Here is a 71,540-nt window from a genome sequence, read left to right as displayed (position 1 = left end):
TCATTCCATTTTTTGTGAAAAATTTGATTAATAGCGACTTCAAATTTCATAATACGATTTCCTTTAAAAGTGACGAATATCTTTCTCATCTCTAGATCGCCATCAAGTTACACCGTTCCGGATAAGAATGTTGCGACAATTTGACTACTCTACTAAAGACATTTTTTGTAGGTCAAGCCTTATATTAATTTTTTTTTTCATTGATCTTTTTTTCCTTAAATATATATCTTGTATGTTAATTTGTATTTATATTATTTGTACATAAATTGTTCCATTATTTTTCATCACATGTACTCACAAGCTCTAAATCCGAGCTCAATACCCATAAGTTAGATAAAAGAATAAGCTAAGTAATGTTGTTTTGTGAAACCTTCGGTACTTTTATAAGCACATAAAAATTTCTGTCTCGAATTTATCATCTTTTTCATGCATGAATAAAATTTTTACTATTAGCCAATGTATTGGTGTTTGAAAAATTCAAAGATCTGATAAAGAGTCTAAAGCCATCACGTTCACATTATATGTACAATCTTAGAACCTTTTTTTAAGAATCAAATCTTTACATTTCACTAAATGATTTTTGTTATTATTTTCTTTAATGCTAATTTTGTTTTCCCATATGTTGCATATACATTATCCAATTTTGCAAGGATATCATCAAATAAATAAATTAACTAAAAAAATAGTGATAATTAACTTTATGATACTATTTAATTAGGAGTTATTTGTAATATGTCTTAGAATATTATTAGTTTATTTAAGTAAGTGTCAAAAATTTAAATTTTACTTTGTATATATAATAATTTATTGACAATGACAAATTTTTAAATGGAGTTCAAATTCACAACAGATTAATTCTTGATTTATTGTGTTAGAATATACTGTGAAAAAAAAAACTAAAATAAAATATCTATACATAAATTTTACTTTATATAATTTTGTCCCTATTGTTAATTTTTTAGGGTCTCCCTAGTTGTCGCCTGATGAAAATGTGAATTTGAGTCAAATGATTTAATAGTGCTTAAACAAATATGGTCTCAAATGAGAAGGCAAGAAGACTTTATTGAAAAATTTGAAGATATTTCTTATCTGCTTTTCATTTCTATTGATACTCAATTATTAAGGGTTATGCTCCAATTTTAGGACTCCTAATACTAGTGCTTCATATTCAATCAGTTCAATTTGATGCCAATCGAAAAATACTCCAAGTTGTGCCTAAAGATAAAATTTATTATTATTGTTCTTTGATGCGTGAGCATTTTGTCTATCTTTTTCTAGTGAATTTGTATCTAAATTGTTGAATTTAATTAAGAATTAATTATATTTTAGCCATTATGGATGCTATTTTGAATTTTGTACAATACTGTTTATTTTAGATAGCATTTGGCGGAATTTGATGGAGTTTCTGCAGAAAAAGAGAAGAAGCCAAGGAGATGACCAGCGAATACCGACGCGGACGCATGGCTCACGCGACCGCGCGGAATGGAGGAAATCGCAATGACGCGATCGCGTGCCTGACGCGATCGCGTGGACTGGAATCTGCACAAATGACACGAACGCGTGGACGACGCGGACGCGTCACATGCACCACGTGCAGAAAATGTAGAAAAACGCTGGGGGCGATTTCTGGGCTGTTTTAACTCAATTTTCAGCCCAGAAAACACAGATTAGAAGCTGCAGAATGGGCAGAACAAGTGGTCCTCATCCATCAACTGAAGATCTGTTAATTAATTCAAATTTAAATTCAAATCTTAAATTAGGAAAAGATATTATCTTAAGTTTAATTTTAAATATTAGATTTTAAATTTATTAGGATTAGTTATAAAAAGGGATCTGATGCCATCAGATTGGAGGACGGTACATTTGGACCTGAATCCTTATTTTCTCTTTTCCATGAGTAACTAAACCTCCACTGTTAAGGTTAGGAGCTCTGTCTATTTCTATGGATTAATTTTATTGCTTTTACTATTTTAATTTATGTATGGATTTATAATTTAAGAATTGTTTTCGCTCTTTATTTTATGAATTTGGGTGGAACGGAAGTATGACCCTCTTTTTATTTGAGTTCTTGTAAAACTTGGAAAAGCTCTTTATCTGAACAACAGCTTGAAAACTATTTCTCCTAAATTTTAATTATCTGAATTTAATAGGATACGTGACATATAATCTTTTTACCTCTTGGATAATTAGAGATTTTGTGGCATATAAACTAGAAATTGATTATCACCCTCTAATTGAAATTAATTGACCAAGGAATTGGTAGTTAATGAATTTTAGAGGAGACTAGGAAGGTCTAAGGAATTAGGGTCTAGTCACATACAATTTGCCATAAATTAAATCCTGCATAATTAAATTAGTTAGTAAGAAAAGTTAATTCGGAAAAATAAATAACTCTGAAACCTTAACTATCTTTTCTATATATTATTCCCATCTTAATTACTTGCCTTTCTTCAATATTTTTGATATTGTTTAATGTCTTTTATATTGCATCTCAACACTATTTTCTGTCTGTCTAACTAATCCTATCAAACGCTATTGTTGCTTAATCCATCAATCCTCGTGGGATCGACCCTTACTCACGTAAGGTATTACTTGGTATGACCCGGTGCACTTGCCGGTTAATAAGTGTGGTTATAAAAATACCACACCAAATTTTTGGTGCCGTTGCCGGGGATTGATTGTGATTGACAACTACTCCTTGTTTGATTGCTTAGATTAGATAATTGTTTTTCTAATTAAGTTTATTAATTTTTATTTCTCATTTTTTTTCTTTATTTTTTTTCTTTATTTTTTTTCTTGCTTTTCGTTTCCCTTCCCAGTCCCCGTGCTTTCTTTTTTTTGTTTTACTTCGTTTTACTTTTAAAATTTTTTTTCTTTCCAAATTTTCGTCCGTTTCGTATTTGCCTTTATTTTTTTATTTTATTTCTTTTCAATTAATTCTGATTTTTTTTAAAAAATTTTATTTTATTTTTGTCTTTAATTTCAAAAAAACAAAAAAAATTATTTTAGTATTAATATTTTTCTTTAATTCCTGAAATTAAATTTGGTGTTACCCAGTTAATTTTATTTTAATTTTTCTGTTTATTTTTCTTTTTAAATTTTTGAATTTTTTTATTTATCTATTTAATATTTTTATTTTATTATTTTACACAGGTTACCTCACAGGGACTTCTCTGCACTCTGACGTAGAGAGTCCCATTTTTTCTTGTTTTCTGCTTGTGTATGCGCAGGAATAGAGACAAAGAACATCTCTTAGACTTTGATCCTGAACCTGAAAGAACTTTCAGGCGGCGTTTACAACAAGCAAGACTTTGCAAGACTGCAGAATCCACTATGGCAAATAATAACGCTAACGCCAACGTGGTAAATCCTAATGGGGATGATCAACAGAGGAGAGTGCTTGGCTCTTATTCTGCCCCTACTGCGGATCTTTATGGAAAAAGTATTGTGGTGCCTCCTATAACTGCAAACAACTTTGAGTTGAAGCCACAATTGGTCACCTTGATGCAGCAAAACTGCTAGTATCATGGACTTCCTCATGAAGATCCAAATCAGTTCATATCTGATTTTCTGCAGATATGTGATACTGTGAAGACAAATGGAGTGAACCCAGAGGTGTACAAACTCATACTTTTTCCATTTGCTCTGAGGGATAAAGCAAAGCTATGGCTAGATTCCCAACCAAAGGAGAGTCTGAATACGTGGAAAAAGGTTGTCACGGAATTTCTCACTAAATTTTTCCCACCAAGGAAGCTGACTAAGCTTAGGTTGGAGGTTCAGACTTTCAAGCAAAAGGAGGGTGAAACTCTTTATGAAGCTTGGGAGAGATACAAGCTACTGACTAGGCAATGCCCTCCTGACATGTTCTCCAAGTGGACCCAACTGGATATCTTTTATGAAGGCTTAGGAGAGATGTCAAAGATGAGCTTAGATACCTCTGCAGGCGGTTCATTGCACAAGAAGAAGACACCAGAGGAGACTATTGAGCTGATTGAATTGGTTGCAAGCAACCAATATTTATACTCATCTAACAGGAATCCTGTGAACTCTGAGACCGCTCAGAAGAGAGGCGTGTTGGAAGTAGAAGCTGTTAATGCTCTTCTTGCTCAGAACAAGCTTATGTCTCAGCAGATAAATCTACTTACTCAACATATGGGTGGCATGCAAGTCTCAGCTATCAACACTCAAAATCCACCCCAAGAGACCTCCTATGACATGACAGGTAACTTTATGCAAAATGATAATTATGATTATGCTCAACCCTCTTCTGAACAGGTGAATTACATGGGGAGTGGTCCCAGAAATCCCAACAATGATCCATATTCTAAGACATACAATCAGGGATGGAGGAATCACCCAAATTTTGGGTGGAGAGATCAACCTCAGAGATCTCAGAACTTCAATAATAGTTCTCAGGGTGGTTTTCAACAGAACAACCATAATAACCGCCAATTTCAGTCTCGGCAACAACAACCACCTCAGCAGGCAAATTCTAAATCCCAAGAAGATCCTAAATGGGAGATGATGATGAGTTTCATACAAGAAACCAGAGCCTCCATTAGAAACTTGGAGGTGCAAATGGGTCAAATGAGCAAGCAATTACCTGAAAGGTCTTCAAATACATTCCCTGGTGATACAGTAGTGAACCCAAGAGAAGATTGCAAGGCCATTCAATTGAGAAGTGGTAAGGTAGCTAGTTCTGAGACTAAGGTCAATGAAGATCTAGTTGAAAAGGAAGCTCTAGAGGAGAAGAAAGAAGAAGTAGAGCACGCCCCTCCTAAGCGTGCAGACAACCCGTTTCCTGACTCTCTTGACACTTATCCCACCTTACCAAAGGCCCCTGAATACAAGCCAAAAATGCCATATCCTCAGAGGCTTCAGAAGGCGTCCAAAGGAAAGCAATTCTCTAAATTTTTAGATGTCTTCAAGAAGCTGCAAATCAACATCCCTTTTGCAGAGGCTCTGGAGCAAATGCCTCTCTATGCTAAATTTATGAAAGAGTTGTTGACACACAAGAGGAATTGGAAGGAGCAAGAAACCGTGGTGTTAACCAAGGAATGCAGTGCTATTATTCAACACACCCTTCCTGAGAAGATGCCAGACCCAGGGAGCTTTGTCATTCCTTGCACCATTGGAGAAGTCGGCATTCAGAGAGCTTTATGTGATCTTGGAGCTAGCATCAACCTCATGCCACTTTCAGTGATGAAAAAGCTTCAAATTGAGGAGGTAAAACCTACTCGTATTTCTCTTCAACTTGCTGACCGTTCTATTAAATTACCTGTAGGTGTGGTTGAAGATTTACTTGTTAAAGTAGGACCATTTATTTTTCCTATTGATTTTGTTATATTAGACATGGAAGAGGAGGTAAAACCCTCTATTATACTTGGTAGACCCTTTTTAGCTACAGGTAGAGCTCTGATTGATGTACAAAAGGGTGAATTAACCCTGAGGGTCAATGAAGAACAGGTGGTCCTAAATGTTTTTGAAGCTCTCAAGCACCCTAATGATTCTGAGGGGTGTATGAAAATAGATGTTATTGAACCACTTGTTCAAGAAGTACTGGAAGCTGAAGTACTTGATGATGTTCTGGATCCTATTTCTGAGTGTGAATTAGTTGAAGTTGATGATTCACCACCCCAAAAGGAGCTGATGAACACGCCTATAAGGGAGAAGGAAGCCCCCAAGCCTGAGCTAAAACCCTTACCCCCTTCTCTGAAATATGTGTTTTTGGGTGAAAATGATTCATATCCAGTAATTATTAGCTCTTCCCTGAAGCCTGAAGAGGAAGAGGCGCTTATTTCAGTGCTCAGAAGCCATAAAACAGCTCTTGGGTAGACCATTAGTGACTTAAAGGGGATTAGTCCAACCAGGTGTATGCACAAGATCCTTCTTGAAGATGATGCTAAACCAGTTGTGCAACCACAAAGGAGACTCAATCCAACTATGAAAGAGGTGGTCCAAAAAGAGGTAATGAAATTATGGGAAGCAGGTATTATTTACCCTATTTCTGACAGTCCTTGGGTAAGTCCTGTGCAGGTAGTTCCCAAGAAAGGAGGGATGACGGTGATCAAGAATGAAAAGAATGAGCTTATTCCTACAAGAACAATCACAGGATGGAGAATGTGCATAGATTACAGGAGGCTCAACACTGCTACAAGGAAGGATCATTTCCCCCTCCCTTTCATTGATCAGATGCTTGAGAGGTTAGCTGGTCATGCTTTTTATTGTTTTCTAAATGGATATTCTGGATATAATCAAATTGTAGTGGACCCTCAAGATTAAGAAAAGACAGCATTCACATGCCCCTTTGGAGTATTTGCCTACAGGAGAATGCCATTTGGACTTTGCAATGCTCCAGCAACTTTTCAGAGGTGTATGCTTTCAATTTTTTCTGATATGGTTGAAAAGTTTATTGAAATATTTATGGATGACTTTTCTGTTTTTGGTAATTCTTTTGAATCATGCCTTAAACATTTATCTCTTGTCTTGAAACGGTGTCAAGAATCAAACCTTGTTTTAAATTGGGAAAAATGCCATTTTATGGTTACAGAAGGCATTGTTCTTGGACACCGGATTTCAAGTAAGGGAATTGAGGTTGACAGAGCAAAGGTGGAGGTAATTGAAAAATTACCACCACCAACTAATGTTAAGGCAATTAGGAGTTTCTTGGGTCATGCAGGATTTTATAGAAGATTTATAAAGGATTTTTCTAAAATTGCTAAACCATTGAGCAACCTGTTAGTTGTTGATGTACCTTTTGTCTTTGATTCTGATTGTCTGCATGCTTTTGAAACTCTAAAAGCAAACCTTACTTCTGCTCCCATTATAGCTCCCCCTGATTGGGATTTACCATTTGAATTAATGTGTGATGCTAGTGATTTTGCTATAGGAGCCGTTTTAGGATAGAGGCATGGTAAGCTTGTACATGTCATTTATTATGCCAGTCGTGTGTTAAATGATGCTCAAAAGAATTATACAACTACAGAAAAGGAATTATTAGCTGTTGTGTATGCTGTTGATAAGTTTAGGTCCTATTTACTTGGTTCTAAGGTTATTGTTTATGCTGACCATGCTGCTTTGAAGTATCTTCTAACCAAACAGGATTCTAAACCAAGATTAATCAGATGGGTGTTGCTCCTTCAGGAGTTTGATATTGAGATGAAAGACAGGAAAGTGTCAGAAAATCAAGTAGCTGACCATCTCTCCAGAATTGAGCCTGAAGCAGGAGTACAACCACCCACAACTGTGACTGAAACGTTTCTAGATGAGCAATTGTTCCTCATTCAGCAGGCACCATGGTTTGCAGACATTGCAAATTATAAAGCCATGAATTTTATCCCAAGGGAGTACAGTAGGCAACAAGTGAAGAAGCTATTGATTGATGCAAAGTACTACATTTGGGAAGAACCATACCTTTTTAAAAGGTGCTCAGATGGAATTATCCGGAGGTGTATCCCAGATGAAGAAAAACAGCAGATTCTCTGGCACTGTCATGGCTTTGAGTATGGAGGCCACTTTGGTGGTGAGAGGACAGCTACAAAAGTCCTTCAGAGCGGGTTCTACTGGCCGACTCTCTTCAGGGACTCAAGAGCTTTCGTAAAGCACTGTGGCAGATGTGAAAAAGCTGCAAATCTCCCTGCTAACCATGAAATGCCACAGCAGGGACTTCTTGAGGTTGAGTTGTTTGATGTGTAGGGTATTGATTTCATGGGACCTTTCCCACCCTCACATTCAAACAACTATATCCTAGTGGCAGTCGACTATGTGTCCAAATGGGTGGAAGCTGTGGCTTTGCCCACCAATGATGCCAAGGTGGTAATGAGCTTTCTTCAGAGGTATATCTTTAGCCGGTTTGGTGTCCCAAGGACACTCATTAGTGATGGAGGAAGTCACTTCTGTAACAGACAGTTGGACTCTCTTCTGCATAGATATGGAGTCTGTCATAAGGTGGCAACCCCCTATCACCCTCAGACAAGTGGACAGGTTGAAGTTTCCAACAGGGAGCTTAAGAGGATTCTGGAGAAGACCGTCAGTGTTTCAAGAAAGGACTGGTCTAGGAAGCTTGATGATGCTCTTTGGGCATACCGGACAGCATACAAGACTCCAATTGGCATGTCCCCATATCAGTTAGTCTATGGCAAAGCCTGTCACTTGCCAGTGGAGCTGGAGCACAAGGCTTATTGGGCAATCAGGTACCTGAATCTTGATTCAGAAGATGCAGGAATTAAGCGGATGCTTCAGTTGAATGAGCTTGATGAATTCAGATATTCAGCCTATGAGAATGCCAAGCTCTATAAGAAGAGAACCAAGCTACTGCATGATAAGAAGATTGCCATCAGAGTCTTTGAGCCAGGACAAAGAGTGCTTCTATATAATTCAAGGCTCAAATTCTTTCCCGGGAAGCTGAAATCCCGGTGGTCAGGACCGTTTGTGGTTACCAGAGCCTCGCCATATGGTCATGTGGAAATACAGGAAGAAAATTCTGACAGAAAATTTACAGTGAATGGCCAGAGGTTGAAGCACTATCTTGGAGGCGAGATTGACCGCCAGAGGTCCACTCATCTGCTGAACTAGCAGAACTGACCGTCAAGCTAGTGACGTTAAAGAAGCGCTTGTCAGGAGGCAACCCGATAATTTCGTATCCTTCGCCATTTTTCGTAGTAGTTTTTCTTAGTTATTTTGTTTTTATCGAGTTCTTACTAATTCTCTGATCATGCAGCTATGTTCTTCCAAGAACCGACCAGCTCAAGCTAAAAAAAAAATGCTACGCGACGCGACCGCATCAGCGACGCGTCCGCGTCGCAAGGAGAGAAGAGACAAATAAAAACGAACAGAGAGTCACGCTGGAGCGTGGCTGGAGGCGTGCCAATGGCACAATTCATCCCACGCGACCGCATCACCGACGCGTCCGCGTCATATAGGCGTAATGGCCTCCCACGCGACCGCGTGACCCACGCGGCCGCGTGCCCTGATTTTCGACGTAAAACGGGTGCACAGCTGAAAGTTGTGCTAGAGTGGTGCTGGACTGGCGCTGGACGCGCAATTCCCTTCACGCGACCGCATGCCCCACGCGCCCGCTTCGTACCCCATTAACTGCCCACTCGCGTGATCGCATGCCCCATGCGATCGCGTCACCCCAATTTTGGTAATTATATCAATTTGAACAGAGAGTTGTGCTGGCGCGAGGCTGCACTCGCGCTAGAAGCACAAACTGGGTCATGCGACCACGTGACCGACGCGATCGCGTCAATCCGTATAAGAGCAATGCGCGTGACCACGTGCCCCACGCGGCCGCGTCGCTTGCGCCGCCCAGTTTTCTTTCTCTCTCTCTCCCAATCCTACTTCTCTCTTATTCTCTTATCCTTTTATTTTTTCTTTCATTTTAATATTTGTCTTTTCTAATTTCAGTTCCTCTTTGCTTGAGGACAAGCAAACTATTAAGTTTGGTGTTGACACTGCGCTTACAGGTTTTCTAGTACAAAAGGGAGGCAAATCATCTTCGCGAAGGAGCACAAGCTGAAGAATAAAGCGACCGCTAGGATAATTAAGGTGGTTGAGTTCCTTTCATTTTTTATTCCTCCCCTCTTTTTCTATGTTATGTTCCGGTTTCCTGTTATTTTGCTTTGTTTGTTGCATGATCCTTTATTAGTTAGAATCCTAGGACTAGTTTAGTTTTTCTATTGCTTTAATTCTGAAAAGATGTCTCATGTATTACTCACTGAGCTTAAATTAAAAAAAAAATAAAAATAAAAATATAAGAGTGATATATTGCATGAGAAAGTGGGTCTATATTGAATAATAGTCTTATTTACTTAAATGTGGTGGTATTTTCTATGATTCTGAATGCATGACATGAACAGTGCATATTTTTTGATAGTGAAGCTTATGAATGTTAAAATTGTTGGCTCTTGAAAGAATGATGAAAAAGAGAAATGTTATTGATAATCTGAAAATCATAAAATTGACTCTTGAAGCAAGAAAAAAGCAGTGAAAAACACAAAGGCTTGCGAAAAAAAAAATATAATTAAAAAAAAAAGAGCAAGCAGAAAAAGCTAATAACCCTTCAAACTAAAAGGCAAAGGGTAAAAAGGATCCAAGGCTTTGAGCATTAATGGATAGGAGGGCCCAAAGGAATAAAATCATGGCCTAAGCGGCTAAATCAAGTTGTCCCTAACCATGTGTTTGTGGCGTGAAGGTGTCAAGTGAAAAGCTTGAGACTGAGCGGTTAAAGTCGTGGTCCAAAGCAAAAAGAGTGTGCTTAAGAACTCTGGGCACCTCTAACTGGGGACTCTAGCAATGCTGAGTCACAATCTGAAAAGGTTCACCCAGTTAAGTGTCTGTGGCATTTATGTATCCGGTGGTAATACTGGAAAACAAAATGCTTAGGGTCACAGCCAAGACTCATAAAGTAGCTGTGTTCAAGAATCAACATACTGAACTAGGAAAATCAATAACACTATCTGAATTCTGAGTTCCTATGGATGCCAATCATCCTAAACTTCAAAGGATAAAGTGAGATGCCAAAACTATTCAGGATTGCAGTTGTAAACCCCACTATAAGAAGAGACATGAGCTTAATCGAACTCTCATCCTCATGAAAATTCACATCCTAAGCTTATATTAGTTTTGGTTGCTTGAGGACAAGCAACAGTTTAAGTTTGGTGTTGTGATGCGTGAGCATCTTGTCTATCTTTTCCTAGTGAATTTGCATCTAAATTATTGAATTTAATTAAGAATTAATTATATTTTAGCCACTATGGATGCTATTTTGAGTTTTGTACAATACTGTTTATTTTAGGTAGCATTTGGCGGAATTTGATGGAGTTTCTGCAGAGAAAGAGAAGAAGCCAATGAGATGACCAGCGAATACCGACGCGGACGCATGGCTCACGCGACCGCGCGGAATGGAGGAAATCGCAATGACGCGATCGCGTGCCTGACGCGATCGCGTGGACTGGAATCTGCACAAATGACGCGAACGCGTGGACGACGCGGACGCGTCACATTCGCCACGTGCAGAAAATACAGAAAAATATTGGGGGCAATTTCTGGGCTATTTTAACTCAATTTTCAGCCTAGAAAACACAGATTAGAAGCTGCAGAATGGACAGAACAAGTGGTCCCCACCCATCAACTGAAGATCTGTTAATTAATTCAAATTTAAATTCAAATCTTAAATTAGGAAAAGATATTATCTTAAGTTTAATTTTAAATATTAGATTTTAAATTTATTAGGATTAGTTATAAAAAGGGATTTGATGCCATCAGATTGGAGGACGGTACATTTGGACCTGAATCCTTATTTTCTCTTTTCCATGAGCAACTAAACCTCCACTGTTAAAGTTAGGAGCTCTGTCTATTTCTATGGATTAATTTTATTGCTTTTACTATTTTAATTTATGTATGGATTTATAATTTAAGAATTGTTTTTGCTCTTTATTTTATGAATTTGGGTGGAACGGAAGTATGACCCTCTTTTTATTTGAGTTCTTGTAAAACTTGGAAAAGCTCTTTACCTGAACAACAGCTTGAAAACTATTTCTCCTAAATTTTAATTATCTGAATTTAATAGGATACGTGACATATAATCCTTTTACCTCTTGGATAATTAGAGTTTTTGTGGCATATAAACTAGAAATTGATTATCACCCTCTAATTGGAATTAATTGACCAAGGAATTGGCAGTTAATGAATTTTAGAGGAGACTAGGAAGGTCTAAGGAATTAGGGTCTAGTCACATACAGTTTGCCATAAATTAAATCCTGCATAATTAAATTAGTTAGTAAGAAAAGTTAATTCGAAAAAATAGATAACTCTGAAACCTTAACTATCTTCTCCATATATTATTCCCATCTTAATTACTTGCCTTTCTTCAATATTTTTGATATTGTTTAATGTCTTTTATATTGCATCTCAACACTATTTTCTATCTGTCTAACTAATCCTATCAAACGCTATTGTTGTTTAATCCATCAATTCTCGTGGGATCGACCCTTACTCACGTAAGGTATTACTTGGTATGACCCGGTGCACTTTCCGGTTAGTAAGTGTGGTTATAAAAATACCGCACCATTCTTGCCTAACTACTCCGAGGTATAGCTCGTCCACTGATAAAGGTCAGTAGACTTCTTGACTGGATCAAGATATACGTTGGCAATGGATGAGCAGCGAGGGTGGGTACCTGTAAAGGCACTCCGACGCTCAAGTTAGTGTAAAGTGGATAATAGATCTTATCTTAGAAAGAGTGACATACCTTATGTAGCTTTCTCGTCTGCTTTATATTTTAGCGGAAAAGGTCGGCCGTTTTTCTTAGGCTGTAACGCCCAGGAAGAGGATTAATTGTATGTCCGACGTTACTGATCTGAGGTTGTTTATGGCTAGTATGAAATCTTCGGTTATGATTGGGATTTAGGCGTTACCGAGCTATAACTTGTAACCGATGTTTACTGGTCATATCACAGCCCCCAAGCTTGACCTGACTTTTAAAGAGATAGGTTGAGCTTTATAATAGGCGAGTTATAGCTCGGTACACTATGCTTCCAGGTCAGCATATCTCTTTTAAAGTTACTCATAGGTAACTGAAAAGACTTGGGACTGTAATTACTTTTCCAGTCTCGAGACTTGTAAAACTTTAATTATTCTTTTCTCTAGACAGGTGCGAGTTCCAAGACTTAATTGTAACCGTCGAAAGTGAGCTTCATTTAATGGTATTGATTTTGCATCATAGATTGAAAGAGTTAAGTAAGTGAACGGTTTAGCATTTTGCTTCCTGTAATAAACTGGAGTGGCTATCCAGAAGCTTTTAAACACTATGAGCACCAGAGGTTAGTAACATTCTCCCTATTCTATTTTATTTTCACTTCCATTTTTCTGAGTTTATAAAAAACAATGAGCGAGAAGAAAGTAAAATCGTTGCCCAAGTTTGAAGACGATGAGTCGTACGACTGGGTTGATGATAATGTCAAAATAAGGGCTTCTCTATTTGCTGATAAGGATAGTGTTAATGAAGTTAACGTAGCTAGGATAGTGAAACCTGGTTTTCGCTTGGAATTACTGCCATGCAATCGCTCTGATCGTGTTTTTTCATAGGAAAAAGGACTTCGAAAGCTTTTTTATGAATAGTTGTGTGCTAGAAGAATTACGATTTCGACTCCCGTTTACTCAATTTGAATGTGACATTCTGAAACAAATGAACTGTGCTCCATCACAGGTTCATCCTAACGGCTGGGCATTTATAAAGTGTTTCCAGGTTTTGAAGCAATTCTTGGAAATTGAACCAGAGCTGGAGCTGTTCTTTTCATTATTCCAAGCCAAAGGGGTGTGGAAGGGATTATGGGTCAACTTAAACAGCACACCTGGTTTTTCTGTTTTTAAATTATATAAATCATCCTTCAAGGATTTCAAGGAAATGTTCTTGAAGGTGAAGTCAGTGGACGAGGATTTTCCGTTTTACCTAGATGAACATCTTGGGGAAAAATTCCCCTTGTACTGGTGTTGTCAACCACAACATATACTAGGTCCTGAACTGATAACTAATTGAAACGAGTGTATAATATCTTTTTTGATTGAAATGGTAGATAAGGGAGGTTTGATGTCTGTGTCCGATTTACTTCCTTGGGAAGATAATAAGTCGTCTGTGATGGATTATTTTGGTGAGGGCATCAGGATATATGTGTACATTTTGTTTTGAGTTGTCTTAGATTGAATAACTGCTTTTCTGATATTGTTATGTTTTTGTGTGACAGTTGGAAAATTTCCTGGAGTGTCGGCTTCTACTCTTAGGGCGCAGTTTAAATCTAAGAATTTTGAAGGTTCATCTTCGAATGCTGAAAAGATGGATATTGGAGGTGAAGTTGACCAGCCCCCACCCAAGAAGAAAGGGATTGTTTTTAAGAAAAGAAAGACGGAGATGATTGTTACTGCCGGAGAACAGGGCAAAGACGGAGTGATTCATCTTGAAGACTTATCCAGCTTTAGTGCAAAACAGGATAAGCTTCACGTTTTTGACAATGATGGAGACGGATCATCTGTTTGGGATCGGGGGTTTCCTTTCAACATCGTTGCAGACGAGGTTGTTCAAAGTTTTTCAGACATAGCTCGGGTGGAAGAAGCTGGGGATGTGGGAGTTGATCAGTTTCTTCAGGTCAGTTTGTGTTAATTACTTGTCCTATGTAAATATATGTATTATAGATGTTTATAAAGTTAAATCTCTAATTTCAGGTGTTGGGATTTCGTTTGGCCTGTATTGGCCAAAGTCAAGAGAAAAAACACAAGAAAGTTGTTATTGAAACTGAACAGGGTGCTGTTTTGAAAGAGCAACTGACTTCGAAGGAACTTGTCCTAACTGAATTAAAGAAAAATTTTTCTGATTTGGAAAAGGAGCTAAAAGTTGAGAAAGAAAGTCGTGAAAAGGTTGCCGAGCTGTTAAAAAAGAAAGAAACTGACCTTGAAAACATAAACAAACAAGTTATCGAGCTAACCGTACAAATGAAGGAATTTGAAACGAGTAAAGAGGGTGATATTCTTGATGCCTTTGCTGAAGGCTTTGAACGAGCTGTGACCCAGGCGAAGTTTCTTGTGCCTGATGGGGACTTTTTCTCAATGGACCCGAGTAAGGTGGTTCGAGATGGACAGCTTGTAGATGATAAAGAAGTGATCGAAGAAGGGGGTGATAATTTAGTTAACTAGTTGCTTTGAGCTTTTGAATATGTAATTCTTGTTTGTGTTTGCTTTTAGTTTGGGAACCATGACCCATGACTGTGTTATTTTGTTTAATGAATTTGTGTAATTAGGTTTTGGTTTATCCTAATTACTTTGTTTGATACCCGTGAAAGGGATTTGTCAACTGTGTTTTGAGCATTGCTTTGCATATTATCTGTCGTTCTGTTAAGAGGGGTAATTTGTAATGTGATAACAAATTTTCTGTTGATATTGATTGGCAAATTAAGATTAAGTTTAGTTAAGAAGAACATGCTAAAGAATGTTGTAAATTTAGGTAAGATTTATTCAAAGTAGTACCTTAACAATTTAATCCAGGTAGGCTAGCCTCGTTAAAACCTCCTTGAGCAAAACCCTTTTGGGAAAAATCTCAAGTGAGGAAAAAGAGTACTAGCATTCTGCCTTGTCTTAACTGTAATATTGCTTTAAAGAATTAACATTCAATGTACTTGGGATTCTAGTACCATCCAAGTGCTCTAGTCTGTAAGCTCCTCTTTCGAGGACTTCGGACACGCGGTAAGGGCCATCCCAGATTGCTACAAGCTTTCCGTGGGACGATGGTCGGCAAGCTTCTTCAGTTTTTCTCAACACCAAATATACAATGTTGAAGGATCTTGGTTGGACCCGTTTAGCATATCGTCGGCCAAGCTGCTGTTGTAAAGCTCGGTGGCGAATGGCCGCTGTATTCCTAACTTCTTCTATTAAATCAAGTTCTGCTCGGCGAGCTTGATCATGATGCTCTGCTTGCGCTCGCAAAGATTGTTGTGAAATTTCCAAGGGAATCATTTCCTCGGACCCATATACCAAGCGGAATGGGGTTTCTTTGGTGGATGTGTGTATTGTAGTATTGTATGACCACAATACCTCTGGAACCAACTCAGCCCAGAGTCCTTTGGCATCGTCAAGCTTTTTTCTCAAAGCGTGCAGGAGGATCTTATTAGCAGCTTCGGCTAAGCCATTAGATTGTGGGTGTTCCACAGATGAGAAGTGCTGGTTTATCTTTAGGTTCTGCAAAAAATCTTTGAAATTATGGTCGGTAAACTGCCGACCATTGTCAGTGACAATATGGCGAGGAATACCAAATCGACATATGAGCATACAAAGGATATCATTTGGGAGGATGTGATTCTTGCTAAGGGTTGTGCTTCAATCCACTTGCTGAAATAGTCGATAGCAACTACCAAATATTTCACCTGTCTAGGTGCAGTGGGAAATGGGCCGAGGATATCGATCCCCCACTGGTTGAATGGCCAACTTATCACTGACTGGTGAAGATGTTCGGCTGGTATGTTGATGATCGGGGCATGCTTTTGACATTGGTCGCAAGTTCTGACCTTCTTTCTGCTGTCTTCCCACAACGTCGGCCAGTAAAAACCAGCGCGAAGTATTTTCTGTGCTAGGCTTCTTGCTCTGGAGTGTATCCCACAAATTCCTTCATGAGCTTCGGCTAATACAAGATCGGCTTCAGGCCTGTCCAAACATTTTAAAAGTGGTCGGGAGTATCCTCGCCTATATAGAACATTATTCATTAGTGTGAAGAAAGAGGCCTGTCGTCGGAATCTTTTCTTATCTGAGATCCCTTCTGGGACAGAGCCGTCTTGTAGGTACTGTCTATAAGGTAGCTGCCAACTTTCTTCATTTAAAGTGCTTAAAATGTTAATGTTATGAATGCTCGTCTTATCTAAAGTCGATTGTAGTAGTGTTGCTGTGTGTGCTTGTGTAGTGGCTAATTTTGATAGAATGTCAGCCCTGTTATTTTGGTCTCTGGGGATGTGGCAAATTTCTATTTTTGAAAAAATGCTTATCAACTGTTGAACAATGTCTAAATATTTTATCAAAACTTGGTCTTTAGTCTGAAAAGACTGATTTACTTGTTGAACTACTAACAAGGAATCACAATAGACCTTTAAGCTGGTAATGTGTAAATCAATGGCTAACCTGAGCCCGGCGACGAGGGCTTCGTATTCAGCCTGGTTGTTACTGGCCTTAAAAGAGAACCGCAGAGAATGCTCAAGGATTATACCCTTCGGACTTTCTAATAATATCCCTGCCCCTGATCCCTGGGGGTTCGAAGCTCCATCCACAAATAAGGTCCAGTACAAGTTTTCTTCTTCCAGACATGTTTGGGTAAGCTCAGCAACAAAATCGGCCAAGTACTGGGATTTGACGGATCCCCTCGGTTGGTATTGAATATCAAATTCTGAAAGCTCAATGGCCCATTTGATAAGTCTGCCTGCTAATTTGGGTTTGGAGAGGATCTTCCGAAGAGGTTGTTCGGTCCTGACAATGATTGTATGTCCTTGGAAGTATGGTCGGAGTCTTCTCGACGAGAAGACCAAGGCCAGTGCAAGTTTTTCCAACCTCGGGTAGCGAAGCTCGGCGCCTTGTAGTGACTTGCTAACAAAATAGACCGGCTGTTGACCTTTGTCAGTTTCTGTTACAAGGACAAAACTAATTGCCATATTAGTAATAGACAAGTATATATATAATGGCTCATTGACTTTTGGCTTTTGGCTTTTGTAAAACAGGTGGTTTTGAAAGGAATTGTTTTAAATTTAGAAATGCAGCTTCACAGCTTTCAGTTCATTCAAAATGTTTTGTATTCTTTTTTAAACATTGGAAAAAACTAAAAGACTTTAGTGCTAAACAGGGTAAAAATCTTGATAAAGCCGTGAGCCGCCCTGTTAGCCGTTGAACCTCCTTTAGTGTTTTTTGGCTTTTCATATCAAGTATTGCCTGACATTTTTCGGGATTTTCCTCAATTCCTCGGCTGGTGAGGATGAATCCGAGGAATTTTCCTCCGCGGACACCGAAAGCGCACTTTTCAGGATTTAATCTCATGTTATATCTTCGGATCTATCCAAAAATCTCGGCTAGGTCGCGGATATGAGAGCTGCCAACCATGATTTTGGCGACCATGTCGTCAACATAAACTTCGATATTCCGACCTATTTGGTTCTCGAAGACCTTATTCATTAGTCTTTGGTACGTTGCTCCTGCATTCTTTAAACCAAAAGGCATAACATTATAGCAGTAATTACCATACTCAGTTATGAAGGCGATTTTCTCTTGATCCGGTGGATGCATGAGAATCTGGTTATAACCAGAGTACGCGTCCATGAAACTCAAGGAACCATAACCACAAGAGTTATCAACTAAAGTGTCAATGCAAGGTAAAGGATAAGCATCTTTAGGACATGCCTTATTTAAGTCAGTAAAATCGACGCACATGCGCCACTTACCGTTACTCTTTTTTACCATAACAACATTGGCGAGCCATGTTGTGAACCTAATTTCTCGGATGAAATTAGCCGTAATGAGCTTTTTAACCTCCGCCAGGGATGCAAGGCGTTTCTCTGCGCCGAGATTTCTCCTCTTTTGTGAGATTGGCCGAGCTTCTGAATTAATTGCCAACTTGTGCATAATAACAGATGGATCTATTCCGGGCATATCGGCAGGGGTCCAAGCAAATAAGTCGGCGTTCTCACGCAAAAATCTTACAAGTGAGTCTCTCTCATCCGTAGTGATCGATGTTCCCACAAAGGTGAATTTCATGGGATCCTCGGTTAGGGGGACCTTTGTTAATTCCTCATTTGGGATAGGCTGATCTTCAAAGTCGGCTCTTGGATCTAGCTCGACCAATCTCGGCTGGTCGGATTGTATGGAGTTGACCTGCGTCATGTTGCTCTTTTTGATGGGCTTCAAGCTTGTGTTATAACATTGCCGAGCTTCATGGAGGTCGTCGTGGATGGTTGTCACTAAATTGTCCTGCACAGGGAACTTAACACAAAGGTGAACCGTAGACACGATTGCTGCAAATCTAATTAAAAATGGTCTACCTAATATAAGATTATAAGGGCTAAAGCAGTCAACAACAAGATATTGAATGTCTTGTGTCTTAAAATAATAGTTGCTCACCGAGTGTAGTTTGTAACCACACGGAACCCAAAACAGGGACTCGCTCCCCTGAAAATCTGACCAAGTCTCCATGGTATGGTTGCAAAATGTTGCTACTTAGCTTCATTTTTTCAAACTTGGTGAAAAATAACACATCTGCACTGCTTCCGGGATCGAGAAGTACTTTGCGGACTATTAAGTCCCCCAACTGAACAGAAATTACCACTGGGTCGTCATAATTAGCATCGGTATGATTAAAGTCAGTTGAACGGAAAGTCATCTCTGGGAAGTCTTGAATCGGCTGAGGAATTTAAGGGGCATCTATGACTGCCAACATGGCCCTGTAAGTTCTTTTTCGGGCCGAGCTTGTATGTCTGCCTCCAGCATATCCTCCTGAAATACAATTGATAATTCCTCTGGGTGGGGCTGGTGCTTTATCTTTTTCCTTTGATGAGGGGCTTGCTGCAGAGGGGTCGGAAGCCGAGGTTACTTTCTTCTGCATGTGTTCTGCAATAAACTTGTCAAGGTGGCCTTGTCTTGCGAGGCGTTCGAGGAGATCTTTAGCGATCACGCATTCATCGGTTGTGTGCCCGTATTTCTGATGAAAAGTGCAATATTTGGATTTATCGACACTTTTGGATTCCGGGTAAGTGCCTGCTTTACGAGGAGGCTTGATTAGTTTGGAGTTGAGTATCTCTTTGATAATGTCATCCCTCTTTGCGTTGAACTGGGTATATGACTCATAACGGGGAACGGGCTTAAAGGCTTTCTTACTATCCCGGGGTTTATCATCATCCTTGGTGGTAGCTGATTTTTCTGATTTTCGGGCTTGCCGAAGTTCTTCAATGTCTATCTGTCCCTTGGCTTTCTCGCGAAATTCTGCCAAGGTTTTCGGTTTAGTCACAGCAATTGTCTCTTGGAATTTGCCCGGACAAGGCCGCTTTTAATGGCATGGAGATGGACTTCAGGATGAAGATCCGGGATTCTCATGGCGACCTTTGTAAAACAGGTAATATAATCCTTCAGGCTTTCTTGTGGACCTTGTTTGATGGTCGTCAGGTAGTAAGAATCATGCAGGTATATTGCTGATGCTGCAAAGTGATCTTCAAACTGTTTGTCCAATTCCTAGAAACGCGATATTGAATCTGCAGGCAAAGAGCAAAATCAGTCAAGTGCAGGACCATCTAAAAAGAATGGAAAACAGCGGCATAAAATAGGGTCGGATGTACCGTTAACGATCATAATAGATTGGAATTTTTTAATATGCTGCTTCGGGTCTCCTAACCCATCATATGTGGTTAAAGTCGTTGGCAGGGTGAACTGTCTGGGGAGTTGAAAATCCATTATGTCGGCCGTAAATGGGCCGGCGGAATTGTCGCGCTCCTCTTCCTCAGCATCTGGTTGGGCTTCTTCAGTTCGATGGGCCTCTTCATCCTCCTGCTGAGGTGTTTCGGAAACATGAGTCGGCATTGATTGACGCTCATGATTTTCCTCTCGGTTTGATGATCATTATTGTGCTCTAGCCGAGCGTTAACTAGTTGCGTGATTTGATCCTGCATTCTTTGATTTTCCTCCGCCATTCATTGATTTGCTTGTTGAAGCTCGGTCACCATCCGTAGGAGCTCGGATGAGGTGGGGGGAGGAACATCAGCCATGAGTGTATTTTAAGGGTGTTTTGGGACCTTTTGCGAATGATATTTCAAGCTTGTTCGGCCCCACGGTGGGCGCCAAATGTTTTTGCCTGACTACTCCGAGGTATAGCTCGTCCACTGATAAAGGTCGGTAGACTTCTCGACTGGATCAAGATATACGTCGGCAATGGATGAGCAGCGAGGGTGGGTACCTGCAAAGGCACTCCGACGCTCAAGTTAGTGTAAAGTGGATAATAGATCTTATCTTAGAAAGAGTGACGTACCTTCTGTAGTTTTCTCGTCTGCTTTATATTTTAGCGGAAAAGGCCGGCTGTTTTCCTTAGGCTATAACGCCCATGAAGAGGATTAATTGTATGTATGACGTTATTGATTTGAGGTTGTTTATGACTATTATGAAATCGTCGGTTATGATTGGGGTTTAGGCGTTTCTGAGCTATAACTTGTAACCGATGTTTACTGGTCATATCAATTATGATTAGAAAAAGACACCTAAGCAAATTTTATCACTACGTATGGAGATTCATGCCAAAAAGTTTTAAAGTCATATGAGGATAGATGGACAAAATTTAGATGCAAAGTTTTATTTTCTAGTATATAAAAACCATAGTGATGATGACAAAAGATTGACAATATACGCATTATAACACCTCCTTCTTTGCAAAATTTACTCTAAAAAATTCTGTGATAAGAACTTGCAAATTCTGAGAAATACTCCTTATCATAAACACTCCAAGGCAGACATAGATAAATAGATAACGTAAAAATAGAAAAGTAGGTAGAGGGTATAGTAAAGAGCTTGTAAAAACTCGTTTTTCGACGCTATAATTCTCCGAAATTCTGTAAAAAAAAAACTCGGTCTAGAACCTCAATTCGTCGCAACATAACACACACGTGTATATATATGTAAGTTGGATATATATGATTGGAACCAAAAGGTTACACGACGATATTTTTTACCGCATCAGTAATTTTTATCTGTTTTAAATTCCGACAGCAAGAACTGGTGGTTAAACTTTAATCATGGTTAGTTAATATCTCTCTTCAGAGTAATCTCCAGTATAAGTTTAACCACTTTTATTGATTAATTACCACATAATTAATTCATCAAGTGATGAATTAATTAAAGAAAAATATAGATACATTATCAAATAATTAACATATGATCACACTTTTTAATCATTTTTTTACCGAATTGCCCTTACCCTAAATCAACCAGGATTAAACTTTAAACCACTCTCTCATTGTAACCGTAATCATGGTTACACCTCTTAGATAGTGATTAGTAATGTTACTCACATTAAATGCAAAGTCTAGGTATTAATCACTCATGAAACCAAACCAACGTAGCAATGCTTACTTCCTTCATCTAATCATTGCATCTTTTATTCATTGCCAACCTTCAATGCAAGATGCTAAGTCTTGGTGAAGAGAACCAAGCCATACACTCTCTCCCCTCAAAGAACCGAAGCCTCTCTCTCCTAAAGTTAACCGAGATTTCCATTCAGCACCGAGCCAACATCTTTGACCTTGGTTAAATTTGGATGAGGTAGCAATTGACAATTAATGTGTTATTACATGTTACTTCATAAAGAGTAACAAGTGTTTCTCCACTTATTTAATGCATGCACTGAACAATCTCCTCCCTTCTAATCTCCATCTCTTCTCCATGCTATAATAAAACTTGCTTAGTTGCTAAACAAAAGAAATAAGTGGAAGGCAAGATAGAGAGTGAACACCGAGAGAGTGAGAAAGAAAGAGGGAGGAAGAGAGCTACCCGAAGAAAAAGAAATTACTTTCATCCACTCACCTTGAAGACATCAACTTCCTTAGGAGATTGAGAAGCTCGATCCCCTTTCAACACCATCTTTTCCTTGCTGCCAAAGATCAATTCATAGGTGAGGAACTTCAATTCTTCTTTTCTTCACCAACTCGGCTGCTAAACCTTCTTGTGTGACTCACTCCATTTTCTTTTTTCTAGTTTATGCAACTCTTCATACTCTCTTCAAGCTCATTCTTTCAACCGAACACTCAAGCTCAAGCGGATGAGCTTCTCATCTTCTTCCATTTGTGATCATAAATTTGGGCACTATGGCCTTGATGATAGAAAATTGATTTAAAGAGAGCTAGGAGAAGTTTCAAAGAGAAGTGACACCACTAAGGTAAGAGTTAGAAGTAGTAGAAGTTTCATGATTTGTGCGTTAAATGATGAACAAATTGATGGTGTTTCGTCCTGGCACTGGGGTAGCCGAGCTTAGCGACTCCGAGCAAACAGTCGTCAGAGAGGAAGAGTTATGCGTCGGCCTGGATCGAACACCGCGGCGGGAATACCTGCAAAAGATACTCCGACGCTCAAGTTAGTGATAATCTCGAGTGAGAGTAATTAAGTAAATATGAAGACTGAGAATGGAACCTGAGACTTAGCCGAGGATATTAGCTCGGTTTTATAGGAGTTATTTTTACCCGTTAGTGGATAAGTCCTAGTTTGTAGGTTAATTGGTTATGATATTCTGTTTTGGTGATTAAGTTTGTTGAGCACGTTTCCTATTTCTTCGAATGGGTGAGGCCAAGTTTATCTGTTCACGTGCCGAGGTTTTTGGGCGGCCGAGGATAAGGGTGACGTATCATAGGCCCCAAGCTTGCCTTAGTTTGGACAGGACTAAGGTGAGCTTTCGGACCAGGAATACCGCAATACTCGGCCGCTGTGTTGTTGTCGTATATGCCCCTTACAGCCCCCAAGCTCGGCTTGGTTCTGCCCCGAATGCAAAACGTTTTCTGTAGTGGTGGCTTCGTTCTGCGCGCCTTCATGATATGATTGATGTGAAACTTTCCCGCTTTTCTAGGCACCCTTGTCCGTTGGATTTAGTAGTTGGTTTTAATGCTTCCTCTTTTTTGTCAATCTGAAGTAAATGCAGAGAGTTGGTAACCGTTTATTTTATAGAAGTAATGTTTTATTCACACTTCTTTTTTCTTTTCAACTGCTGAGTTTTGGGATAAAGGTTATTTTCTCTCCCTGTCTGGAAAATGAGTAAGCAAGGTCAGTTGTGATTTTCTCTCTGTTTCTTCTTTGTTTTCTTGTATTTTGTTTTTCTTGTCCTTGATAGAGAACTGCAATGTGGAGGACCCTTATAACTGGGTTGATGTTAGGGTAAGGGAACGCATGTCTCAGTTTGATGATGAGGAGTCGGTGAGGTTGCTGGGGTCAGATATTTGGGTCAAGAATGGTAGCAATGTTAGGATTGAGTTGTTGCCTTGTGGGAGGGATGATCGGGTCTGTGACCGATTAGATGATTGGTCTTTTTTCTATATGTATAGCTGTTTGTTCACTGAACTTGGTGTGAGACTTCCTTTTACCAATTTCGAGTGTGGGGTTTTGTATTGGTTGAACTGTGCCCCTACTCAACTTCACCCTAATTCCTGGGGCTTTGTCTGGGCATTCGAAATATTGATGGAGCTGCTAGACCGTTCGCCATCTCTTAGGTTGTTTTTTTCTTTATTCCAGGCAAAAGGGGTAAATAGAGGCTTGTGGGTAAACCTTAGTAGTTACCCCCGTTGGGCTATATTTGGTCTGTATAAGTCATCATTTAAGGACTTCAAATCCATGTTTGTGAAGGTTAGGAGTATACCCGAGGATTTTTCCTTTTATTTGAATGAACATTTAGTGGAAAGGTTTCCCTTGTTTTGGTGTGCCGAGCCGTTTCAAGTGCTGGATGTAGATGATAGGCTCGTTGATGATGATATTATAATGGATTTTTTGTTTAAGTCTTTGGGTCCGAAAGGTTTGTTGTCGGTTGCTGAAATATTGAAATGGGATACCGATAGACAGGCTGTATATGATCACATAGGTAAATTGATTTACTATGTTTGTTTCCTTTTATGCATTGATATGTTGATTCTGATTTGGTTGATTGTAATTTTCAGCCGAGAAGGCTCCTGCGATCACTACTTTCGACCTGAAATCTTTTTTCAATCAACATAAGAAAGGTGAGAAAGAGGTGTCTTCGAATGTTGGGAAAGGTCCTGCTGCCTTGGTTCAGTATGGTCCTGGGCAGAAGCATAAGAGGAAGAGAGGGCAAGTTCAGGGCAGCCTTGACGAGGTCTTAGAGGGCAAAGGAGAGTCGTCCATGATACTGCAGATGGTTGAGTCTGCATATGAATCACAAAAGAGGCTCCATGGGTATGATCAGAATATGCACGCTAGATCTCTGTGGACGAAGTTGTATCCGTTTGGCACCATGGATGATGAGCTTTGCTGTTTCCCGGATGACATGAAAATGATTGACGAAGTCGGCTGAGCTGGTGTTAGCCGATTTCTTCAGGTATAGGTTTTGTTGTGGTGTTTGTGAAAATTTTATGTCATCTATTTACTTGTTTTCTTTTTCGTAGGTGATTGGTGCTCGGATCGTTGCCATTGGTCGGGAGCAGAAGCTTGCCTTGGATCGGGAGGAGAATGAGGCTTCTCGTGTAGAGGAGTTGTCTGGGATCATCCAGGAGAAAGACCAAAAAATTGTTGAGCTCTCTGCTTCAATGGAGAAGAAAGAGTTGGAATTGGCTGGTGAGAGGGAACTGCAGAAGGCTTCGTCTGCGAAGTTGAAGGTTATGTGGTTCGAGAATGATCTGCTCTCTGCTCGGATTAAAGAATTGGAAAGCGGGATTTATGAAGCTTTTGCTCAAGGTTTTGAGCGTGCTGTCTCCCAGGTCAAGGTGCTGTACCTGGAAGCTGATCCTTCAAAACTTGATGTTATGAAGGTGGTCGTGAATGGTGAGCTTGTGGACGACGAGGCTGTTGCTGGGAATGAGAGCGAGGATTCCAGCATGGGTGATAAGGCGGATTAGGACTTGTTAGCTTACTCCTTTTTATTTTGTATGCTTCGTATATGGTTCATTGGGGTTTTTAGACTTGTAACTGTTTTGGCCTTGTTGAACAATTCCGAGTATTATTCTCGGTAGGGATCTTTTGGTTTCCGAGTATATAGCTCGGTTTGATGGTGACTGTTTAGTTTTTTATGAAATATGATATTTTGGCGAAGTTACGATAATAGTGATATGTTGTGTTTGCAATATTGATTACGTGTATGTGTTGAAGATGGCTGTCTGTTGCCATTTCTTATCTGATCAAACTGTCAGTAGGGAGAGCGGTAGCTCTGATATAGGAGATATGATTGAGTGGGCCCTTAGGGTTTGCTTGGATAACTTGATTTTGTTTTATTTGTTTGTATTTCTCCGAGTAATATGCTCGGCATGCCCATGTTGATTTCCGAGTATGAAGCTCGGATTTGCTTTGAATGTTTATCGATTGGAATATATGGTAACTGTCAGGATAAAAAATGTTTTGATTTGTAAGGTACATTGGTGTGATGATTTTTGGCGTCCGACCTTGTTAAAATCCTTCTCCGAGTAAAACCCATGTGTTTTTTGGGAAAAAACCTTCGGAGGGAAAAAAGAGTACCATCATTCGTGTATTTACAGCATATGTTATGATTGGTATTCCCTTAGTGAGGAGACATTCCATGTTCCTGGGAGTTGATCTCCTTTAAGGGTTTCTAGCTTGTAAGCCCCCTTTCCAAGGTTTTGGAGAACTCGGAAAGGTCCCTCCCAATTTGCTGCCAACTTGCCATGAGCTAGAGGTTTCCGCGCTTCTTTTATTCGTCTGAGTACGAGGTCTCCTTCATTGAAGGATCTACGAATTACTCTTTTGTTGTGTCTTCGTTCTATGTACTATTTTCTGGCTCGCTGCTTTATGGCTGAGATGTCTCTTTCTTCTTCGATAAGATCGAGCTCGGCTGTTCGAGCTTGGAAGATATTCGATCGATTATAAAGCTCGGTCCTTAGTGTTGGGACACTGACCTCTACTGGGATCAATGCCTCAGCACTATATACTAGTTTGAAAGGAGTTTTTCCTGTAGCAGATTGGATGCTAGTATTATAGCTCCATAGGATTTCTGGAATGAGGTCGGCCCATTCCCCTTTAGCTTCGCCGAGCTTTTTCTTTAAGCCCTGCAAGATAATTCTTTTAGCTGATTCAACTTGCCCATTAGTTTGTGAGTGCTCGACTGAGCTGAAATGATGTTTAATGTTAAAATTTCTTAAAAAGGCAGCAAGCTTTTGGTCGGTAAATTGTCTCCTGTTATCCGAGATTATCTCTCTTGGGATACCGTATCTACATATAATGTTTTTCCATAAGAAAGATCGCACTTTCTCTGCCGTTATATGTGCTAGTGGTTGTGCTTTTATCCACTTAGAGAAATAGTCTATTGATATTAAAAGGAACTTTACCTGGCCTGGTGCTTTCGGAAAGGGTCCGAGGATATCCAATCCCCACCTATCGAAAGGCCAGCTTACCTCTATAGTGTGGAGCTCTTCGGCCGGGGTCTCTGAAAGGGTGGCATGCTTTTTACAATTATCGCATGCTTTGACTTTAGAGATGCAGTCCTTTTTTATCGTCGGCCAATAGTATCCTGTTCGCAATATCTTTGCAGCCAATGCTCGGCCGCCGATGTGGTTTCCACACACTCCTTCGTGTGTTTCAGCCATGACATCCTCGGCCTCCTCCCTGCTGATGTATTTGAGGAGTGGTTGGGAGTATCCTCGTCTGTACAGAGTGTTTCCGAGTATTGTATAAAAACTTGCTCTTCTTCGGAAGAGCGGCCAGTTCGGTTCATCATCTGGTATTGCACCTGTGGTGATGTAATTGAGAAAAGGTGTTCTCCAGTCTGGTACCTGCATGATGCTTAAGATTGTGTCCTGCTCAAAACTCGGTTTGTCGAGTGTTAGCTGTGACAGGGCCGGTGTGTTCTCCGTCTGCCTTGTTGTGGCTAACTTGGATAACACATCGACTCTAGTATTTTGTTCTCGGTTTACATGAATAATATCAAATTTATTGAACTTTGAAATGAGATCCCTTGTTATGAGCCAATATTTCTCTAACAAAGGATCTTTTACCTGGTATTCACCCTTGATTTGATGTACTACAAGTGATGAGTCGCAGTAGACTGTTATCTGAGGTATCCTAAGTTGTAGGGCGAGTTTTAGTCCTGCTAGCAGAGCTTCAAATTCCGCTTGGTTGTTGCTTGCATTGAAGCGGAATTGGAGTGATTGCTTGGCTATCACTTTCTCTCCTTCTTTTAGCAGTACCCCAGCTCCGCTTCCTTCTTTGTTTGATGCTCCGTCTACATGTATGCTCCAACTGGCTACTGTGTGTTGGGTCTCATTAGTCATCTCCGACACGAAGTCAGCGAGTATTTGTGACTTCAGAGCTTTTCTCGACTCGTACTGAATGTCGAACTTGGATAGTTCGATTGACCACTTTATTAGACGTCCGGCGAGCTCGGGTCTGGTTAATATTTGCCTTAGTGGTTGGTCTGTTCGTACTATGATTGTGTGGCTTTAAAAGTAATATCGCAGCCTTCTTGCAGTGGTGACTACCATCAGCACTAGCTGTTCTATCTTTGGATACCTTGTTTCTGTTGGTTGTAATACCTTGCTAATGAAATATACTGGGTTTTTCTATTTTCCTGTTTCCATTACTAGAACCGAGCTTATGGCATGGTTAGATACTGATAAATACAAGTACAACGGTTTACCTGGCTCTGGTCTCTGGAGTATTGGAGGTGACGTTAAGAGCTGTTTGAGTTCCATAAAGGAATTTTCACATTCGTCTGTCCATGTGAATTTCTTGCCTTTAGAGAACGTCTGGAAGAAATGATAAGATCGGTTTGCCACTGCCGGTAGGAAACGTGATAGGGTGGCTATTCTGCCTGCCAATTGTTGGACTTCTTTTACTGTTTTTGGGCTTGTCATGGTCAGCACTGCACTGCATTTTTCTAGGTTGGCTTCTATACCTCTTGAGGTTAGCATGAAGCCAAGGAATTTCCCTCCTTGGACTCCAAAAGCACATTTGTCTGGGTTAAGCTTCATGTTATATGTTCGGAGTTGGTTGAAGACCTCTATCAAGTCGTCACAGTGTGACCCTTGCGCATGCATTTTTGCCACCATATCATCTACATAGACTTCCACGTTCCTTCCTATCTGTTGTTGGAATACTTTGTCCATTAATCTTTGGTATGTCGCACCTGCATTCTTTAAGCCAAAAGGCATTACCTTGTAACAAAAATTGACATGTTCTGTTATGAAAGCTGTTTTGCTTTGGTCTTCTGGGTGCATCAAAATCTGGTTATAACCAGAGTATGCATCCATAAAACTCAAGGCTTTGAAACCAGAAGCGTTATCAACTAACTTATCAATGCAAGGTAATGGATATGCATCTTTAGGGTAAGCTTTGTTTAGATTTGTAAAATCGACGCACATGCGCCATTTACCTTAACTTTTCCTTACCATTACCATGTTTGATAGCCATGTGGTGAAGCAGATTTCTCTTATGAAACCTGCGTTGAGGAGCTTCTTGGTCTCTTCAAGTGCTGCTTGTTTTTTCTCTTCTCTGAGGTTTCTCTTCTTTTGTGCCACTGGTCGGACTGTTTTGTCAATTGCTAATTTGTGGCAGATGACTTCCGGGCTTATTCCTGGCATGTCATCTGGTGTCCATGCTAATTTGTGTGCAAGTCTTGCTCGTTCATTCTCTTCTAGTGCTTCTCCGATGTGTGTGTATTGCTTTTCATTTGCTGTTAGTGTTAATTTGTGAAGGTTGTCCATTGGCCGAGGCCTTTCACCGAGGTCTTCTCTCGGGTCGAGATCGGCTAACATTGTGGCGTCAGTCGAGCTATGTATGGATTGGACCTGGGGCCGAGTTGTCTCCTTCGTATGGGCTTGCTTTAGACAAGCATTGTAGCACTGCCGAGCTTCTTGATGGTCGGCGTACACTGTAGCTATCTTGTTTTCCTGCACCGAAAACTTAACACACAGGTGTAATGTAGACACCACCGCTCTGAATATATTCAAGGCGGGTCTCTCGATTATAATATTATAAGGGCTACAACAGTCTAGTATTAGGTATTGAATATCAATGGACTTTGACATACGGATCTCTCCCATTGTAGTCCTCAGCCATATATGTCCCATGATGGGGACTCTTTCTCCGGAGAAGCCAATTAGTTCTCCCGAGGAGGGCTGTATCATTTTTTCTGATAATTGCATCTTTTTAAAGGTAGAATAAAATAAGACATCAGCGCTACTACCTGGGTCAAGCAGTGTTTTCCTTACCAACAGCTCTCCGACCTGGATGGAAATCACCACTGGGTCGTCAAGGTTAGGGCTTGCCGATCTGAAGTCTGATTGATTGAAGGATATTGTGACATCTGGGTATTCCTCCTTCTTTGGCTGCAGAGTTCCTTTGATTGCTAGCATCGCCTTATAACTTTGTTTTCTGGCCGAGCTTGTTTCACCTCCGCCTGCGTATCCTCCCGATATGTGGCTGATGATGCCTCTTGGTGGGTCAGGTGCTGTCTGCTCTTTTTTGTTCTTGTCTGTTGATGCACGGAAAACTTGTCTCTCAACAAATCTCCCTTCGGCAAGTGTACCGAAGTTGTCGTCAAGTAAAAACTCACAATAGAGTGAGGTCGAATCTCACAGGGATTGATTGATCAAGCAACTTTAATTAGAAGAATGTTCTAGTTGAGCGAATCCAAGATTTGGGTTGAGAGTTGCAGAAAATAAAATGGCGGGAATGTAAATAACAGAAAAGTAAATGCTAGAATTAAAGGACTGGAAGTAAATGAATGAAAATAAATTGCAGAATTGTAAATGGGAATAGGGGATTTGCTCATAAAAGTAAATGGCAGAAATTAAAGAGAATGGGTAAGATCAGAGATGGGGAGTTCATTGGGCTTAGAAGATGTTGCAATTCTCCGGATCAAGTTCATTTTCATCTCTTCCTCAATCAATGCACTCATTGATCTCCTTGGCAATCTTAAGTGATTGAATTACAATTTCTTGCAATTCAATCTCTCAAATCTTGATCAATAGCCAATTCCTTGGTCAATTGCTCATGAGAAGAGATGAAGTATGGTCACTGATTATACCACATGCATTTCCCAAACCAAGTATTGAGAGGGTTATAGTCACATACCCATCCAAACCCAATTTGGTCCAGCATGAGAAAGCATTTCTAGCTTGATCTCTTCATTCCTCTTCCAAGGTTCAAAAGAGATCCAAGTTTGAATAGCTTCTCTTCCAAGATAACTACTCAATTGGATGAAGATCGAAAGCTTTCAAGTAAAATCAAGAGGAAAGATAGAAGAAGAATAATGAAGATTAGTATTGATCCATCAAATTACAACAGAGCTCCCTAACCCAATGAAAGGGGTTTAGTTGTTCATAGCTCTTGAAAATGAAAACAAAGATGGAGAATACATCATAAAACTAGAAATTGCCAAGAAAGTAAAATACAGAGAGTAGTTCTCCTTTTTCCCAGCTTCCAGAACTTTTTTTTACAATTCAAAGCTACTCCTATATATACTACTCTTCTCAGCTTCTAGTTTACTCTTCAAGTCTTGGGCCTTTGGATCTTGAGTTTGAAGCAGTTCCTTTCTTTATTTGGGCTTGGCTTTACTTGTAGAGAGAAAGTGCGAAGTGGGCAGAGACTTAAGCTCAGGGCATAAGGAGTGTTAATCATTTAGTGAAAGTCTAAGTTCGGGAACGTTAGTGACACTTAACATTGTCACTAACGTTCCAATGCACCCCTTTGCCTCACGTTAAAACCCACGTTAACTAGGTTAACGTGGCTTTTAACGTTGCCTTGTCAACCTTCGAGAACGTTAGTGACACTCAACATTGTCACTAACGTTCCAGTGTGCCCCTTCTTGCTTCACGTTAAGGTTCACGTTAACTAGGTTAACGTGGCTTCTAACGTGGCCTTTGCCATCCTTCGAGAACGTTAGTGACATTCAACATTGTCACTAACGTTCCAATGTGCCCCTAGGTCTCACGTTGGAGTCCACGTTAACTAGGTTAACGTGGCTTCTAACGTGGCCATCTTTTAGCCATCCCAACGTTAGTGACAATGTTGAGTGTCACTAACGTTGGCTCATCCTTCATTTCTCATCGTTAGCTTCCACGTTAACCAAGTTAACGTGGAAGTTAACGTGACTCTTGGAGGTTGTGTGGTTGCTTCAACGTTAGTGACAATGTTGAGTGTCACTAACGTTGTCGACAACTCTTCATCCTCTACGTTAGTTTCCACGTTAACCAAGTTAACGTGGGAGTTAACGTGGTACTTTGCACCATAGGCCAACGTTAGTGACAATGTTGAGTGTCACTAACGTTGGCTTCTCTCCCCCCCCCCTTTAACGTTAGAGGCCACGTTAACTAGGTTAACGTGGCTTCTAACGTGGCCACTTATGAGTAATTGCCAACGTTAGTGACAATGTTGAGTGTCACTAACGTTGGCTCAACTTCTTTTCTCCACGTTAGAGTTCACGTTAACTTGGTTAACGTGACTCTCTAACGTGGGCATTGATGGCTTTTTGAGAGTGTTATTGGCAATCACTTTTCTCATTAATCTTGCAAGTTACCTCCCCTTTTCTTGCTTTCTTTTGGTCCTGAAATCAAGCAACAAAGTGCATCAAAGCTCTAGTCCAAGTCATGAGTAATGCAACATAATATTTGTCACTAAACTCATGCAAAATCCTCATGAAATTATGTAAAATGCACAATGTATGCTTGAGTCAAGGCATAAGTGAATATTTACCCAAAACTAGCTTATTTCCTAAAGAAATGCATGAAACTAACCTAAAAATAGTAAAGAAAAGGTCAGTGAAACTGGCCAAGATGCCCTGGCATCACAACACCAAACTTAAAGCTTGCTTGTCCCTAAGCAAGTACTGGAACAAGAGAATGATGAATGGAATATCCAGAGGAATGAGTCATCCTTGTGGAAGTCGTATTACTGATTTTATGGTGGTTTCATGCATAGCAACTTAGGTTCATTCCATTACTAGCTTTCAGACCTTTATTCTGTCCTAAAACACCCACTTTGTTCATATCCCATGAGACTTTTATTCATTGATCCTTTTATTGTTATTACAAGAGTTGTTTGTGTTATTTAGGCTAAGTGCTCTGTAAGGGGGCAACTCTTTAAGATAAGCTTTCAGCCAACACTCCCGAACCAGTTGGTTCAAGGTGCTAGGTGTTGAGACACCCCTAAGGACTTACTCCCTCAAGCCTATCCCCCATACATACACACTACAGGCATTTAGTTTATTTATTTTCTTTTCTTGAGACCTTGGTGTCCAGCACCTCTTTGGGTTACTAAGTGTTCTGTAGTGAAGGTTACTCTTGATAGTGGACTTTCAGCTGATAATCCCGAGTTAGTTAACCCAAGTTACCAAGTGATAAGGCACCCCTAAGAGCTTATTCATCCAAGTAGATTCCTCACACAGGAGCACCACAGACACTTGCCTCAAGCTTAAAACTATTGATGCCTAGCCTTATTGCTTACTCTTTTTCTTTTGTTTTTCACTTCCATTGTTTTTTCCCTTTTCTCTTCTTAGGATCTTGTTATTAACTTAGTCTCATGAGTGTATCCAAAGCAAAGTATTCAGGATAGATAGTTGTCCTTCTAGCCTTGTGGTTGAACCAACTTAGCTAACTTATGACTACCCCAAAGATTCATGAATGCACTTCCACAATATAAACTCCACTCTGGTCTTTTACAAACATAATCATTCTCTTTTTATTTGATTTAAAAGGGACAAGTTTACAAGTAGGTTAAGTGATGGTGCAGTGACATTTAAACCAGAAATCATGGACCTATTCAGAAGGAAAACTTAAAAGACAGAATTTTAAAAAGGGTTCAACTGCGAGTAACTACAAATCAAAAGTGCATTCGGACTTCCAACTTTCAACAATTCTAAGTACAATGGAATTAGGTAACAATACAACCTTCGGGTGATGATCTATGGTCCCCCTCTTTCTTTGTCATCATCCTAGTTTTTGCTGCCTCGCTTCTTTGGGTGAAGGTGCACCATTTCCTTATAAGATTCCTACAAGGTTACTGGAAGTTGCTTGTTCCCAAAGCACTTGAGACATAGTTAGCTTACATGTATGCTTGTGCCTCTTGAACTCAATTTGGTGTGTGAACACCAAACTTAGTTCTTTGTCCAGTACACAATATTTCATATATGCAGAGACCCTCATATCTTGTTATCAACAAAGCAATGATCACCTATAGTCTAACTACATCTAAGTAGTTTCTCTTGGTTGGATGGAGCTAGCAATGTTCTTTGGGAGTGGAGTGTAATTCTAACCAATGTCCTTTAGCGGAACACCAAACTTAGAATTACACTATCACTCTTGGATTGTTCTGGTGTGGAACACCAAACTTAGCTCCTTACAATACAGGGGAAACAACTTGTGACTTTTATTGAAATAAAGATGAAAGTGAAACTACGTGAGGTTGGGTTGCCTCCCAACAGAGCGCTTTTTTATCGTCGCTAGCTCGACGAGTCCTTAAATTACTTGAGATGGTACTTTACTCTGGGGTCTTCCCCCATGTTGCCCAGATAATGCTTGAGTCTTTGTCCATTTACTGTAAAAGTCCTCTCTGAACCTTCATCCGTGATTTCGATGTGGCCATAGGGTGATACTTTTGTAACCAAGAAAGGTCCGGACCACCTTGACTTGAGTTTTCCTGGGAACAGCCTTGATTTAGAATTGTAAAGGAGTACTTGCTGCCCTTTTTCGAAACTCTTGGGTGCCAAATGCATGTCATATTTTCTCTTTGCCTTCTTTCTAATTCCTTGAGCTATGATCTCATGAACTTTGATTTCTCCTCCCTTGAGTATACAATGCAACATTGTTGCTCTCTGGAGATTCACCTCCGAGTTGTTTGCAGCTGGGAGAATAGACCTCCCACTAGCTCGAACCACCCCTTAGCTTCAGGAGTGAGATCTGTTCTCTTAATGAACTTTGGTTTATTTCCTGCACCCTTTTCCCAGTCAGCTCCTGGTACACAAAGGTCTAGTAAAAACTGGTCATAATTGGGGTTGTTGTCCAATCTTGAGTGGTAACTTTCTTCTTCAAATGGTATAAATCGTAGCTTCAATGCCCTCATTACACTCATGGGACCAAAATCCACCATTGTTCCTCTCACAAAGCTTGTATATGACTCATCTTTCTTATCATACCTGACTGCATTTGCATAAAATTCTCTTATGAGATTTGCATTCACCTTAGTGACCGGGTCAGTGAGGAGCTCCCATCTTCTCCTTTCTACCTTCTCTGTGATTTCGGGGCATTCAGTCTTCTTAACTTGAAATCCCAGCTCATAAATGATTTCCTTATCAACCATCCACCCGTATTGCAATGCATGATGCAAGCTTCTAAATCTCTTCTCATCATATGGGTGTTCTTCCATGGGTTCCTTCCCCTCCCTTCTCTTAGAACTTGAAGATGCCATGAATGATGGTTAATATGTAAAGGTGGTAAGGTTGTGGAGACTTTTGGTTGTTTAGGGTTTTATGGCAGTGAAGAGAGTAGGAAAAAATGTTTATGATTGATAGAGGGTGTCTTGTACAGAAAAGAAGAGTGGTGAAGGGTGTGTGATGACAATGAAGGGTAATACGGACAAGGGTTGTTTATATAGAGAAGTTGTGAAGGAATGAAGGGTGTAGATTGATGAAATAGTCACTTGATGGACGGTTGGGGTTATGCATGGCTAGAAGACAAGGATCATCACTTTATGATGGGGATTGCTCGGTCTTCTAGGGGTCCCATTTTTTCAATGTTGCATGGCAACATTTTCCAATGTATTCCCTCTTTTTGTGGTATCCGAACCTTCTTTGTTTGGCTGTCCAATCTATCCCTTTTAATGCTCCTTTTTCTTTCCTATAAAGACAAACTAAGTAAAGTAAGAAAAGATATTAAAATGACCATATAAATTTTATGGCTAATATTAATAAAGGGGAAAAAAGGATTTGATTGTTTGTTTATGAATTCCCACTAACTAACTAACTATTGGTGGGTCCTTATATGCATTTTGGTGGCACCATGAGGTGACACCAAACTTAGTTTGGATCACTGTGATGAAAGTTTTATGTTCAAAGCTCCCAAGACTAGCATGCATCTTGGTTTGCTTTGAACACCAAACTTGTTCCTCACTATATTCTGCATAAGAAGATTTTCACCAATTGTTTGTTACGTTTGGATTGAAGCTCATAAATATTGACTTATTCATTATCATCTGAAAGCATATAAAACATGGGTTGCCTCCCATGAAGCGCTTCTTTAGCGTCACTAGCTTGACATTTTTCCTTCATCATGGTGGTTGGTAGTGCTTAAAGTCCTCCCCTCTTGCTGTGGATTTGTATCCATTGGTTGGATCAATAATCTCCACATGTTCCAGGGAAAGAACTCTATTAATAGTGAAGACCTTGGGTAATTGAGATGGCACAGTAGGGAGATTAGGGGGAATATCTGGGAAGTAGGCTGAGACAACTCTATCCCCTGGAGAGAAGTCTTCCGTAGGGATCTTCTTGTTCTTCCACCCTCTTGGTACCTTCTTCTTTGTTTCTTTTGAGGTTGCCTTCCCCTTGGTGACCTCTTTTTCTAAAGGAGCTGTGGTGCTGTCTTCACCTGCCTCTAGAGGTTTAGGTTCCTCCAACTTTTTCTTGAGCTGTGGCAATTGCTGTTTTCCTTGTTTGTCAATTAAGGGGATCTCAGAATGAACTGGCTGTGCTTCAGTGCTTGTTTTCTCCTTCAGTGTCTCATTATCATTTGTGCTTAGTTCCTTGTCCTCTTGATCTGTTTCTTGCGAGAGTTTGAAAACATTGAAGCTGAGTCGTTCATCATGGATTCTCAATATTAGCTCCCCTTTCTCTACATCAATAAGTGCTCTGGCCGTAGCTAGGAATGGTCTTCCCAATATGATTGGATGAGTGTGACTCTCTTCCATGTCCAGAATGACAAAGTCTGTTAGGAGAAAGTACTTCCCAACCTTTAGCAACACATTTTCCACCACTCCTATTGCTTGCTTTTGAGTTTTGTCAGCCAGTCTGATGATTACATCTGTGGGCATTATCTCATTAATCTGCAGCCTCTTCACCAGGGATAAAGACAGTAAGTTGATGCTGGCCCCCAAATCACATAGTGCTCTATCGAACATAGTCTCACCTATGGCACAAGGGATATGAAAACTTCCTGGGTCTCTTCTTTTTGTAGGCAACTCAGGTTGAATAAGGGCACTACATTCCTTGTTCATCACTATAGTCTGCCCTCCCTTGAGTGAGCTTTTCCTCGGAAGAAGTTCCTTCATATACTTGATGAATGCAGGCATTTGTTGAATTGCCTTGATGAATGGTATGTTCACATGCAGAGATGCAAACAAGTCTAGGAACCTTGAGTATATTCTTTTTCCCACAGCACCATTTAGCAGTTGAGGGAATGGTGCATAGAGCTTCAGCAGCTCTTGTTGTGAGATTTCTGGTTCTTTGTGCTTTCTATCCTCCTCCTTTGTTGAGTTGTCTTCAGGTTGTTTGCGCATTTTGCCTTGCTTGTCTTCAATCTCTTGATCACTTGTAGTGACCATTTTGCAATCTTCCCATCTTACTTTCTTTGCTTCTCCCTTGGGGTTTTTCTCCGTGTCACTTGGGAAGCTATCAGTAGGTTTGGGAATCTTCTCAGCTAAATATCCCACCTGGAATTCCAGCTTCCTAATGGTCTCTCCCTGGTTCTTAATATTGGCTCGCACCTCCTCTTTGAACACCTTATTTTCTTGAATCTCTTGACATATTCCTTCAAGTAAGGCTTCAATCTTAGAGAGCTTGTCATCAATTGATGAGTGGTTCGGAGTAGATGTGCTGTTTTGGTTTTGATAAGTATGTGGAGAAGTGTTGTTGTAGGGGTGTTGAGATGTCCTCTGGGTGAATTGCTTTTGATCTTGCTCACTTCCCCACCCAAAGTTTGGGTGGTTTCTCCATCCAGGGTTGTAAGTCTTGGAGTATGGATCATAGTTTTTCCTTGGTGAATTCCCAATGTAATTGGCTTGCTCCTGACTCCCCTCTGCTTCTTCATTCACTCCTTCTTGTGTTGTTGACGAAGTGGAGATTGCTGCTACTTGGTTCTTCTCCATCTTCTTGGTGAGGTCAGCCAGCTGCTGGGTAATGAGCTTGTTTTGGGGCCAACATAGCATCTACATTGTTTAGCTCCATCACTCCTCTTGTGTTCCCTCTTTCGGAAGCATAGAAATAGTCATTTTCTGCTACTGTTTCAATAACATCTATGACTTCCTCAATGGTCTTTTTCTTGTTCAAGGATTCTCCAGATGAATGGTCTACTGCCTTCTTTGACTCATAAGAGAGCCTTCATAGAAAATGTGCAGCTGGACCCATTCGTTGAACATGTCAGGTGGACACCTCCTTGTTAAGTCCTTGAACCTCTCCCATGCTTCATATAGAGTCTCACCATCTTGTTGCCTGAAAGTTTGAACTTCAGCTCTCAGCCTATTGATTCGAATTTGTTCACCACATCTTCCCAAGTTGTCAAGCTCTCCCTTGGGAAGGATTCCAGCCACTTGACTGCCTTGTCCCTGAGTAAGAAGGGAAATAAGAGTAGTCTATAGGCGTCAGGATGAACACCATTAGACTTCACTGTGTCACATATTCTCAGGAAGGTGGTTAAATGTTGATTGGGGTCTTCTTGAACACTTCCTCCAAACAAACAGTTGTTCTGAACAAGGGTGATGAGCTGTGGTTTAAGTTCAAAGTTGTTGGCATGGATTGTTGGCTTTTGGATGCTACTTCCACAATTGCCTGGGTTTGGATTGATGTAAGAGCCCAAAACTCTTCTATCCTCCCCAGCATGATTTGCTCCACCTCCTCTGCCATGGTTGTGAGTCTCTTCTTCATGATGATTTTCCATGTTTTCTTCCATGTTTGGTTCAAAGTATTCCTCAAACTGTTCCTCCTCTTCTTCAGCACCAACTACTCGTTTTTCTTTTGCCTCCCTCCTTAGTCTAAGGAAGGTTTTTTCCGGTTCAGAATCAAAGGAAGTTGAAGCCCCGCTTCTTCTCCCTGTCATACAACCAACAAGTACAAGCAGAGAAAATAGGTGCAGACAGTATTTGTGTCAGAATTGCTGTTAGTTGTGGGTGATGCAATATATCAAACAGTTAGTGGGTTAGCAAACAGAATTGAAAATAACAAAGAAAAACAAAAGAGTAGAGGGAGAAGGGAAGAAGTTTAACTAAAACAAAAAGTAAATCACTCAAACAGAAAATGAAATTCACAAAATAAAATGCTCAACCTAGTGATCTTCCAATCTAATCATTGTTGATGCACAATCAATCCCCGGCAACGGCGCCATAAACTTGATGCACGAAAAACTTGTCTCTCAACAAATCTCCCTTCGGCAAGTGTACCGAAGTTGTCGTCAAGTAAAAACTCAAAATAGAGTGAGGTCGAATCCCACAGGGATTGATTGATCAAGCAACTTTAATTAGAAGAATGTTCTAGTTGAGCGAATCCAAGATTTGGGTTGAGATTTGCAGAAAATAAAATGGCAGGAATGTAAATAACAGAAAAGTAAATGCTAGAATTAAAGGACTGGAAGTAAATGACTGAAAATAAATTGCAGAATTGTAAATGGGAATGGGGGATTTGCTCACAAAAGTAAATGGCAGAAATTAAAGAGAATGGGTAAGATCAGAGATGGGGAGTTCATTGGGCTTAGGAGATGTTGCAATTCTCCGGATCAAGTTCATTTTCATCTCTTCCTCAATCAATGCACTCATTGATCTCCTTGGCAATCTTAAGTGATTGAATTACAATTTCTTGCAATTCAATCTCTCAAATCTTGATCAATAGCCAATTCCTTGGTCAATTGCTCATGAGAAGAGATGAAGTATGGTCACTGATTATACCACATGCATTTCCCAAACCAAGTATTGAGAGGGTTATAGTCACATACCCATCCAAACCCAATTTGGTCCAGCATGAGAAAGCATTTCTAGCTTGATCTCTTCATTCCTCTTCCAAGGTTCAAAAGAGATCCAAGTTTGAATAGCTTCTCTTCCAAGATAACTACTCAATTGGATGAAGATCGAAAGCTTTCAAGTAAAATCAAGAGGAAAGATAGAAGAAGAATAATGAAGATTAGTATTGATCCATCAAATTACAACAGAGCTCCCTAACCCAATGAAAGGGGTTTAGTTGTTCATAGCTCTTGAAAATGAAAACAAAGATGGAGAATACATCATAAAACTAGAAATTGCCAAGAAAGTAAAATACAGAGAGTAGTTCTCCTTTTTCCCAGCTTCCAGAACTTTTTTTTACAATTCAAAGCTACTCCTATATATACTACTCTTCTCAGCTTCTAGTTTACTCTTCAAATCTTGGGCCTTTGGATCTTGAGTTTGAAGCAGTTCCTTTCTTTATTTGGGCTTGGCTTTACTTGCAGAGAGAAAGTGCGAAGTGGGCAGAGACTTAAGCTCAGGGCATAAGGAGTGTTAATCATTTAGTGAAAGTCTAAGTTCGGGAACGTTAGTGACACTTAACATTGTCACTAACGTTCCAATGCACCCCTTTGCCTCACGTTAAAACCCACGTTAACTAGGTTAACATGGCTTTTAACGTTGCCTTGTCAACCTTCAAGAACGTTAGTGACACTCAACATTGTCACTAACGTTCCAGTGTGCCCCTTCTTGCTTCACGTTAAGGTTCACGTTAACTAGGTTAACGTGGCTTCTAACGTGGCCTTTGCCATCCTTCGAGAACGTTAGTGACATTCAACATTGTCACTAACGTTCCAATGTGCCCCTAGGTCTCACGTTGGAGTCCACGTTAACTAGGTTAACGTGGCTTCTAACGTGGCCATCTTTTAGCCATCCCAACGTTAGTGACAATGTTGAGTGTCACTAACGTTGGCTCATCCTTCATTTCTCATCGTTAGCTTCCACGTTAACCAAGTTAACGTGACTCTTGGAGGTTGTGTGGTTGCTTCAACGTTAGTGACAATGTTGAGTGTCACTAACGTTGTCGACAACTCTTCATCCTCTACGTTAGTTCCCACGTTAACCAAGTTAACGTGGGAGTTAGCGTGGTACTTTGCACCATAGGCCAACGTTAGTGACAATGTTGAGTGTCACTAACGTTGGCTTCTCTCCCCCCCTTTAACGTTAGAGGCCACGTTAACTAGGTTAACGTGCTTCTAACGTGGCCACTTATGAGTAATTGCCAACGTTAGTGACAATGTTGAGTGTCACTAACGTTGGCTCAACTTCTTTTCTCCATGTTAGAGTTCACGTTAACTTGGTTAACGTGACTCTCTAACGTGGGCATTGATGGCTTTTTGAGAGTGTTATTGGCAATCACTTTTCTCATTAATCTTGCAAGTTACCTCCCCTTTTCTTGCTTCCTTTTGGTCCTGAAATCAAGCAACAAAGTGCATCAAAGCTCTAGTCCAAGTCATGAGTAATGCAACATAATATTTGTCACTAAACTCATGCAAAATCCTCATGAAATTATGTAAAATGCACAATGTATGCTTGAGTCAAGGCATAAGTGAATATTTACCCAAAACTAGCTTATTTCCTAAAGAAATGCATGAAACTAACCTAAAAACAGTAAAGAAAAGGTCAGTGAAACTGGCCAAAATGCCCTGGCATCATCTGTCGCTGTTTGTTTGTTTTCTTCCCTGTCCGAGCTTGTTCTTCTGGCTTTCTGGATCTCAACATATTTGTCGAGAAGTCCTTGTCGCGCCAGTCTTTCTAGGAGGTCTTTCACGACAATGCAGTCGTCCGTGGTGTGGCCAAACTTCTGATGGAAGGCGCAATGCCTGCTCCTATCCACAAACCTTTGGTCTTGGTAATTTCCTGCCCAAGCTGGTGGCTTCACGATTTTAGCATTCAGAATCTCTTTTATGATGTTTTCTCTCTTGGTATTGAACCTGGTATACGTGTTGTATTTTGGTGTGAGCTTGAAAGGCTTCTTTGTATCCTTGTTGCTTGGTGATCGGAAAATTTTTTCCTCATCCCTCCTTTATGGTAGTCTATCCGGCTTTTGTGCCTCGCGGAGCTCTTCAATTTCCATTTGACCTGCAGCCCTCTCTCGGAACTCCTCGAGTGTTTTTGGCTTTGTTATCGCAATGGTTTCTCAGAATTTGCCTGGTCGGAGGCCGGCCTTGAGGGCATGGAGGTGGACAGCCGGATCTAAGTCTTGGATCTCCATGGTAGCCTCGGAAAACCTGGTCATATAATTCTTTAAGCTCTCATGTTGGCCTTGTTTGATTGTGTCTAGGTAGTCTGATTCATGGACATAAATTCTTGATGCAGCAAAATAGTCAATAAAGGATCTCGCTAGTTCCTCAAAGGAGGAAATCGAACCTGCAGACAGTTTAGAAAACCACAGTAATGCAGCACCATCAAGATAAGTAGGAAAAGCCCGGCAAAGTACGGGTTCATTGTTAGCACCGTTAAAGAACATCATAGATTGAAACTTTTTTATATGAGCTCGGGGGTCACCGAACCCCTTATATGGTTCCAGCGTTGTAGGCAATACAAAGTTTTTTGGTATCTGGAACTTAGTGATCTCGTCAGAAAAGGGGTTCTCGAGGGTTAGCTTCTCCTTTGGTGGAGTGATATTCAGGGGATCTGTGTGGCCCTGCGCCGAGCTTTTAGAGCTTTCTCCTTCCTGCTTTCCATTGTTCTACGTGGATAGTTCAGCTATCCTTCGCACCTTTGCCTGGAGTTCGGTGATCTGAGCCAAGAGCTCTGCCTGTGTGGGTTGGGGGTTCCCATTATCAGCCATGTCCGAGGATAGGGAATCCTGCAAAACAAGGTAAGACACTAAATAAAATGGATGGTGAGGTCATATATATTCGGACCCCACGGTGGGTGCCAAGTGTTTCGTCCTGGCACTGGGGTGGCCGAGCTTAGCGACTCTGAGCAAACAGTCGTCGGAGAGGAAGAGTTATGCGTCGGCCTGGATCGAACACCGCGGCGGGAATACCTGCAAAAGATACTCTGACACTCAAGTTAGTGATAATCTCGAGTGAGAGTAATTAAGTAAATATGAAGACTGAGAATGGAACCTGAGACTTAGCCGAGGATATTAGCTCGGTTTTATAGGAGTTGTTTTTACCCGTTAGTGGATAAGTCCTAGTTTGTAGGTTGGTTATGATATTCTATTTTGGTGATTAAGTTTGTTGAGCACGTTTCCTATTTCTTCGAATGGGTGAGGCCGAGTTTATTTGTTCACGTGCCGAGGTTTTTGGGCGGCCGAGGATAAGGGTGATGTATCAGATGGTGATACTGGTTATACTTGTATAAATACATAAAGATGATGGTAATTGTGATCATGATTCTCTCCTTGTATGTATGATCGTGGAAAAGTTGATATGTTGCTGTTTTGTGATAAATATATAATAAACTCCATGAATAGAGAATGTGATTTATGGAAATAATGGATGTCTGGGCTCTTGGGGCTTATGAACAAAGTTAATTAAGCATAAATAAGTGTTAATGGGATGAATTATATTAAAGGAAGGGCTGAAAACTTAAAATGAACAAAAATGAACTAGGAGAGTTAAAACAGATTCTGCAGAATCAATTCCAGCTAAAGCAGTAGCTTCTCAAAATTTCTGCTCTCACTCCAAACTTTCAAAAATTATGAAAGAAATTTTTTATAAAACTTTGAGAAGTCTATCTCATTTTCTTAAAATTTTAGAAAATTTTTAGTTGTATATTGGAAGATATAAATTTTTAGATTTTTTTTATTATTGTAAAACGAATTTTTTAGCTTTTAAATAAAAAATTTTCAATCTGCATATCTTTTAATCTAAAATGGCTTTTGAGGTTCTTCCAAAAGCTAATGAAAGTTTGAGATGTCTAGAGTGGATGAGTTACTTTTTAAGAGTCATACATATTTTACAGAAAAAGTTATGAAACTTACAAAATAATGAGCTCACTATTCGGTTCAGTAGAATGTGTGATGGCACCAATAACTTGTTTAAATTACTGGCATCAATATATAAGTCTAATTGGTGTGCAACCAATTTTATGTAAAATTTTAAGGTGTCTAATTTGTTTCCTCAAAAGTTTATAAGTTTTAGTTGTATATAGGGTGTTCGTGATGCGGTTTGGTTCGGTTTTTGAGGAAAAAGTTATCCGATCCGATCGTCTAATTAAATTGCAGTTCGGTTTGATTCGGTTTTTTTATCAATACCATCCGAACCAAAGCAAACCAATTAAAATCGATTTGGTTCGGTTCGGTTTTTTAATCAATTTAGAAAAAATACTACCATACTATTTCACAAAGTCATAGCATTGAAATCGACAAACACAAATAATAATAGCTAACAAAGTCTTGATCTAATAAAATTTAACGACAAAAGGAATTCAAATACAACAATTAAAGAAGTTTAATAGTTCAACAGTCAACACAACTGAAAATAAAAATAAAAATAAATTGTGATTAAAAGATAACAAAGCTAAGCTGTTTTCTTCAACAAAACAGCTAAATGTTTTAATGCAAACCAACCTGAAATAAAAAAAAAGTTACATAATGATAATGATAATGATAATGATAATGATAATGATGATGATGATGCATCTATTCTCTACTCTAAAGTTGAATTGGCATTGGTGCTCTATATGAGAGTGAGGGTACAAGTCCAATATCTATAGCTCCAGTGACATCATAATATACATATACCAGAATGACCAAAATTTAAAAGTATCAGTGCCAATAAAATTAATCTTAGGAAACAGCTACATGAAATGAAACCATGGTGATAGTAGTGTATATGCATCATGCAATGAAATAATGAGGAATATGTTTGATAAAAGTATGATAATTAATTAAGCACCGCAAGACATCACTATGTGACTGGAACTTTATATCCCCAGAGTATATTGACATTAGAGTTTTTTACCGGTAAAGAGATTCATAGAAACAGTTGCATTGTAGATATAGTCTCTAAACCGACAAAAATTCCAACGTACAAACGTTTTGGGTGTCACAAGTAACAAACCCCTTTAAAAATTGTTAACCGAGTATTCAAACCTCGGGTCGTCTTCTCAAGGAACTGCGAGGAAGTATGTTCTTATTATTGGCTATAAAGGTTGTAATCGGGGTTTAAAAGATGAGAGGCAAGTAATTTGAATGACAAGTAAGGTAAATGGCAATTAAAGTAAATAAATATTGTAAAACAGACTTTTGGCAGGGTAAGAGAAATTGGAGGTCCAACGCAGTTATCTCTCTCAACTATAATGAAAGTTGAATCTAAACTCTACTTGATCAACCTGTACTAGGGCAATGGAAAGTCAATGGACTAATTGAATTGACCTTTGAATCCTATTTATTTCCTAAGAAAAGGTTGGGATTACTTAAGTTCAGCTCAATTAGCAAGATAACGATTATCAGTTATGTTGAGTTTAATAACTGTTGAGTTACTGAATTCTTACCCAGGACCAAAAGGGGAAAAAATAAAATTGCTGGAATAATAAAAATATCCTTAGATGGGAAGCAATGGTAACTTAAATCAAAGAGAACAATCATAAACTGAAAATACCTCAAATATTATTAATTCAGATAACAATCTATAACATGGATAAAATTCATAAATTCACTGATCAATTCAAGTGCTGGAATAAATAAAAGTAAAAGGAAGCTAAAACAAAGGAACGTAAAACCTGGATTGAGAGTCACTCTTAAAGCAAGAAGAAATCCTAAATCCTAATCCTAAAAGAGAGAGAGGAGAAGATCTCCCTCTCAACTAAATCTAAATCATTGAAAAGTAAAATATGCGAGCTCTCTTTGAATGGGTGTATTCCCACACTTTATAACCTCTGGTCTATGCTGTCTGTACTTGGATCTGGGCCAAAAAGGGCTTCAGAAATCACTGGGGGTGCATTCTATAAATTCTGATACGTGGCCTCTGTCACGCGTCCGCGTGGGTCACGCGTCCGCGTGGGTCACGCGGTCGCGTCATTCGGAGCTTTTCCTTGCCACGCGGTCGCGTCAGTCATGCGACCGCGTCATATGCGTTCTGCTTAGGTCACGCGGTCGCGTCAGTCATGCGGCCGCGTCGCTGCATCTTCACTTCTGGCACGCGATCGCGTCATCCATGCGATCGCGTGGATACCAGTTTCCTTAAAGCTCCGCTTTGCTTTCTCCTTCCATTTTATATGTTTCCTTTTCCATCCTTTAAGTCATTCTGCCTTAGAAAATCTGAAACTACTCAACACACTAATCACGGCATCGAATGGAAATAAAGGTAATTAAAATAATTAATTTTAAAGCTTAGGAAACATGTTTTTCATTTACATCACATAATAAGGAAGGGAAAGTAAAACCATGCAATTAATGTGAATAAGTAGGTGAAGGATTGTATAAATCACTCAAATTAAGCACAAAAGAACTCATGAAATATGGGTTTATCATATATACCATGAAGAAAATAAGCAAGTAATGTATACATTCGTTCACATTATGGAAGAAGAAAAATAAAACAAATATGGATGTTAAAGGGTGAAAAGTTGCTGAAAATCCTCAACGCAAGATCAGCAAAAGAAGTATGAAACTCTGCTTTTAATTGGAAGTGGAGGATATGGATAAGCAAAGAGCAAGAGGAAAGTGGTCAAGGCAGCCCAAAAAGCTATTCCTGCAACAAAAGTAGGAAGGTGAGTGATGAGCGGATTATTTATACGCTTTTTGGCATTGTTTTTAAGTAGTTTTCAGCATGTTTTAATTAATTTTTAGTATATTTTTATTAGTTTTTATTCAAAATTCACATTTCTAGAATTTACTATGAGTTTGTGTGCTTTTCTGTGATTCCAGGTATTTTCTGGCTGAAATTGAGAGACCTGAGCAAAAATCTGATTCAGGCTGAAGAAGGACTGCAGATGCTGTTGGATTCTGACCTCCTTACACTCGAAATGGGTTTTCTAGAGCTACAGAAGTCCAACTGGCGCGCTCTCAATTGCGTTGGAAAGTAGACATCCAGGGCTTTCCATCAATATATAATAGTCCATACTTTGCTCAAAGATAAATGACGTAAACTGGCGTTCAACGCCAGTTCCATGTTCCATTCTGGCGTTAAACGCCAGAAACAGGTTACAAGTTGGAGTTAAACGCCCAAAACAGGCTACAACCTGGCGTTTAACGCCAGAAACAGCCTAGGCACGTGTAAAGCTCAAGTCTTAGCCCCAGCACACACCAAGTGGGCTCCGGAAGTGGATTTCTGTACTATCTATCGTAGTTTACTCATTTTCTGTAAACCTAGGTTACTAGTTTAGTATTTAAACAACTTTTAGAGATTTATTTTATACCTCGTGACATTTTTACACTACACTTTGTATTTCTGACGGCATGAGTCTCTAAACCCCATGGTTGGGGGTGAGGAGCTCTGCTGTGTCTCGATGAATTAATGCAATTACTACTGTTTTCTATGCAATCACGCTTGTTTCTATTCTAAGATATTCACTCGCACTTCAATCTGATGAATGTGATGATCCGTGACACTCATCATCATTCTCACCTATGAACGCGTGCCTGAAAACCACCTTCGTTCTATCTGCAATAGCTTGAGTGCATATCTCTTGGGTTTCTAATCTAAGATTAGAACCTTCGTGGTATAGGCTAAAATTATTGGCGGCCATTCTTGAGATCCGGAAAGTCTAAACCTTGTCTGTGGTATTCCGAGTAGGATCTGGGATGGGATGACTGTGACGAGCTTCAAACTCGCGAGTGCTGGGTGTAGTGACAGACTGGTGCACGAAATGGTGATCATCAATGGCGCCAACAGCTTGGTACGCACAATTGTAATCTCAACTCTTTATCACAACTTCGCACAACTAACCAGCAAGTGCACTGGGTCGTCCAAGTAATAAACCTTACGTGAGTAAGGGTCGATCCCACGGAGACTGTTCGCTTGAAGCAAGCTATGGTCATCTTGTAAATCTCAGTCAGGAGGATTCAAATGGTTAGGGAGAATTGATAATTAAAATATGAATAAAACATAAAATAAAGATAGAGATACTTATGTAATTCATTTGTTAGAATTTCAGATAAGCGTATGAAGATGCTTTGTTCCTTCTGAACCTCTGCTTTCCCATTGCCTTCATCCAATCATTCATACTCCTTTCCATGGCAAGCTTTATGTTGGGCATCACCGTTGTCAATGGCTACTTCCCGTCCTCTCAGTGAAAATGTTCCAAATGCGCTGTCACCGCACGACTAATCATCTGTCGGTTCTCGATCATGTTGGAATAGGATCCATTGATCCTTTTGCATCTGTCACACGCCCAACACTCGCGAGTTTGAAGCTTGTCACAGTCATCCCTTCCCAGATCCTACTCGGAATACCACATACAAGGTTTAGACTTTCCGGATCTCAGGAATGGCCGCCAATAATTCTAGCCTATACCACGAAGACTCTGATCGTAGATCAGAAGGCTAAGAGATACGCATTCAAGCTTGCTTTCATGTAGAACGGAAGTGTTTGTCAGGCACGCGTTCATAAGTGAGAATGGTGATGAGCGTCACATAATCATCACATTCATCATGTTCTTGTGTGCGAATGAATATCTTAGAGAAGAAATAAGCTTGAGTTGAATAGAAAAATAATAGTACTTTGCATTAATTCATGAAGAACAGCAGAGCTCCACACCTTAATCTATGGTATGTAGAAACTCCACCGTTGAAAATACATAAGTGAAAATAGTCTAAGCATGGCCGAATGGCCAGACTCAAAGGTCTAAGGACTAAACATCCAAAGATGAAAATATAATAGCAAAAGGTCCTATTTATAGAAAACTAGTAACCTAGGGTTTACAGAAAAGAGTAAATGATGCAGAAATCTTCTTCCGGGCCCACTTGGTGTGTGCTTGGACTGAGCATTGAAGCTTTCACGTGTAGAGACTTTTCTTGGAGTTAAACGCCAGCTTTTGTGCCAGTTTGGGCGTTTAACTCTAGCTTTTATGCCAGTTCTGGCATTTTGACGCCAGAATTTTTATGCTAACTTTGAACGCCAGTTTGGGCCATCAAATCTCAGGCAAAGTATGAAGTATTATATAATGATGGAAAGCCCAGAATGTCTACTTTCCAACGCAATTGAGAGCGCACCGATTGGGCTTCTGTAGCTCCAGAAAATCCACTTTGAGTGCAGGGAGGTCAGAATCCAATAGCATCTGCAGTCCTTTTTCAGTCTCTGAATCAGATTTTTCCTCAGGTCCCTCAATTTCAGCCAAAAAATACCTGAAATCATAGAAAAATACACAAACTCATAGTAAAGTCCAGAAATGTGATTTTTATTTAAAAACTAGTAAAAACATAATAAAAACTAACTAAAATATACTAAAAACAATGCCAAAAAGCGTATAAATTATCTGCTCATCACAACACCAAACTTAAATTGTTACTTGTCCCCAAGCAACTAAAAATCAAATAGGATAAAAAGAATAGAATATACAATAAATTCCAAAAACATCTATGAAGATCAGTCTTAATTAGATGAGCGGGGCTTTTAGCTTTTTGCTTCTGAATAGTTTTGGCATTTCACTTTATCCCTTGAAGTTCAGAATGATTGGCATCTATAGGAACTCAGAATTCAGATAGTGTTATTGATTCTCCTAGTTCAGTATGTTGATTCTTGAACACAGCTACTTTATGAGTCTTGGCCGTGACCCTAAGCATTTTGTTTTCCAGTATTACCACCGGATACATAAATGCCACAGACACATAACTGGGTGAACCTTTTCAGATTGTGACTCAACTTTGCTAGAGTCTCCAATTAGAGGTGTCCAGAGCTCTTAAGCACACTCTTTTTGCTTTTGGACCACGACTTTAACCGCTCAGTCTCAAGTTTTCACTTGACACCTTCACGCCACAAGCACATGGTTAGGGACAGCTTAGTTTAGCCGCTTAGGCCAGGATTTTATTCCTGTGGGCCCTCCTATCCACTGATGCTCAAAGCCTTGGATCCCTTTTTTATTTTATCCTTGCCTTTTGGTTTAAAGGGCTATTGGTTTTTTCTGCTTGCTTTTTTTTTCTTTCTTTCTCTCTTTTTTTTCTCTTTTTTTTTCGCATATACTCTTTTTTTTTCTGCAAGCTTTTCACTGCTTTTTATTGCTTCAAGAATCATTTTTATGATTTTTCAGATTATCAAATAACATTTCTCCTTTTCCATCATTCTTTCAAGAGCCAACAATTTTAACATTCATGAACAACAAATTCAAAAATATGCACTGTTCAAGCATTCATTCAGAAAGACAAAAGTATTGCCACCACATCAAAATAACTAAACTGTTTTAAAATTTGAAATTCATGCACTTCTTTTTCTTTTTGCAATTAAAAACATTTTTTCATTTAAGAAAGATGATGGATTCATTTTCATAGCTTTAAGGCATAGACACTTAGACACTAGTGATCATGTAATAAAGACACAAACATAAATAAACATAAAGCATAAAAATTCGAAAAATAAAAAATAAAGAATAAGAAAATTAAAGAACGGGTCCACCTTAGTAATGGCGGCTTGTTCTTCCTCTGGAAGATCTTATGGAGTGCTTGAGCTCCTCAATATCTTTTCCTTGACTTTGTTGCTCCTCTCTCATAACTCTTTGGTCTTCTCTAATTTCATGGAGGAGGATAGAATGCTCTTGGTGTTCCACCCTTAGTTGTCCGATGTTGGAACTTAATTCTCCTAGGGAGGTGTTGATTTGCTCCCAATAGTTTTGTGGAGGAAAATACATCTCTTGAGGTATCTCAAGAAGTTCATGATGAAAAATTTCCTCATGCTCTTGTCCATGAGTGAGATCTCTTGTTTGCTCCATCCTTTTCTTAGTGATGGGCTTGTCCTCATCAATGAGGATGTCTTCCTCTATGTCAATTCCAGCTGAATTACAAAGGTGACAAATGAGATGAAGGAAGGCTAACCTTGACAAAGTAGAGGACGTGTCTGCCACCTTGTAGAGTTCTAGGGATATAACCTCATGAACTTCTACTTCCTCTCCAATCATGATGTTGTGGATCATGATAGCCCGGTCTATAGTAACTTTAGACCGGTTGCTAGTGGGAATGATTGAGCGTTGGATGAACTCCAACCATCCCCTAGCCACGGGCTTGAGGTCATGTCTTCTTAGTTGAACCAGCTTCCCTCTTGAATCTCTCTTCCATTGAGCGCCCTCTTCACAAATGTCTATGAGGACTTGGTCCAACCTTTGATCAAAGTTGACCCTTCTAGTGTAGGGGTGTGCATCTCCTTGCATCATTGGCAAGTTGAATGCCAACCTTACATTTTCCGGACTAAAATCTAAGTATTTCCCCCGAACCATTGTAAGCCAATTTTTAGGGTCCGGGTTCACACTTTGATCATGGTTCTTGGTGATCCATGCATTGGCATAGAACTCTTGAACCATTAAGATTCCGACTTGTTGAATGGGGTTGGTGAGAACTTCCCAACTTCTTCTTCGAATCTCATGTCGGATCTCCGGATATTCACCTTGTTTGAGCTTGAAAGGGACCTCGGGGATCACTTTCTTCTTGGCCACGACTTCATAAAAGTGGTCTTGATGCACCTTTGAGATAAATCTCTCCATCTCCCATGACTCGGAGGTGGAAGCTTTTGCCTTCCCTTTCCTCTTTCTAGAGGTTTCTCCGGCCTTTGGTGCCATAAATGGTTATGAAAAAATAAAAAGCAACACTTTTACCACACCAAACTTAGAAGGTTTTCTCATCCTCGAGCAAAAAAAGAAAAAAGAGAGTAGAGGAAGAAGAAATAGAGGAGATGGAAGGGGTAGTGTTTCAGCCAAGGAGGTGAAGTAGTGTATAAGATGTGTGAAAATGAAGGAGTGAAGATGTGTTTATATAGGAGTGGAGAGAGGGTATGGTTCGGCCATGTATGGGTGGATTTGGGAGGGAAAGTGTTTTGAATTTGAATGGTGAGGTAGGTGGGGTTTATGATGGGTGGATGTGGATTGGTGAAAGGTTTATGGAGAAGAGAGTAGGATTTGATAAGTGAGGAATTTTTGGGGAAGAGGTATTGAGGTGATTGGTAAAGGGTATTTGGGGAAGAGTGTTGTGAAAAGGTGTGAAGAAGAGAGAGAGTAAGTTGAGGTTGGTTGGGATCTTGTGGGGTCCACAGATCCTGAGGTGTCAAGGATTTTTCATCCCTGCACCAATTAGGCTTGCAAAACGCCCTTTATTGCCAATTCTGCCGTTAAACGCCAGGTTGCTGCCCATTTCTGGCATTTAACGCTAGCTTCTTGCCCTTTTTTGGTGTTAAATGCCAGTCTGGTACCCATTTCTGGCGTTAAACGCCCAAAATGGTGCTAGACTGGGCGTTTAACGCCCATTCTGCTGCCCTTACTGGCGTTTAAACGCCAGTAGCCTTTTCCTCCAGGGTGTGCTATTTTTCATTCTATTTTTTAGTTTGTTTTTGCTTTTTCAATTATTTTTGTAACTTCACATGATCATCAACCTACAGAAAACATAAAATAACAATGGAAAATAGAAATTTAACATAGATAAGTAAAATTTGGGTTGCCTCCCAACAATCGCTTCTTTAATGTCAGTAGCTTGACAGTGGGCTCTCATGGAGCCTCACAGATACTCAGAGCATCTCAACACCAAACATAGAGTTTAGTTGTGGCCTCCCAACACCAAACTTAGAGTTTGAATGTGGGGATTTTGTTTGACTCTATATTGAGAGAAGCTTTTCATGCTTCCTCTCCATGGTTACAGAGGGAGATCATTGAGCTTTAAACACAAAGGAGTCCTCATTTACTTGAAGGACCAATTCTCCTCTGTCAACATCAATCACAGCTTTTGCTGTGGCTAGGAAGGGTCTGCCAAGGATGATGGATTCATCCATACACTTCCCAGTGTCTAGGACTATGAAATCAGCAGGGATGTAGTGGTCTTCAACCTTTACCAAGACATCCTCTACAAGTCCATAAGCCTATTTCCTTGAATTGTCTGCCATCTCTAGTGAGATTCTTGTAGCTTGTACCTCAATGATCTCTAGCTTCTCCATTACAGAGAGAGGCATGAGGTTTATGCTTGACCCTAGGTCACACAGAGCCTTCTCAAAGGTTATGGTGCCTATGGTACAATGTATTGAGAACTTTCCAAGATCTTGTCTCTTTAGAGGTAATTTCTGCCTAGTCAAGTCATCTAGTTCTTTGATGAGCAAGGGAGGTTCATCCTCCCAAGTCTCATTACCAAATAGCTTGGCATTTAGCTTCATGATTGCTCCAAGGTATTTAGCAACTTATTTTTCAGTAACATCTTCATCCTCTTCAGAGGAAGAATACTCATCAGAGCTCATGAATGGCAAAAATAAATTCAATGGAATCTCTATGGTCTCAGTGTGAGCCTCAGATTCCCATGGTTCCTCATTAGGGAACTCTTTGGAGGCCAGTGGATGTCTAGTGAGGTCCTCCTCAGTGGAGATCACTGCCTCTTCCTCCTCTCTAGGTTCGGCCATGTGGGGTATGTTGATGGCCTTGCACTCTCCTTTTGGATTCTCTTCTGCATTGCTTGGAAGAGTACTAGGAGGGAGTTCAGTAACTTTCTTGCTTAGCTGACCCACTTATGCCTCCAAATTTCTAATGGAGGACCTTGTTTCAGTCATAAAACTTTGAGTGGTTTTAATTAGATCAGAGACTACAGTTGCTAAGTCAGAGTGGCTCTGCTTAGAATTCTCTGTCTGTTGCTGAGAAGATGATGGAAAAGGCTTGCTATTGCTAAACCTATTTCTTCCACCATTATTGTTGTTGAAGCCTTGTTGAGACCTCTATTGATCCTTCCATGAGAGGTTTGGGTGATTTCTCCATGAAGGATTATAGGTGTTTCCATAGGATTCTCCCATGTAATTCACCTCTTTCATTGCTGGGTTCTCAGGATCATAAGCTTCTTCTTCAGATGAAGCTTCTTTGGTACTGCCTGTTGCTGCTTGCATTCCAGACAGACTTTGAGAAATCATATTGACTTGTTGAGTCAATATTTTGTTCTGAGCCAATATGGCATTCAGAGTATCAATTTCAAGAACTCCTTTCTTCTAATTTGTCCCATTATTCACAGGATTCCTTTCAGAAGTGTACATGAATTGGTTATTTGCATCCATTTTAATGAGTTCTTGAGATTCTGTAGGCGTCTTCTTCAGATGAAGAGATCCTCCAGTAGAGCTGTCCAATGACATCTTGGACAGTTCAGATAGACCATCATAGAAAATACCTATGATGCTCCATTCTGAAAGCATGTCAAAAGGACACCTTCTGATCAATTGTTTGTATCTTTCCCAAGCTTCATAGAGGGATTCACCTTCCTTCTGTTTGAAGGTTTGGACTTCCACTCTAAGCTTGCTCAATTTTTGAGGTGGAAAGAACTTTGCCAAGAAGGCATTGACTAGCTTTTCCCAAGAGTTCAGGCTTTCTTTAGGTTGTGAATCCAACCATGTTCTAGCTCTGTCTCTTACAGCAAAGGGAAAAAGCATAAGCTTGTAGACCTCGGGATCAACCCCATTGGTCTTGACAGTGTCACAGATTTGCACGAATTCAGCTAGGAACTGATGAGGATCTTCCAATGGAAGTCTGATGAGCGGATAATTTATATGCTTTTTGGCATTGTTTTTAGTATGTTTTTAGTATATTTTAGTTAGTTTTTATCATATTTTTATTAGTTTTTATTTAAAATTCACTTTTCTGGACTTTACTATGAGTTTTTGTATTTTTCTGTGATTTCAGGTATTTTCTGGCTGAAATTGAGGGACCTGAGCAAAAATTTGATTCAGAGGCTGAAAAAGGACTGCAGATGCTGTTGGATTCTAACCTCCCTGCACTCGAAGTGGATTTTCTGGAGTTACAGAAGCCCAATTGGCGCGCTCTCAATTGAGTTGGAAAGTAGACATTCTGGGCTTTCCAACAATATATAATAGTCCATACTTTTCCTAAGATTTGATGGCCCAAACCGACGTTCCAAGTCAGCATAGAAATTCTGACGTCAAAACGCCAGAACTGGCATAAAAGCTGGAGTTAAACGCCCAAACTGGCACAAAAGCTGGCATTTAACTCCAAGAAAAGTCTCTACACATAGAAGCTTCAATGCTCAGCCCAAGCACACACCAAGTGGGCCCGGAAGAAGATTTCTGCATTAATTACCTATTTCTGTAACCCTAGGCTACTAGTTTTCTATAAATAGGACCTTTGATAGATACTTTTCACGGAAAGAATTTTATATACCTTTTGATCTTTATGTTCATGTTTGGGGAGGCTGGCCATTCGGCCATGCCTAGACCGTGTACTTATGTATTTTTAACGGTGGAGTTTCTACACACCATAGATTAAGGTGTGGAGCTCTGCTGTTCTTCATGAATTAATACAATTACTATTGTTCTTCTATTCAATTCATGCCTACTTCTTCTCTAAGATATTCATTCGTTCTTCAACTTGATGAATGTGATGATCCGTGACACTCATCATCATTCTCACCTATGAACATGTGCCTGACAACCACCTCTGTTCTACTAGCAATGGCTTGAATGCGTCTCTCTTGGGTTTCTAATCTAAGATTGGAACCTTCGTGGTATAGGCTAGAATCAATTGGCGGCCATTCCTGAGATCTAGAAAGTCTAAACCTTGTCTGTGGTATTCCGAGTAGGATCTGGGAAGGGATGACTGTGACGAGCTTCAAACTCGCGAGTGTTGGGCGTGTGACAGACGCAAAAGGATCAATGGATCCTATTCCAACATGATCGAGAACCGACAGATGATTAGCCGAGCGGTGACAGCGTATTTGGATCATTTTCACTGAGAGGACGGGAAGTAGCCATTGACAACGGTGATGCCCAACATAAAGCTTGCCATGGAAGGGAGTATGAATGATTGGAAGAAGGCATTAGGAAAGCAGAGGTTCAAGAGGAACAAAGTATCTTCATACGCTTATCTGAAATTCCTACCAATGAATTACATAAGTATCTCTATCTCTATCTCTATCTCTATCTTTATTTCAAGCCGACAATCTCCGTGGGATCGACCCTTACTCACGTAAGGTATTACTTGGACGACCCAGTGCACTTGCTGGTTAGTTGTGTGGAATTGTGGCAAAGTGTGATTCACGTTTGAGAGCTCCAAGTCTTTGGCGCCATTGTTGATGATCACAATTTCGTGCACCAAGTTTTTGGCGCCGTTGCCGGGGATTGTTCGAGTTTGGACAACTGACGGTTCATCTTGTTGCTTAGATTAGGTAATTTTACTTTTTATTTTCGAATTTTTTTTTTTAAAATACAAAAAATTTTTCTATTTTGTTCTTCAGAGTTTTTAAGAATGAATTCTAGAGTTTCATGATGATCTGTTGAAGTCTGGCTGGCTGTGAAGCCATGTCTAATCTTATTGGACCGAGGTTTCAACTTATCATCACAAGAGCTTGTTGATTTCTATCAATTTTGCTGTTGTGAGCAATGATCTGCTAAAGCTTGGCTGGCCATTGGCCATGTCTAGTGTTTTGGACCGCAGCTTTCATTGAAAGCTTGGCTAGCTAGTAAGCCATGTCTAATTTCTAGACCAGAGTCTTAGACTAGCATTGCAATGATTCCTGGAACTCTTATTAAAAATTTTGAATCCCTTTATTTTCTTTTCCACTCAATTTTCGAAAAATCACAAAAAAAAATTTTAAAATCATAAAATCAAAAATAATTTGTGTTTCTTGTTTGAGTCTAGTATCAATTTTTAAGTTTGGTGTCAATTGTATGTCTTTATTCTTCTTGCATTTTTCGAATACATGCATTATGTTCTTCATTGATCTTCAAGATGATTTCCTTGCTCTGATCTTTGAATTCTCTTGTTTTGTGTCTTTTGTTGTTTCTTATATGCATTTTCAAATTGTTATAGTCCTTAGTATACAAACTTCTAAGTTTGGTGTCTTGCATGCATTGTTTATTTGATCTTAGTTGCATTTTTATTGTTTCTCATCATTAAAATTTCAAAAAAAATTTCAAAATTGTGTCTTTTCAAGTCAATAACACAGAGAATTGAAGATTCAGAATATTCAGCAGAGGAATTACACAGAAAAAGCTGGGCGTTCAAAACACCCAGTGAAAAAGAAATTCTAGCATTTAAACGCCAGCCAGGGTATCTAGCTGGGTGTTAAACTCCCAAAAAGGTAGGATTTTGGGCGTTTAACACCAAGAGGACACTAGAGGGAAGATTTTGTTTTTAATTCAAATCTTTTTCAAATATTCATAATTTTTCAAAATCAAATCTTTTTCAAATCATATCTTCTCAATCATATCCTTTCAAAATCAATTTCTTTCTATTTTTTTATTTATTATTATTTTCAAAAATTCTTGCTACAGTTAGTAATTTAATTCAAAAATTTTCAAGTTGTTACTTGCCTATTAAGAAAGGATCAAATTTTAATTTTAGAATCATATCTTCTAATTTCTTGTTAGTCAAGTAATCAACTTTAATTTTAAAACTTTCCTTTTTTTTATTTGATTCTCAATCATATCTTTTCAATCACATCTTTTTCAAAATTAAGTTTCAATCATATTTCTTTGATTTCTAATTTCAAAATCTTTTTCAAAAATCACTTTATTTCTTTCCCAATCTTAGTTTTCGAAAATCATCAATCAAATTTTCAAATTTCTTTTAATTTTTTCAAAATCTTTTTAATTTATTTTCAAAAATTCTTCCCCTCTTTTCACACCCTTCTATTTAAGGACTAACACCCCTCCTCAATGAGCAATTCGAACTCTATCTCCCTTGATAAGTTCGAATTCTCTCTTCTCTTCCTCCTCCTTCTATTCTTCTTTTCCTCTGACACCTCAAGGAATATCTATACTGTGACATAGAAGATTCCATATTTTTTTCTTATCTCTTTTCATATGAGCAGGAGCAAGGACAATGGCATTCTTGTTAAAGCTGATCCTGAACCTGAAAGGACCTTGAAGAGAAAGCTAAGAGACGCTAAAGTACAACTCTCTATAGAGGACCTAACAGAGCTTTTCAAATAAGAAGAAGACATGGCAGCCGAAAACAACAACAATGCCAACAATGCAAGGAAGGTGCTTGGTGACTTTACTGCACCTACTCCTGACTTCTATGGGAGAAGCATCTCAATCCCTGCCATTGGAGCAAACAACTTTGAGCTTAAGCCTCAATTAGTTTCTCTGATGCAACAGGATTGCAAGTTTCATGGACTTTCATTGGAAGATCCTCATCAGTTCTTAGCTGAATTCTTGTAAATCTGTGACACTGTCAAGACCAATTGGGTTGATCCCGAGGTCTATAGACTTATACTTTTTCCCTTTGCTGTAAGAGACAGAGCTAGAACATGGTTGGATTCACAACCTAAAGAAAGCTTAAACTCTTGGAAAAAGCTAGTTAATGCCTTCTTGGCAAAGTTCTTTCCACCTCAAAAATTAAGCAAGCTTAGAGTGGAAGTCCAAACCTTCAGACAGAAGGAAGGTGAATCCCTCTATGAAGCTTGGGAAAGATACAAGCAATTGATCAGAAGGTGTCCTTCTGACATACTTTCAGAATGGAGAATCATAGGTATCTTCTATGATGGTCTATCTGAACTGTCCAAAATGTCATTGGACAGCTCTGCTGGAGGATCTCTTCATCTGAAGAAGACGCCTGCAGAAGCTTAGGAACTCATTGAAATGGTTGCAAATAACCAATTTATGTACACCTCTAAAAGGAATCCTGTGAATAATGGGACAAATCAGAAGAAAGGAGTTCTTGAGATTGATACTCTGAATGCCATACTGGCTCAGAACAAAATATTGACTCAACAAGTCAATATCATTTCTCAGAGTCTGTCTGGAATACAAGCAGCAATAGGCAGTACCAAAGAAGCTTCATCTGAAGAAGAAGCTTATGATCTTGAGAACCCAGCAATGGAGGAGGTGAATTACATGGGAGAACCCTATGGAATCATCCAAACCTCTCATGGAAGGATCAATAGAGGGCTCAACAAGGCTTCAACAACAATAATGGTGGAAGAAATAGGTTTAGCAATGGCAAACCTTTTCCATCATCTTCTCAGCAACAGTTAGAGAATTCTAAGCAGAGCAACTCTGAATTAGCAACTATAGTCTCTGATCTAATTAAAACCACTCAAAGTTTCATGACTGAAACAAGGTCCTCCATTAGAAATTTGGAGGCACAAGTAGGTCAGCTGAGCAAGAAAGTTACTGAACTCCCTCCTAGTGCTCTTCCAAGCAATACAGAAGAGAATCCAAAAGGAGAGTGCAAGGCCATTACCATAACCCACATGGCCGAACCTGGAGAGGAGGAAGAGACAGTGATCGCTACTGAGGAAGACCTCAATGGACGTCCACTGGCCTCCATGGAGTTCCCTAATGAGGAACCATAGGAATCTGAGGCTCACACTGAGGCCATAGAGATTCCATTGAATCTACTTCTACCATTCATGAGCTCTGATGAGTATTCTTCCTCTGAAGAGGATGAAGATGTTACTGAAGAATAAGTTACTAAGTACCTTGGAGCAATCATGAAGCTAAATGCCAAGTTATTTGGTAATGAGACTTGGGAGGATGAACCCCCATTGCTCATCAAAGAACTGGATGATTTGACTGGGCAGAGATTACCTTTGAAGAGACAAGATCCTGGAAAGTTCTCAATACCTTGTACCATAGGCACCATGACCTTTGAAAGGGCTCTGTGTGACCTAGGGTCAAGCATAAACCCCACGCCTCTCTCTGTAATAGAGAAACTAGGAATTTTTGAGGTGCAAGTTGCAAGAATCTCATTAGAGATGGCAGATAATTCAAGGAAACAAGCTTATGGACTTGTAGAGGATGTCTTGGTAAAGGATGAAGACCATTACATCCCTGCTGATTTCATAATCCTAGAGACTGAGAAGTGTATGGATGAATCCATCATCCTTGGCAGACCCTTCCTAGCCACAGCAAAAGCTGTGATTGATGTTGACAGAGGAGAATTGGTTCTTCAAGTGAATGAGGACTCCCTTGTGTTTAAAGCTCAAGGATCTCCCTCTGTAATCGTGGAGAAGAAGCATGAAAAGCTTCTCTCAATGCAGAGTCAAATAGAGCCCCCACATTCAAACTCTAAGTTTGGTGTTGGGAGGCCATCATCTGCTTTGAGAATCTGTGAGGCTCCATGAGAGTCCACTGTCAAGCTATTGACATTAAAGAAGCGCTTGTTGGGAGGCAACCCAATCTTTACTTATCTATGTTAAATTTCTATTTTCTATTGTTATTTTATGTTTTCTGTAGGTTGATGATCATGTGAAGTCACAAAAACAACTGAAAAAGCAAAAACAGAATGAAAGACAGTATTAAAAATAGAACACCCTGGAGGAGAAACTTACTCGCGTTTAAACGCCAGTAAGGGCAGCAGAATGGGCGTTAAACGCCCAGTCTGGCACCATTCTGGGCGTTTAACGCCAGAAAGGGATACAAAGCTGGCGTTTAATGCCAGAAAAGGGCAAGAAGCTGGGGTTAAACACCAAAAATGGGCAGCAACCTGGCGTTTAACGCCAGGATTGGCAGAAAAGGGCTTATTGTATGCCACTTGGTGCAGGGATGAAAAATCCTTGACACCTCAGGATCTGTGGACCCCACAGGATCCCCACCTACCCCACCTCTCTCTCTCTCTTCTTCACCCATTCACCAATCACCTCAATACCTCTTCCCCAAAACCCCTCACCTATCAAATCCTACCCTCTTCTCCATAAACCCTTCACCAATCCACATCCATCCATCATAAAATCCCACCTACCTCACCATTCAAATTCAAACCACTTTCCCTCCCAAACCCACCCTATATGGCCGAACCCTAACCCTCTCTCCACCCCTATATAAACCCATTTTCATTCCCTCATTTTCACACAACATAAACACTACTTCTCCCCCTTGGTCGAAACACCAACCCACTTCCATCTCCTCCGTTTCTTCTTCTTCTACTCTCTTCTTTCTTCTTTTGCTCGAGGACGAGCAAACCTTCTAAGTTTGGTGTGGTAAAAGTATTGCTTTTTATTTTTTCATAACCATTTATGGTACCTAAGGCCGGAGAAACCTCTAGAAAAAGGAAAGGGAAGGCAAAAACTTCCACCTCCGAGTCATGGGAGATGGAGAGATTCATCTCAAAGGTGCATCAAGACTACTTCTATGAAGTCGTGGCCAAGAAGAAAGTGATCCCCGAGGTCCCTTTCAAGCTCAAAAAGGGTGAATATCCGGAGATCCGACATGAGATTCGAAGAAGAAGGTGGGAAGTTCTCACCAACCCCATTCAACAAGTCGGAATCTTAATGGTTCAAGAGTTCTATGCCAATGCATGGATCACCAAGAACCATGATCAAAGTGTGAACCCGGATCCAAAATATTGGCTTACAATGGTTCGGGAGAAATACTTAGATTTCAGTCCGGAAAATGTAAGGTTGGCATTTAACTTGCCAATGATGCAAGAAGATGCACACCCCTACACTAGAAGGGTCAACTTTGATCAAAGGTTGGACCAAGTCCTCATAGATATTTGTGAAGAGGGCGCTCAATGGAAGAGAGATTCAAGAGGAAAGTCGGTTCAACTAAGAAGGCATGACCTCAAGCCCGTGGCTAGGGGATGGTTGGAGTTCATCCAACGCTCAATCATTCCCACTAGCAACCGGTCTGAAGTTATTATAGACCGGGCTATCATAATCCATAGCATCATGATTGGAGGGGAAGTAGAAGTTCATGAGGTTATATCCCAAGAACTCTACAAGGTAGCGGACAAGTCCTCCACTTTGGCAAGGTTAGCATTCCCTCATCTCATTTGTCACCTTTGAAATTCGGCTGGAATTGACATAGAGGAAGACACCCTCATTGATGAGGACAAGCCCGTCATTAAGAAAAGGATGGAGCAAACAAGAGATCCCACTCATGGACAAGAGCATGAGGAGATTCCTCACCATGAAATCCCTGAGATGTCTCAAGGGATGTATTTTCCTCCACAAAACTATTGGGAGCAAATCAACACCTCCCTAGGAGAATTAAGTTCCAACATGGGACAACTAAGGGTGGAGCACCAAGAGCATTCCATCCTCCTCCTCCATGAAATTAGAGAAGACCAAAGAACCATGAGAGAGGAGCAACAAAGGCAAGGAAGAGACATTGAGGAGCTCAAGCACTCCATAAGATCTTCAAGAGGAAGAACAAGCCGCCATCACTAAGGTGGACCCGTTCTTTAATTTCCTTGTTCTTTATTTTTTGTTTTTCAAATTTTTATGCTTTATGTTTATCTATGTTTGTGTCTTTATTACATGATCATTAGTGTCTTAGTGTCTATGCCTTAAAGTTATGAATGTCCTATAAATCCATCACCTTTCTTAAATAAAGAGTGTTTTAATTGAAAAGGAAAAGAAGTGCATGAATTTCAAATTTTAAAACAGCTTAATTATTCTGATGTGGTGGCAATAATTCTTGTCTTCTGAATGAATGCTTGAACAGTGCATATTTTTGAGTTTGTTGTTTAAAAATGTTAAAATTGTTGGCTCTTGAAAGAATGATGGAAAAGGAGAAATGTTATTTGATAATCTGAAAAATCATAAAATTGATTCTTGAAGCAAGAAAAAGCAGTGAAAAGCTTGCAGAAAAAAATGGCAAAAAAAAGGTGAAAAAAAAAAAGAAAAAGCAAGCAGAAAAAGCCAATAGCCCTTTAAACCAAAAGGCAAAGGTAAAATAAAAAGGATCCAAGGCTTTGAGTATCAGTGGATAGGAGGGCCCACAGGAATAAAATCCTGGCCTAAGCGGCTAAACCAAGCTGTCCCTAACCATGTGCTTGTGGCGTGAAGGTGTCAAGTGAAAACTTGAGACTGAGCGGTTAAAGTCGTGGTCCAAAGCAAAAAAGAGTGTGCTTAAGAGCTCTGGACACCTCTAATTGGGGACTCTAGCAAAGCTGAGTCACAATCTGAAAAGGTTCACCCAGTTATGTGTCTGTGGCATTTATGTATCCGGTGGTAATACTGGAAAACAAAATGCTTAGGGTCACGGCCAAGACTCATAAAGTAGCTGTGTTCAAGAATCAACATACTGAACTAGGAGAATCAATAACACTATCTGAATTCTGAGTTCCTATAGATGCCAATCATTCTGAACTTCAAAGGATAAAGTGAGATGCCAAAACTGTTCAGAAGCAAAAAGCTAAAAGCCCCGCTCATCTAATTAAGACTGATCCTCATAGATATTTTTGGAATTCATTGTACATTCTATTCTTTTTATCCTATTTGATTTTCAGTTGCTTGGGGACAAGCAACAATTTAAGTTTGGTGTTGTGATGAGCGGATAATTTATACACTTTTTGGCATTGTTTTTAGTATGTTTTTAGTATATTTTACTTAGTTTTTATAATATTTTTATTAGTTTTTATTTAAAATTCACTTTTCTAGACTTTACTATGAGTTTGTGTGTTTTTCTGTGATTTCAGGTATTTTCTGGCTGAAATTGAGGGACCTGAGCAAAAATATGATTCAGAGGCTGAAAAAGGACTGCAGATGCAGTTGGATTTTGACCTCCCTGCACTCGAAGTGAATTTTATGGAGCTACAGAAGCTTAATTGGCGCGCTCTCAATTGTGTTGGAAAGTAGACATTTTGGGCTTTCCAGCAATATATAATAGTCCATACTTTGCCCAAGATTTGATGGCCCAAACCGGCGTTCCAAGTCAGCATAGAAATTCTGACGTCAAAACGCCAGAACTGTCATAAAAGCTGGAGTTAAACGCCCAAACTGGCACAAAAGCTGGCGTTTAACTCCAAGAAAAGTCTCTACACATGGAAGCTTCAATGCTCAGCCCAAGCACACACCAAGTGGGTCCGAAAGAAGATTTCTGCATTAATTACCTATTTCTGTAATCCTAGGCTACTAGTTTTCTATAAATAGGACCTTTGATAGATACTTTTCACAGAGAGACTTTCATATACCTTTTGATCTTTATGTTCATGTTTGGGGAGGCTGGCCATTCGGCCATGCCTAGACCCTGTACTTATGTATTTTCAACGGTGGAGTTTCTACACACCATAGATTAAGGTGTGGAGTTCTGCTGTTCTTCATGAATTAATACAATTACTATTGTTCTTCTATTGAATTCACACCTACTTCTTCTCTAAGATATTCATTCGTTCTTCAACTTGATGAATGTGATGATCCATGACACTCATCATCATTCTCACCTATGAACATGTGCCTGACAACCACCTCTGTTCTACTAGCAATGGCTTGAATGCGTATCTCTTGGGTTTCTAGTCTAAGATTGGAACCTTCGTGGTATAGGCTAGAATCAATTGGTGGCCATTCCTGAGATCCACAAAGTCTAAACCTTGTCTGTGGTATTTCGAGTAGGATCTGGGAAGGGATGACTGTGACGAGCTTCAAACTCGCGAGTGTTGGGCGTATGACAGACGCAAAAGGATCAATGGATCCTATTCCAACATGATCGAGAACCAACAGATGATTAGCCGTGCGGTGACAGCGCATTTGGAACATTTTCACTGAGAGGACGGGAAGTAGCCATTGACAACGGTGATGCCCAACATAAAGCTTGCCATGGAAGGGAGTATGAATGATTGGAAGAAGGCAATAGGAAAGCAGAGGTTCAAGAGGAACAAAGCATCTTCATACGCTTATCTGAAATTCCTACCAATGAATTACATAAGTATCTCTATCTCTATCTCTATCTTTCTTTTATGTTTATCTTTTAATTATCATTTCTCCATAACCATTTGAATCCGCCTGACTGAGATTTACAAGATGACCATAGCTTGCTTCAAGCCGACAGTCTCCATGGGATCGACCCCTACCCACGTAAGGTATTACTTGGACGACCCAGTGCACTTGCTGGTTAGTTGGCGGAATTGTGACAAAGTGTGATTCACATTTGAGAGCTCCAAGTCTTTGGCGCCATTGTTGATGATCACAATTTCGTGCACCAAAGTCCATGAAACTTGCAATTCTGTTGCATCAGAGAAACTAATTGAGGCTTAAGCTCAAAGTTGTTTGCTCCAATGGCAGGGATTGAGATGCTTCTCCCATAGAAGTCATGAGTAGGTGCAGTAAAGTCACCAAGCACCTTCCTTGTATTGTTGGCATTGTTGTTGTTTTCGGCTGCCATGGCTTCTTCTTGTTTGAAAAGTTCTGTTAGGTCCTCTATAGAGAGTTGTACTTTAGCTTCTCTTAGCTTTCTCTTCAAGATCCTTTCAGGTTCAGGATCAGCTTCAACAAGAATGCCTTTGTCCTTGTTCCTGCTCATATGAAAAGAGAGGAGAAGAAAATATAGAATCCTCTATGTCACAGTATAGAGATTTCTTGAGGTGTCAGAGGAAAAAAAAATAGAAGGATGAGGTAGAGAAGAGAGAATTCGAACTTATCAAGAGAGATAGAGTTCGAATTGTTGATAATGGAGAGGTGTTAGTCCTTTAAATAGAAGGATGTGAGAAGAGGGGAAGAATTTTCGAAAATAAATTAAAAATATTTTGAAATAATAAAAAGAAATTTGAACATTTGATTGATGATTTTTGAAAATTAAGATTGGGAATGAAATTAAGTGATTTTTGAAAAAGATTTTGAAATTAGAAATCAAAGAGATATGATTGAAACTTAATTTTCAAAAAGATGTGATTGAAAAGATATGATTGAGAAGATATGATTTGAGAATTAAAATAAAAAAAAAGGTAAGTTTTTAAAATTAAAGTTGATTACTTGACTAACAAGAAATTAAAAGATATGATTCTAGAATTTGAAATATGATCCGTTCTTAATAGGCAAGTAACAACTTGAAAATTTTGAATTAAATCATTAATTGTAACAAATATTTTCGAAAATAGTAATAATTAAAAAAATGGAAAGAAATTGATTTTGAAAGGATATGATTGAAAAGATATGATTTAAAAAATATTTGATTTAAAAAATTATGAAAACTTGAAAAAGATTTGAATTAAAAACAATATCTTCCCTCTAGTGTCCTCCTGGCGTTAAACACCCAGAATGGCATCCATTATGGCGTTTAACGCCCAAAATGTTACCTTTTTGGGCATTTAACGCCCAGCCAGCCTGGCTGGCGTTTAAACGCCAGTTTTCCTTCTTCATTGGGCGTTTTGAACGCCCAACTTTTTCTGTGTAATTCCTCTGCTGAATGTTCTGAATCCTCAATTCTCTGTGTTATTGACTTGAAAAGATACAATTTTGAAAATTTTTTTTGAATTTTTAATGATGAGAAACAATAATAAAAAGAATGCAACTAAGATTAAATAAACAATGCATGCAAGACACTAAACTTAGAAGTTTGTATACTAAGCACTATAACAATTTAAAAATGCATGTAAAAAACAACAAAAGACACAAAATAAGAGAAATTAAAGATTAGATCAATGAAATCATCAAGAACAGCTTGAAGATCAATGAAGAACATATTACATATATTCGAAAAATGCAAGAAGAAGAAAGACATGCAATTGACACCAAACTTAAAAATTGACACTAGACTCAAACAAGAAACACAAAATATTGTTTGGTTTTTATGATTTTATAAATTTTTTTGTGATTTTTCGAAAATTATATGGAAAGGAAAATAAAGGGATTCAAAATTTTTAATGAGAATTCCAAGAATCATTGCAATGTTAGTCTAAAACTCCGGTCCAGGAATTAGACATGGCTTACTAGCTAGCCAAGCTTTCAGTGAAAGCTTCGGTCCAAAACACTAGACATGGCCAATGGCCAGCCAATCTTTAGCAGATCATTACTTTCAACAGCAAGATTGATAGAAATCATCAAGTTCTTGTGATGATAAGTTGAAACCTCGGTCCAAAAGATTAGACATCGCTTCATAGCCAGCCAGACTTCAACAAATCATCATGAAACTCTAGAATTCATTCTTAAAAACTCTGAATAACAGAATAGAAATATTTTTGTATTTTTGAAAATTTTTTTTTGAAAATAAAAAGTAAAAAGCTTAAACATAAAATAAAATTACCTAATCTAAGCAACAAGATGAACCGTCAGTTGTCCAAACTCGAACAATCCCCGGCAATGGCGCCAAAAACTTGGTGCACAAAATTGTGATCATCAATGGCGCCAACAGCTTGGTACGCACAATTGTAATCTCAACTCTTTATCACAACTTCGCACAACTAACCAGCAAGTGCACTGGGTCGTCCAAGTAATAAACCTTACGTGAGTAAGGGTCGATCCCACAGAGACTGTCGGCTTGAAGCAAGCTATGGTCATCTTGTAAATCTCAGTCAGGCGGATTCAAATGGTTATAGAGAATTGATAATTAAAATATGAATAAAACATAAAATAAAGATAGAGATACTTATGTAATTCATTGGTGAGAATTTCAGATAAGCGTATGAAGATGCTTTGTTCCTTCTGAACCTCTGGTTTCTTATTGCCTTCATCCAATCATTCATACTCCTTTCCATAGCAAGCTTTATGTTGGGCATCACTGTTGTCAATGGCTACTTCCCGTCCTCTCAATGAAAATGTTCCAAATGCGCTGTCACCGCACGGCTAATCATCTGTCGGTTCTCGATCATGTTGGAATAGGATCCATTGATCCTTTTGCGTCTGTTACACGCCCAACACTTGCGAGTTTGAAGCTCGTCACAGTCATCCCTTCCCAGATCCTACTCGGAATACCACAGACAAGGTTTAGACTTTCCGGATCTCAGGAATGGCCGCCAATAATTCTAACCTATACCACGAAGACTCTTATCGTAGATCAGAAGGCTAAGAGATACGCATTCAAGCTTGCTTTCATGTAGAACGGAAGTGTTTGTCAAGCACGCATTCATAAGTGAGAATGGTGATGAGCGTCACATAATCATCACATTCATCATGTTCTTGTGTGCGAATGAATATCTTAGAGAAGAGATAAGCTTGAGTTGAATAGAAAAACAATAGTACTTTGCATTAATTCATGAAGAACAGCAGAGCTCCACACCTTAATCTATGGTGTGTAGAAACTCCACCGTTGAAAATACATAAGTGATAATAGTCTAAGCATGGCCGAATGGCCAGCCTCAAAGGTCTAAGGACTAAACGTCCAAAGATGAAAATACAATAGCAAAAGGTCCTATTTATAGAAAACTAGTAACCTAGGGTTTATAGAAATGAGTAAATGATGCAGAAATCTTCTTCCGGGCCCACTTGGTGTGTGCTTGGGCTGAGCATTGAAGCTTTCACGTGTAGATACTTTTCTTGGAGTTAAACGCCAGCTTTTGTGCTAGTTTGGACGTTTAACTCCAGCTTTTATGCCAGTTCTGGCGTTTTGACGCCAGAATTTTTATGCTGACTTTGAACACCGGTTTGGGCCATCAAATCTTGGGCAAAGTATGAACTATTATATGTTGCTGGAAAGCCCAGGATGTCTAATTTCCAACACAATTGAGAGTGTGCCAATTGGGCTTCTGTAGTTCCAGAAAATCCACTTCGAGTGCAGGGAGGTTAGAATCCAACAGCATCTACAGTCCTTTTTCAGCCTTTGAATTAGATTTTTGCTCAGGTCCCTCAATTTCAGCCAGAAAATACCTGAAATCACAGAAAAGCACACAAACTCATAGTAAAGTCTAGAAATGTGATTTTTATTTAAAAACTAGTAAAAACATAATAAAAACTAACTAAAATATACTAAAAACATGCTAAAAATAATGCTAAAAAGCGTATAAATTATCCGCTCATCACAGACGCAAAAGGATCAATAGATCCTATTCCAACATGAGTGAGAACCGACAGATGATTAGCCGTACGTTGACAGCACATTTGGACCATTTTCACTGAGGGGACGGATGGTAGCCATTGACAACGGTGATCCACCAACATACAGCTTGCCATGGATGGAGCCTTGCGTGCATGAAGAAGAAGACAGTAGGAAAGTAGAGATTCGAAAGACAGAGCATCTCCAAATCCTCAATATGTTATCCATTACTGCACAACAAGTATTATTTATTTTATGCTATTTACTCTTCATAAATACAATCACTCTTATCATTGATTTCCTGACTAAGAATTACAAAATAGCCATAGCTTGCTTCAAGCCGACAATCTCCGTGGGATCGACCCTTACTTACGTAAGGTATTACTTGGATGACCCAGTGCACTTGCTGGTTAGTGGTACGAGTTGTGAAAAGTGTGATTTATAATTCGTGCACCAAGTTTTTGGCGCCGTTGTCGGGGATTGTTCGAGTTTGGACAACTGACGGTTTATTTTGTTGCTTAGATTAGGAAAATTTTTTTCTTTTTGGTTTAGAGTCTTCTATTATTGTTTTTGGTTAAAATTTTAAAATCCTTATTTTATTTTTCTAAATTATTTTCGAAAATTTTTTAAAAACCAATAACTTCATGATTTAGTCTTCTGTTTGAGTTTAGTTTCATATTTTAAGTTTGGTGTTCTCTTGTTATTTTTCTTTAATTTTTGAAAACTTATTTTCCGTTTTCTAAAAGTTTTAAGTTTGGTGTTCCTTTTTTTTTTTATGTTCTTGTGAGTCTTCAAGGTGTTCTTGAGTCATCTCTGTATTTTGATCTTAAAATTTTTAAGTTTGGTGTTCCTTGGTGTTTTCCCTCCAAAACTTTCGAAAAAACAAGGAGCATTAGATCTAAAAATTTTAAGTCTTGTGTCATTTTATTATTTTTCTCTTTCCTCATTAAATTCAAAAATATCTTTTCTCTTTATTTTAAATTGAATTTTCGAAAATTACTTTTAAAAATTTAGATTTTTATTTTAAAAATCAAATCTTTTCAAAATCCAAAATCTTTTTCAAAAATCCTATCCAAAGTTTTTCAAATCTTCTTAATTAAGCAATTATTTTTATTTTCAAATTTATTTTTCTCTTGGTTTTCGAAATTTACATTTTAATTTCTAAATATTTTATTTTATTTTATCTTATTATTTTTATTTATCTTAATAATTTGGTTTGTCCTACTTAAATAAAATAAAAATAAAAATATATTTTCTTTGCAATTCATATCAATTCCATTTTATCCATCATGGATCTAAGTGGAAATGAACAGTCCAGAAGGACTCTGGGGTCATATGCTAATCCCACTACTGCTGCATATGGGAGTAGTATCTGTATACCTCCCATCAAAGCAGGCAGTTTTGAGCTAAATCCTCAGCTCATTGTCACGGTGCAGCAAAACTGCCAGTATTCCGGTCTTTCACAGGAAGAACCTACTGAGTTTCTGGCACAATTTTTGTAAATTGCTGACATAGTACGTGACAAGGAGGTAGATCAGGATGTATACAGGCTGTTACTGTTTCTGTTTGCTGTAAAAGGTCAAGCTAAAAGGTGGTTAAATAACCAACCCACAGCAAGCATAAGAACATGGAAACAGTTATTAGACAAATTCCTGAATCAATATTTCCCTCCAAAAAGGATGACACAACTAAGGCTGGATATCCAAGGCTTTAAACAAGAGGATGATGAATCCCTTTATAATGCCTGGGAGAGGTACAGAGGGATGCTAAGGAAATGCCCCTCTAAAATGTTTTCAGAGTGGGTGCAATTAGCCATCTTCTACTATGGGCTTACAGAAAGAGCTCAAATATCTCTAGACCACTCAGCTGGTGGATCTATATACATGAGAAAAACTATCGAAGAGGCTCAAGAGCTTATTGATATAGTTGCTAGAAATCAGCATCTGTACATAAGTAGTGGGTCCTCCATAAAAGAAGAAGCCAAAGCAGTGTCTACTGAACTTGGTCCTTCAGAACAAGTTGCTGAACTCAATCAACAATTGTGTTTTCTAACAAAACAGCTAGCAGAATTCAAGGAGATGCTACAAGACACTAAAAATGCTAATAAAAATATGGAGGCACAATTGAATCAGACAAAACAGCAGTTATCAAAGTAGATAACAGAAGAGTGCCAGGCAGTTCAATTAAGAAGTGGAAAAATATTAAATACCTCACTTCAGAGTAGCAGAAAGCCAAGAAAAGAACAGCTGACAGAGAATGAGCAACCTGCTACCCAAAATCCCTCTGAGGACAGTAAGAGCCCAGAGAGGAATAAGTCTGGCGTTCAAATGCCAGAAAAGGGTGAAAACTGGTGTTAAACGCCCAATCCATGTTCAGTTCTGGCGTTCAAACGCCAGTGAGGGATCAGATACCTGCAAGTGCTGATAATAACTCCCTCAAGAAGGCTTCTCAACCTGCCTCTGTAGGAAATAAACCTGCAGCAACTAAGGTTGAAGAATATAAAGGCAAAATGCCTTATCCTCAGAAACTCCACCAAGCGAAACAGGATAAACAATTTGCCCGCTTTGCAGACTATCTCAGGACTCTTGAAATAAAGATTCTATTTGCAGAGGTATTTGAGCAAATACCCCTTATGCTAAGTTCATGAAAGAGATCTTAAGTCATAAGAAGGATTAGAGAGAAACAGAAAAAGTTTTTCTCACTGAAGAATGCAGTGCAGTCATTCTAACAAGCTTACCAGAAAAGCTTAAGGATCCCGGAAGCTTTATGATACCATGCACATTAGAGGGTGCTTGTACCAAGACAGCTCTATGTGATCTTGGGGCAAGCATCAACCTAATCCCTGCATCCACTATCAGAAAGCTTGGCTTGACTGAAGAGGTCAAACCAACCCGGATCTGTCTTCAACTTGCTGATGGCTCCATTAAATACCCATCAGGCATAATTGAGGACATGATTGTCAAGGTTAGGCCATTTGCCTTCCCTACTGACTTTGTAGTGCTGGAAATGGAAGAGCACAAGAGTGCAACTCTCATTCTAGGAAGACCATTCCTAGCAACTGGATGAACCCTCATTGACGTCCAAAAAGGGGAGATAACCCTGAGAGTCAATGACGATGAGTTTAAGTTGAATGTTGTCAAAGCTATGCAGCATCCAGACACATCAGAAGACTGCCTGAGCGTTGATATTATTGACTCCCTGGTAGAAGAGGTCAATATGACTGAGAGTCTCGAATCAGAGCTAGATGACATTTTTAAAGATGTTCAGCCTGATCTGGAGGAACCAGAGGAAATAAAAGAACCTCTGAAAACTCCTCAGGAAGAGGAGAAACCTCCTAAACTCAAGCTTAAACCACTACCACCATCCCTGAAATATGTATTTCTGGGAGAAGGTGACACTTTTCCTATAATCATAAGCTCTGCTTTAGAGCCACAGGAAGAGAAAGCACTAATTCAGGTGCTAAGGACACACAAGACAACTCTTGGGTGGTCCATAAGTGATCTTAAGGGCATTAGCCCAGCCAGATGCATGCACAAGATCCTATTGGAGGATGATGCTAAACCAGTGGTTCAACCACAGAAGCGGCTAAATCCCGCCATGAAGGAGGTGGTGCAGAAAGAGGTCACTAAGTTACTAGAGGCTGGGATTATTTATCCCATTTCTGATAGCGCCTGGGTG

At 39.5% G+C, this 71,540-nt stretch overlaps 3 protein-coding genes and 4 non-coding genes across 7 annotated transcripts; 3 read left to right on the top strand and 4 right to left on the bottom strand.

The window, feature by feature from the left end:
- Nucleotides 1-3,759: 3,759 nt before the first annotated feature.
- On the bottom strand, nucleotides 3,760-3,863 carry LOC148562699 (small nucleolar RNA R71). Its single transcript, XR_015887643.1, has one exon. It is a non-coding gene; the product is annotated as a small nucleolar RNA R71 (small nucleolar RNA).
- Nucleotides 3,864-13,834: 9,971 nt separating this feature from the next.
- LOC148562698 (uncharacterized) lies at nucleotides 13,835-14,771 on the top strand. Its single transcript, XM_088489724.1, has 2 exons — nucleotides 13,835-14,143; nucleotides 14,221-14,771. Exons 1-2 carry the CDS (start codon nucleotides 13,835-13,837, stop codon nucleotides 14,686-14,688), a joined length of 777 nt encoding a protein of 258 aa, XP_088345850.1. The 3' UTR covers nucleotides 14,689-14,771.
- A 2,803-nt stretch (nucleotides 14,772-17,574) lies between these two features.
- LOC148562697 (uncharacterized) lies at nucleotides 17,575-18,895 on the bottom strand. Its single transcript, XM_088490960.1, has 3 exons — nucleotides 18,637-18,895; nucleotides 17,961-18,557; nucleotides 17,575-17,873 (listed from the first exon to the last, which is right to left on the bottom strand). Exons 1-3 carry the CDS (start codon nucleotides 18,893-18,895, stop codon nucleotides 17,575-17,577), a joined length of 1,155 nt encoding a protein of 384 aa, XP_088347086.1.
- Nucleotides 18,896-28,583: 9,688 nt separating this feature from the next.
- Nucleotides 28,584-29,564, bottom strand: LOC148562696 (uncharacterized). The gene has a single exon (XM_088490959.1). It carries the CDS (start codon nucleotides 29,562-29,564, stop codon nucleotides 28,584-28,586), a length of 981 nt encoding a protein of 326 aa, XP_088347085.1.
- Nucleotides 29,565-37,552: 7,988 nt separating this feature from the next.
- LOC148562695 (small nucleolar RNA R71) lies at nucleotides 37,553-37,656 on the top strand. The gene has a single exon (XR_015886652.1). It is a non-coding gene; the product is annotated as a small nucleolar RNA R71 (small nucleolar RNA).
- A 15,749-nt stretch (nucleotides 37,657-53,405) lies between these two features.
- LOC148562694 (small nucleolar RNA R71) lies at nucleotides 53,406-53,513 on the top strand. The gene has a single exon (XR_015887679.1). It is a non-coding gene; the product is annotated as a small nucleolar RNA R71 (small nucleolar RNA).
- A 4,062-nt stretch (nucleotides 53,514-57,575) lies between these two features.
- On the bottom strand, nucleotides 57,576-57,679 carry LOC148562693 (small nucleolar RNA R71). Its single transcript, XR_015888142.1, has one exon. It is a non-coding gene; the product is annotated as a small nucleolar RNA R71 (small nucleolar RNA).
- Nucleotides 57,680-71,540: the final 13,861 nt, after the last annotated feature.

This window comes from Arachis ipaensis, chromosome B6 (assembly GCF_059453495.1).
Source record: "Arachis ipaensis isolate K30076 ecotype BB chromosome B6, ASM5945349v1, whole genome shotgun sequence".
NCBI lineage: Eukaryota > Viridiplantae > Streptophyta > Magnoliopsida > Fabales > Fabaceae > Arachis > Arachis ipaensis.
This window is presented reverse-complemented; position numbering and strand designations above follow the sequence as displayed.

Bases quoted from the DNA above. Each gene is read 5' to 3' on its own strand.
- LOC148562696 (XM_088490959.1), bottom strand. From the start codon at position 29,564: ATGCTAGCAATCAAAGGAACTCTGCAGCCAAAGAAGGAGGAATACCCA.
- LOC148562698 (XM_088489724.1), top strand. From the start codon at position 13,835: ATGGATATTGGAGGTGAAGTTGACCAGCCCCCACCCAAGAAGAAAGGG. The intron at 14,144-14,220 runs GTCAGTTTGTGT...CTCTAATTTCAG, and splicing joins GAGTTGATCAGTTTCTTCAG to GTGTTGGGATTTCGTTTGGC.
- LOC148562697 (XM_088490960.1), bottom strand. From the start codon at position 18,895: ATGACTTTCCGTTCAACTGACTTTAATCATACCGATGCTAATTATGAC. The intron at 18,558-18,636 runs GTGAGCAACTAT...ATCTTATATTAG, and splicing joins GTGGTTACAAACTACACTCG to GTAGACCATTTTTAATTAGA. The intron at 17,874-17,960 runs GTAAGTGGCGCA...TTGACACTTTAG, and splicing joins TATGGTAAAAAAGAGTAACG to TTGATAACTCTTGTGGTTAT.